Source organism: Pseudophryne corroboree, chromosome 2 (genome assembly GCF_028390025.1).
Source record: "Pseudophryne corroboree isolate aPseCor3 chromosome 2, aPseCor3.hap2, whole genome shotgun sequence".
In the NCBI taxonomy this organism is placed as follows: domain Eukaryota; kingdom Metazoa; phylum Chordata; class Amphibia; order Anura; family Myobatrachidae; genus Pseudophryne; species Pseudophryne corroboree.
In genome coordinates this window covers 375,066,338-375,138,426 of record NC_086445.1, presented here as the reverse complement: position 1 = coordinate 375,138,426, position 72,089 = coordinate 375,066,338, and the positions used below count along the sequence as shown (strand labels likewise).

The following is a 72,089-nucleotide window of genomic DNA, read 5'->3' as shown; positions in this document are numbered from 1 at the left end:
ACTGTATGTGGCGGGATGTAATGGTGTCTAAGATCGCCGGAGGTGCGGGATGCCGTCCGATCTCTGACCTTTCTAAAGGGGCAAACACTTACAAGCAGTGTTAGACTGAGACATGAAGGGGGAATGCTGTTTTAGGGGCCCATTCTTATGGGTGTGGCCAGTCACCAGAGTGGGTGTGACCAGTCCCTACAGAGGCTTGCTTAAGGTCTTGGCCCCATAAATACTGATAGTTTCTGTTATGCATGATAATGTAGCAGTTTAATTACAACAATGCATTGCAGAGTAGAAAACACACTATAGTCCTGTGCAGTATAAGGTAACATATGTATAATGTATAATTCAAGTGCACAGTCTGGAACCTGGGCTGGGCCCACTGGGGTTTCCCCTGTACCCCTGTGGGCCAGTCCAACCCTGATTACAAGGCAAAACCATGCCTTATTATGAATTGCCCCATTTAAAAAACATCCGAGATCGTCCGGCATCCCACACATCCGGCGATCTTTGACTCCATTACAACCCCTTATGGAGTTACATTGCTATCCTAGCAAGATACTTGAGCCTAACTACAAAATATAGTCAACACTGTGTTCTTTAAAGTGGAATACTGTATGTGCCTTTCATAGAATTATTAACATGTATCAATATATGCCAAAAAATTCTGCTGTGCTTCACAATTGAATGGAGAATAGATTGAGGAGTATAGAAACATGACGTGCATTGTCTATATAGAGAAATATACTGTGATCTGTGTTTTTTTAAGCAGTACAAGAATAAGCCATAAAAACTCATCAACACTATAATATTACAACCCTTATGTTAGCTATTAACTAACTTATACAGGCTTCTTGTTGCAGCAGATTTCTAGGCTTGTCCAGAGATATAGAAGGCAGCACATGAATATTTTAATAAAAGGCAAAAGTGGAATCCACCCCTTGTCAAATCCCTGCTCCTGCATTTGCCCCTGGCTCTGTCTTTCAGATTAGGGGGGATGTTTAGTTAATTGTACCACTGGTATTGAAAAAAATGACAAATTCCAGACCATTATATATAGTTGTGTATGGTAAACAGACAAAGGTCTAATGTCTATTATTGTCATCTTTATAAAGCACCATTAAGGTAATTGTGGCACAAATCAAACTTTATAAATACATTAAAACAGAGGGTAAAGAATAAGTGTACTTGCTAAACAAGCTTCCAAAGCTATACATATTTCTTACCTCATATCCATGTCTCCATCTACCCAGTATGCCAGAATGTTAGAGCCAGTTCCTCCCGGGCAACAGCCCATAATTAGGACTACGACAGCTTGAACTGGATGGACATCAAATAGCAGGGCTAAAACAAAGGCTGTGAGGGGCATTATACCAAACTGGCAAAGGACGCCTACTGCTATGCCCCAGGGATGCTTTATGTGGCCCCAGAATTTCTTTACTTCCACAGTGCAGCCCATGGAAAACATGACAAGTGCTAACATTATTGTAATAACAGTACTTAAAACTGTATTTAAAATAGCATTGAAATTATCAGGTGGCAACAGGCAGGAAGTTCCATTACAAATGGTCGCATTTTCATGACATGCTATCTCATTGTGTAGGATCTGCGATGTCAAAATGCTGTAGTGTTCCATTCTAAGTATCAGAGATGATCTTTTAGATGTATCTAGGAAATTACAATACAATATTAAGACTGGTCCATCTAGTCTTGAATATATGTGAATGTTCTGCTGTGCCTCCTATTTAAAGAAAACCAAATGCAATAAAAAGTTGTAAATACGTAGATTTTGTTGGTGCATGTCCAATGCTTCTATAGTACAACCTACTGTATGAAGCTGAGGGCAAGAGTCACACCATAAAATTCCACAATTGCATGTAACTTTTATGACATAGGATTAGGTATACTTATTTATTTATTTTGTACCAGCCCATATCAGCTGTGTGGGTCTCTGACCTACAGTATCTGGCACTCAACACAATTCAAAAGAAGAGACCAAGAAGTCAGTTTACAAGGGGTGCACGCGTGTCCCTTAATGAAAAAAATGTATACAACCAAATTTTATTAGGTATACTTTAAAATAGGTGTCAAAACCAATAATCCTCAACTGTGTATTGCTATATTGCCCACTGTACTAATGTGTAGATGCACTTATTTACTCTAAATAGGGCAATTGATTTGGTAACGAGGCCCCGTTCTCTGAACTACTAAACAACAGCTATACCTCAGCATACCTTGGGTATGAGTCCCTTCATATCTTGTGAACTACTGTATTTGCCATTTTCATTTTGTGGAAATAAAATACGTTTTATAAAAACCTTTCTCTCTATGAATGCCTCCTTGTTCTTGATGTAAAACCTCTGGAGAAAAGGGGTAATTATTAGAGATGTGCGGCGGGCACTTTTTGTGTTTTGTGTTTTGGTTTTGGTTCTAATTCCCCGCTCGTGTTTTGGTTTTGGATTGGTTTTGCCAAAACCACCCTTATGTGTTTTTGTTTTAGATCTGGATGATTTTAGAAAAAAACATAAAAATGGCTAAAATCACAGAATTTGGGGGTAATTTTGATCCTATGGTATTATTAACTTCAATAACATTAATTTCCACTCATTTCCAGTCTATTCTGAACACCTCACACCTCACAATATTGTTTTTAGGCCAAAAGGTTGCACCGAGGTGGCTGTATGACAAAGCTAAGCGACACAAGTGGGCGGCACAAACACCTGGCCATCTAGGAGTGGCACTGCAGTTGCAGACAGGATGGCAGATATAAAAAAACAGGGCCCAAACAGCACATCATGCAAAGATGTAAAAGAGGTGCAATGAGGTAGCTGTATGACTCAGCTAAGCGACACAAACAATTGGCCCATCTAGGAGTGGCACTGCAGTGTCAGACAGGATGGTACTTTAAAAAACTAGTTCCCAAACAGCACATGATGCAAAGAAAAAAAAGAAGTGCACCAAGGATGCTGTATGACTAAGCTAAGCGACACAACCACCTGGCCCATCTAGTAGTGGCATGCAGTGGCTGAATGTCGAAAGTGTCCGCAATTTTTCAGTCCACTGACAGCATCTCCTGCACACCCCTGTCATTTTTAAAAAATTCTGCAATTGGTGGACTAATACAGCTGTACCCCTGGACTTATATGGCAGTGTCATGCCAAGAAGTAAAAGAGGACAATGAGGTAGCTGTATGACTAAGCTAAGCGACACAAGTGTGCGGCACAAACACTTGGCCCATCTAGGGTTGGCACTGCAGTCCTACTGCACTAATGGCAGATACCGGACGTACGTCTAACACCAGCATAGTTGTTATGGCCTCAGTAATCCGCTTTGCAACAGGCTATATATATATATATATATATACGGCAGTATCACTGGAATTATATGGCAGTACCACTGGACATATACGGCAGGATCACTGGAATTATATGGCAGGATCACTGGACGTATATGCCAGTACCACTGGACATATACGGCAGTATCACTGGGCTGGACTTATACACCAGTACCACTGGAATTATACGGCAGGATCACTGGACTTGTACACTAGTACCACTGGAATTATACAGCAGGATCACTGGAATTATACGGCAGGATCACTGGACTTATACGCCAGTACCACTGGAATTATACGGCAGGATCACTGGATTTATACGGCAGTACCGCTGGACATATACGGCAGTATCACTGGACATATACGGCAGTATCACTGGACTGGATTTATAAGACAGTTCCACTGGAATTATATGGCAGGATCTCTGGAATTATACAGCAGGATCACTGGAATTATACGGCAGGATCACTGGATTTATACGCCAGTAGCACTGGAATTATACATCAGGATAACTGGACTTATACGCCAGTACCACTGGAATTATATGGCAGGATCACTGGAATTATAAGGCAGGATCATTGGATTTATACGGCAGTACCGCCGGACATATACGGCAGTATCACTGGACATATACGGCAGTATCACTGGACTGGATTTATAAGCCAATACCACTAGAATTATATGGCAGGATCACTGGAATTATACAGTCCAGGATTTAAGTATATCCATGGCTCAGCACAGATAGTTAAATCAAATTGACTGAGGTGCTAATTAGGTCACCTGTGGCCAAGCATGGATACTTTTAAAACCTGGACCGTTGGGGTGCCTTGAGGACCGCATTTGGTAACCTCTGTGCTAGACTATTACCCCTTTTCCACTGCCAATAAAACCTATGTTATTGCTGTGATAACCTTGGTCATGGCTCAGTGGAAAAGAGTTAGTCTGGGTCCAATGACAAAGGAATCCAACCCAGATATCTTGAAGGGTTGGTTCCGGGAAGGACCCTGATTAAGGGGCAGTGTAAATGGGTAAGCCGGGTCATCCGACCTGGCTCCTGTTTGCAGCATAGGAAGATCCACGGGTTGCTGCTTCCTGCATCCTGATCCAGGGGCGGGGATGGTGACATCAGGGGGTGAAGCTGGAGTCTCTTACTGCAGTTGAGACTCCCAGCAGATACCGCACCCATGTGCACTGTAAACAGCTCCAACCCGGGAATAAATATTAATTAGTATTATTTCAGGGCATCCACTGATGTGCACACTCACTTTTCCATACCAATACCACCTGTACACACATATTCTAACTGGTTATGAGCCCAGGCACATGATTTACATATACACAGGCCCCAAGATACTACAATGTCCAGCATCACACATGTGCCATTTTAGACACCTGCAGACACAGAGTGAAGACAACACCGAGTGTTTCCAGTGCAGTGTGTCAGCAGAGAAGCTATTTAGAACACATAAGCTACATAATTATGCCTGTGAGAAACATGCACACAGGAGCTACACCAATTCCTTGGTTTATCAAACTGAAAGTTGCAGAAAATTATACCACATATAAGTTTACTATGGAAATGCAACTAAACCATGAAAGGTTGTGGAAAGTTACAGTAGATCTTGGTGACCGTCCAAACCCAGATGATATAGCGAGATCCATAGGTACAATTGGTTTGAGTTTTGTGCAACATGTGTACTCTATCATACATGGGAAAGTGTCAGCAAAAGACATGTGGACAGCACTGCAGGCAGCATATCAAGATGGGAGTCACATAAGAATAATTAATCTGAGATGTTTATTTTATAACACAAAGCTATGTGAATACAGCAGCATAAGTGACTACAAAGAAAAAAATATGTTCAATTCTCAGCAACTATTATCTGTAAGAGTGCAAGTAAATGATGAAGAGATCGCTGCATCGATGATACAAAACGTTAGAGTTTTACTTTCTAGTTGTGGCATTGGAAGCAAACACAACCAAGTCAACTACAGACACAGGGGGTCATCCTGAGTTGATCGCTAGTGAAAAATGTTTGCAGCGCATCGATTAAGTGAAAAAGCTGCACTTCTGCGCTTGCGTATGCGGCGCAGTGCGCACGCGCGATGTACTTTCACAACGGCCGATGTATTTTTACACAAGGTCTAGCGATGCTTTTCAGTCGCAATGCCAGCCGCAAAGTGATTGACAGGAAAGGGGCGTTTCTGGGTGTCAACTGACCGTTTTCAGGGAGTGTTTGAAAAAACGCAGGCGTGCCAGGAAAAACGCAGGCATGGTTGGACGAACGCAGGGCGTGTTTGTGACGTCATATCCGGAACTGAACAGTCTGAAGGGATCGCAAGCTAGGAGTAGGTCTGGAGCTACTCTGAAACTGCACAATTATTTTTTTAGCCGCTTTGCGATCCTTTCGTTCGCACTTCTGCTAAGCTAAAATACACTCCCAGAGGGTGGAGGCTTAGCGTTTGCATGGCTGCTAACAACTGCTAGCGAGCAATCAACTCAGAATGACCCCCACATTCAGAGCAAATTTCCAAGAATGCATGCAATGTGAATCAAACTCTGAGAGTGCTACATTACACAAAAAGAGTGATAAAATTAAAAAAATGTAATTCAGGTGCTACATATGTCACAAACTAGGTCACAAGGCATTTGAGAATCGACCTGAGTGTCAGAGATGACCACATACTAGATTGTTTTTATACTGATTCAGGCACAACAAGGCATTTCAGCTGCAATGTGGAGTGGGCCACTCCACATTGCAGCTGAAGTTCCTTGTTGTGCCTGAATTAACTACATGTGATCCCATCACAGTCAAAGGGGTTGGAAGTGAAGTATTTACAGCTACTAGAGCTTTAAAAATCAAAGCACACTTGAAAATTGGGACTAAAATTAGAGTCACAGAAATCCAAGACTTGCTTTATGTACCAGAGATGGGAACAAATCTTATAGCCATCAGTGTCGTAGAATAAAAGGGTCACATAGTTCCTTTTGCTAAAGGAAAGTGCATTGGGGGGTCATTCCGAGTTGTTAGCTCGCTAGCAGATTTTAGCAGCATTGCACACGCTAGGCCGCCGCCCTCTGGGAGTGTATCTTAGCTTAGCATAATTGCAAACGAAAGATTAGCAGAATTGCGAATAGAATTTTTTTTGCAGTTTCTGAGTAGCTCGAGACTTACTCCTACACTGCGATCAGCTCAGCCCGTTTCGTTCCTGGTTTGACATCACAAACACGCCCTGTGTTCTGCCAGCCACTCTCCCGTTTCTCCAGACACTCCCGTGTTTTATCCTCGCATGGCTGCGTTTTTCCGCACACTCCCAGAAAACGGTCAGTTTCCGCCCAGAAACACCCACTTCCTGTCAATCACACTCCGATCACTTCAACGATGGAAATTCTTTGTTCGGACGTGAGTAAATCTACTAAGTTTTGTGCTAAAATACTTAGCGCATGTGCACTGCGTACCATGCGCATGCACATTTTTACCTTAATCGCTCCGTTGCGAAAATCGGCAACGGGCGAACAACTCAGAATGACCCCCATTGTATGGAGCAGAAAAGGAATCACAATAGCAACAGGCATCCGGTGTTGCCAATTATATATCCTTGACACACACAGCACTGTTATCCAATGATAACTGAGTTGCAATCACTAGAGCTCTGGCATAGAACATTTGGTCACCTTGGATACGATAGTGTTTTAAAATTGAACAGGATGGTAACAGGAATGTCAGTGATGGACACAGAGAAGCCTGTATGTGAAAAAGCTATATAACAATGAAGCAAAGCCACCAGCCATTTTCAAAGTCAGCAAGCAGAGCTGAAGCACCGCTTGAGTAAGTACATAGAGATGTGCATGGTCCAATGGAAGTCAAGTCAATAAGTGGATACAGCTACTTAGTTACAATCATTGATGACTGAATTCACAAGAATGACACACGTATACTACATCAAAAAGAAGTCTGAAGTAGTAAAGAGAATTGCAGACTATAAGAGAATTGTAGAGGATCAAACAGGTCCAATACTCAAAACACTGAGATCTAATCAGGTGGAATTCTTCTTAAAGAAATATGAATTGAGCATCAATTGACCGTTGCCTATACTGCTGAGCAGAACAGTGTGAGGGAGCACACCACACACTAATAGAGAAATGAAGATATATGCTAGAAGATGCAGGCATAGACAAGCAGTTTGAGTGGAAACTGTCCACAGCAGTATCCTTAAAGAACCATTCTGCTACAGTTGCCCTAAAAGACAAAATACCTACTGAAGCATGGTCAAAAAGAAAACCAAGTGTAAAACATCTCAGAACTATTGGAAATATGGCCTATGTGCATATACCAAATGAAAGAAGTAGCAGTTTAGACGTAAAATCTATCAAGTGCATTATGCTTGGCTATTGTCATGAAAGTAAACACTACAATATTATGCAATTCAAGTACTAGAAAGCTTGTCAAGGAAAGTGATGTTACGTTCAGAGAAACAGCACAAATTAAAGAAAAGCTGGAATCTGAAATGCTGAGCAAATATGTATTTCTGGATATGCCAGCAGCTGGAGACATACCTGGACTAGAAGCTATCAGCGTGGACATTCAACCACAGAAATTTTTTTCTGCAAGATCATATCTTGGGGAACCATCTAAATGATATGATGAAAAATTCAAGAGCCAATTGGTGTGCGTGGAAGTCCAAAATAGGGAAGGAGACTTTGCAAGATAAAAACTTCACAAGTGTGAAAGACATCATCAACCATGGAGTGATAGCATGCTGCTTTCACTCAACTAATACTTTGTAAAACTTCACTGCTATCTTTCATTTGTGTGATGCCTTGGGGTGGTTTTGGCTGGGCTGGTTAGGGGTTGCCCTACACCCCAAATGTGAACCCTAAGAATGTTAGGGACTTGCCCTAATAGGGGACCTGGACGTTAGTGGGTAAGCCCCTAACGTTATGCTAACAACCTCTTATTTGATGTTTAATTGTAACATGTATTTCAATTTTGAACAGTAATGTTTACATAATGTACCTGCATCTTTTATTTCTATGTGTAGTACTAAAAGTCTCAACAAGTGAGCATCTCTCATGAAAATTAGCTAGGGTGTGCAGTTTAGGGAGCCCTCCCCCTATATATATATATATAATATATTATATGTATGTATGTTCACTTGAAGGTTGAGACTCCTTCAGTCTGGATTGGCACCCCTCCCAACCTGCCTCTCATTGTTTTTAAGTAGGGAACTAGTATTTGACTGGACATTTAATATCACACAATTACAGATAAGACCTTTATACATTTATTAGTGTCAGTTGTGGGGTGAGCATTGGGGTGTAAAGCCTCCTGAACCGCTCTGGCTGAGGAATTCAGGGCATCACAATTTAACACTTATGTTAAGACTTTATATCACTTTCTTTGCTTTTTATCTATGTAAACTTTTTTATTTTTTACACATTTTCCAGTCTTGTAACACTCCTAACACTGAACAGCTTACTTTGTAACACTTCACTGCTATCTTTCATATGTGTGATGCCTTAGTTACATAGAAGTTGAGGTTGAAAAAAAGACAGATCTCCATCGGGTTCAACCTGTATAATAAATGTTTTTTTTTTTAAATCTTATTTAAATGCTGTATCCTTGGATATTTTTTTCCGCTAGGAATTTATCTAATCCATTTTTAAACTTATTGATTGAGTCCACCATTACTACCTTCTCTGGCAAATAATTCCAAATCTTTACTGCTCTTACTGTGAAGAACGATTTTCTCCGTTGTGTATGGATTTTTTTCTTCTAACCTCAGGGGGTGTCCTCGTGTCCTATGCAGTGTTTTTTTGATAAACTAATTGTTTTATAAATCCTTGTATTGTCCCTTAATGTATTTAAAAATACTAATAATGTCCCCTCTCAGTCGCCTCTTTTCCAGTGTAAACAAATCTATCCTTTTAAGTCTTTCCTCATAATCCAGTGCCTCTAACCCCTTAACCAGTTTAGTGGCTCACCTCTGAACCTTTTCGAGTTCCAAGATATCTTTTTTATAGTGAGGTGCCCAGAACTGTACACAATATACCAGGTGTGGCCGCACCAATGATTTATACAGTGACAGGATTACACTCTCATCCCTTGTCTCCATTCCCCGTTTAATGCATGCTAACACTTTATTTGCTTTTGTTGCTGCATTTTGACATTGCGTACTGCTACCAAGTTTATTGTCGATGAGCACTCCCAAATCTTTTTCAACTACTGTTATCCCTACATTTTTCCCATTTAGTTTATAGGCTGCCCGATTGTTCTTAGTCCCAAAGTGCATAACTTTACATTTGTCTGTATTGAACCTCATTCCCCATTTATCTGCCAAGACCTCAAGTCTAGATAAGTCATTCTGAAGAGACTCAACATTCTTGTCTGAATTAATTACTCTACATAGCTTAGTATCATCTGCGAAAATTGATACTGTGCTTTCCATTCCCTCTCCTAGGTCATTAATGAATATATTAAACAACAATGATCCGAGTACTGAACCCTGTGGTATTTCACTGAGTACTGAAGCCCATTCAGAGTACATCCCATTAATCCCCACTCGCTGTTCCCTATTGAACAGCCAATTATTCACCCAAGTACAAATAGTGTCCCCTACCCCAAGCTCCCTTAATTTGAGAATTAGTCTCTTATGTGGAAGTTTGTCAAAGGCCTTAGCGAAGTCCGAAAAGATCACATCCACTGCAACCCATTGACCACTACTCGTTGTACTTTGTTATCCAGCCAATTACCTATCCAGGTACAAATAGTATTTCCTAGGCCAAGTTCTTTAATTTGTTGATCAGTCTCCTGTGAGGCACTGTATCGAAGGCATTTGCAAAATCTAAATAGACCACATCAACTGGTTTTCCCTGGTCAATATTATCGCTCACTTTCTCGTAGAAGCTTATTAAGTTAGTTTAACAGGATCTGTCCTTCACAAAACCATGCTGAATCCTAGTAATAACCTTGGAGGCATCCAAGTACTCAAGTATGCTGTCCCTTAATATACCTTCTAGTAATTTCCCTACAATAGATGTCAAACTTACCGGTCTATAGTTACCTGGGTGAGTTTTAATACCCTTTTTAAATATTGGGACTACCTCTGCTATACGCCAGTTTTTTTGGTATCGTTCCTGATCTAATTGACTCTCTGAAAATCAAATATAGGGGTCTCGATATCTCTACATTAAGTTCCATAAGAACCCTGGGGTGCAGTCCATCCGGCCCAGGAGATTTATTTATCTTAATTTTACTTAGTCTCTTCCGGACTACATCCTAATTTAACCAAGTACCTAGCATCGGGTCATTTTCGTAGCTTATGTTATGCTTTACTCTCGTCAACCTGTCCTCATTTGTGAATACTGATGAAAAGAATTTATTAAATAAATCTTCTTTATCCCTATCATCATTAATCAAGACATCCAACTCACACTTTAAAGGCCCAATATTCTCCCTTTTTAGCCTTTTTCCGTTTATGTACTTAAAGAATTTTTGGGGGTTTGTTATACTCTCCTTTGCGATTTGTTTTTCGTTTTCTATTTTTGCTGCTCTGATTTCTTTTTTGCATTTTTTGTTATATTCTTTTTAGAACTGGAATGATTCCAAAGTTCCGCCAGACTTAAATGCTTTGAAAGCACGCCTTTTTTATTCATTTGTTCCTTGACCCTCTTATTAAGCCACATCGGTTTGAATTTCCTACTCCTGTTTTAGTTGACTCCGGGAATATACAAATGAGTGTACTTATTGAGAGTAGTTGTAAAAACATCCCACATTTCAGCAGTATTCTGACCTTGCAATACAATTTCCCAATTGATCTCTGTCATTGCTTGTTTCAGCAATATGAAATTGGCTTTCTTAAAGTTAAAAGTTTTAGTTAGACCCTTATATTGTTGTTTTAGAAAGATGATATCGAATGTGATCATACTGTGATTGTTATTAGCTAGGGTCTCCCCTACTTTAGTATTTTATATTATTTCCTCATTATTAGTTAGTACTAGGTCCAGTATAGCCCTATGCCTAGTTGGTTCCCCGATTACCTGGACAAGTAATGATCTTTAAGCATGTTTAAGGACCTATTACCCCTAGTTGTATTCACTGTTTCGGTTTTCCAGTTTATGTCTGGGTAATTAAAGTCCCCGACGATAATGATGTCCCCCATACCTGCAGCTTTTTCGATTTGCTGCCAGAGTAGTAATTCGTCAGACACACTAATATCTGGTGGTTTATAGAATGTCCTTATTAGAAGTTTTTTGTATCCTTACCCCCACTCGAAATCTCAACCCACAATGACTCCACGTTATCTCCAGTCCCCTTGTAAATGACTTCCTTTAAATACGGTTTTAATAAAGGTTTAACATATAGACAAACACCCCCTCCATTTTTATTAGTTCTATCTTTCCTGAAGAGGGCGAACTCCTCCATGTTTTCCGCCCAGTATTGGGAATCGTCCCACCATATCTTTGTAATGCCTATTATATCATATTGGTCATTAAGTGCAATTGTTTCTAATTCCCCCATTTTACTTGTTAGGCTTCTTGCATTTGTAATCATACACTTTAGTTTGGTAATTCCCTGATCCGTGAGTTTTGTTGAGGATAACGTTTTCTTAGGAATCTGAGTTTCCCTTAAATTACCATCCTGACTATTTTTCTCCTTCCCCACTCTCCACCCTCATTATACTTTATACATCCCATTTTTCTTCGCTCTCTAGTTGTCCCACTAATTCTTTCTAATCCCTCCCCCCAGGCACCTAGTTTAAAATCTCCTCCAACTTTCTAACCATCCTTTCCCCCAGCACTGCTGTCCCCTCCTCATTTAGGTGCAATCCATCGCGACAAAAAAGATGGTGCCTGACTGAGAAGTCTGCCCAGTATTCTAAGAACACAAACCCCTCTTTCCTGCACCAGTCCCTGAGACACACATTTACCTTCCTAATCTTCCTCTGCCTCCCTGGACTAGTGCGTGGCACAGGTAATATTTCAGATAATATTACCTTAGATATCCTTGCCTTCAATTTTTGTCCTAGGTCCCTATAATCCCACCTACCACTAACTTTGTCGTTGGTGCCAACGTGCACCAAGACATCCAGGTCTTTCCGGCCCCTCCGAACAATCTTTCTATCTGGTCCGCAATGTGCGATACCCGAGCACCCGGGAGACAACAGACTGTACGGCGATCATGGTCCCGGTAGCAGATTGCCCTGTCTGTTCTCCTGATAATAGAATCCCCTACCACCACAATCTGGCTAGGTACCTTGCTTTCTTTTGTTCCCTTTGTCCTGGAGGGACCGCTCCTACGGTTGCTAGAGGGAACAGTTTCCTCCAGTGCCGTCATTTCCTTACTGTCCTCCCCTTGGGGTGGTTTTGGCTGGGCTGGTTTGGGGGTGCCATGCACCCCAGACGTGGACCCTTAGAATGTTAGGGACTTGACCGATTAGGTGACCTGGAAGTTGGCTTTATTTGATGTTTAATTGTAAAATGTATTTACATTTTAAATAGAAATGTTTGCATAGTGCATCTTTTCTTTCTATGTGCGGTAAGGGGAAGTGAAATAAAAATTAAGTTCTTTCTTCTCACGCTTCTAACTACCTCCTCTTTGCACTGATGTTATGGCAGAGAGACACTGTTGTTACTATGCAGGTCTACCTGTATAGTAAGACAACAACAGTACATATGCTTTATGTCCTAGCTTTTTATTTGTGACGACAATATAATTTAAACTCTAAAATAAGTTTTCTGGACTATAAATAACACAGCTAAATGAAACATTTAAAACAAAATATGTGTACTACCATCTAGTGGAGGACTAATGCAAGACATGGTACATTAGTACACACTTCATTAGCAAATACTGTGTTTGCTACTATGTGTTACATTGAATTAAATAGTGATATTGTAATTGTCACTTTTATTTTAATTAAAGCCATGTATATACCTACAATTGCTGAAATTACAAAAGCCATTTCTTTTAACTGATGTTTCTTCCCCTTATATTCCCATAGCTCTTCCCATTCAATTATAGTTATATGAAGCCAAAGTCCCACATTAGACAATATTCTGATCTTGCAGTACTAATTTTTTACATCCTAGCCACTCAAGAGCTTGTACAAATTAGTTTTACAGATGTACCATCTCACACTGCACATGCTCGGAACCAACCTTATGCAAGTACAGGCAATGCAGAGTCATACACAATGGGACATTTGCATGTTGCATATTGTGAGCGCATGTCAATGGGATCGTAGAGTAAATTTACTGAGAATTTTGCCGTCTATTGCATTCCCGTGGACACCACCGTCTGATTTCTGTCTAGAAATCCAGTATATACTAAGCATCGGATTTCAGCATCAATAAAAGTCTGATGGTAATGTCCATTGTACATTTTCCATTTAAAACTCTGTAGAATTATCCCTTTCCAGAAGAAACAGCCAGCAATCTGCAATAGATTTAAAGCACTAGACAGACCACTTTGCCCTGTGCAGGCTTTGATTCTTACAAAGTTTTAAAAGGTGTACATTTTTTTTTAAAAACAGCGTAGGGTCCCTCCCAAAATCAATAACCAGTCCCAGGCCCCTGGGCCTAGGCTGGTATTGGAAAACAGGGAGAATAATGTGGAGGTCTCCACATCCATATGGATTCCAGCTCTGAGCTGACCACTATGCGACTGGCTGCTGCATATCTCCCAACTTTGTAGATGCGGGACACTTTGGGCGACAAAGGCGCCTTTGCTTCCGAAAGGGGTGAAGAATCTGGACAAGGGCGGAGCCTTGCAAAAGGGGGCAGAGCCTCACATAACTCCCTGATCGCGTCACTGTGGGGGTGTGCCCAGCACTCTCCGAGATGCTGGGCTGTCCCCAGGCTCCATCAGGCACTGTGAATAGAGGCACACGGCATCTATTCTCATCATCTCCTGCTAGGAAAACAGGACTGTCCCGCTAGTTGGGAGGTATGCTGCTGTTATGGCAGAGGGATCCTACTCTGTGTCCCCTCCTGCTAGCGTCAACTGCCCCAGCTGGTTCAGCCTAATGCTGGTTATTGGAAAATAGGGATGACCACATGCCTTTTTTTCCTCATGTTTTCCAATACCAGCATAGGCTCTGAAGTCCGGGACTGGTTATTGGTTTGAAGGGGAGGGGCCATGCTATTTAAAAAAAAACCCCAAAAAACATTTTTACAACTTTTACAGCTTAATAATTAAACAAAACCTACAATAATCATAGTGATCTGTGCAGTGCTTCACACTAACTTGCCTGCCGGAGACAGAGCTAGAGTATTTTTGGGGTGGGTTTGCTGTCGACTTTGCAGCAGGTTCTAATTCCAGGGGGTCTATTCTTCTAACAGAAAAACACTGATAGTTAGTCCGATGTTCTATTGTCATCTAATGCCATATAGAGTCATTTATTTCTGTGAATTTTCATTAAATTTGTCTTTAGTAAATCTCTGATGTTCAAATCTGACGGAAAACCACAGAAAAACATAAACATATTTGCACTACAATTGGACTTGCATTTTACTTTGTATTGGCACCTACGTATTTTATGTGTTTTAGAGTTAGGTATTTAATGGAGTATTTGTATCTGCTCTACATAATCTTTCTGTCCTCTCCAAACTAGAGATGAGCGGTCCAGATAACCTGGAATCTGGACTGCTCCGAACACAGGCATCTGAGCCGCATCGAGCTGTGGCTTGGAGCTGCCCGCCTGACTCGGCTCTGACGTCGAGGCCGAACGTCATCTTCCTGGCTTTGGATTCTCGCGAGACTTGGCTTCCATATAAGGAGTCACACCTGGGACTTGGCACCATTTCACTGCATGCTGGCTGTTAGCTGAGCTGCTCTATAGTGGCTGTGCGCTTCTCCTAAGTTCTAACAATACAATATCTCTATCTAATTGGCTGTGTCCACTAAGGGGCAGTGTCCACTAAGGTGTTGTGTCCATGAAGGGGCGGGCTGTGTCTTTCAAAGGGCTGTGGGTCTAATACATACTGGATCGCTGTGCACCACGGAGCCCAGTGAGTTGCTAACAGCATCTCAGGACTTCGACCGCCTCTGCCTGTTTGATAGGCAGAGGCGGTTGCGGGGCAGGAGGGGGTGTGCCAATGGCGTTAGAACGCCATTGGTGGGGCGTGGTCTGGACAACGCAGGCGTGTCCGGACCATTGCAGGGGCGGGCCGCGGCGGCTGCGTGACGTCACACGCAGCTGCTGCGAACCGGGATGCGGCAGGAAGCCTAATATTAACACTTTAAACTGTAATTCATCTGAATTCAGGGAATGTTAGTTCCAAAATATTGCAATAGTTTGTTAAGCTGACCAGCCCCTTCACGGCCAGTCCCTTTTGGTCAGTCCCAAACCTGACTTTCAAAAATATGAGCATTGCTCTCAGTCATCTTATGGATTTTAAATACACAGTATGCGTCTATCATTTCTCTTGATATGTCTCTTTAAAAGAATGAGACAGGGCCTTAACTCATGATAGAAGCATACTGTATTTTTAAAATCCAAAAGATTCCTGAGAGCAATGCTCATATTTTTGAAAGTCAGGTTAGGGACTGACCAAAAGGGAATGGCCGTGAAGTGGCTGGTCAGCTTAACAAACTATTGCAATATTTTGGAACTAACATTCCCTGAATTCAGAGGAATTACAGTTTGAAGTGTTAATAATATATATATATATATATATATATATATATAAACACAGGTATATATATATATATATATATATATATATATATAAATTCTCAATATCCCACATGGTACCAGATAGAGAGTTAGTCTGCCTTCCTCAATGCGTTTTCATTCATTGTGCTGTCTGCTGGACTTCATCAGGAGGTGTAGTGGAACGCACATGACGCACATCCGGATTTTCGTCTTCTGCTTCCTATGCTTGTGTGGAAGCCTCTTCCCTGTCGGTATGTGTTCCACCTATTAAGAGGTGGAACGCATACAGGAAATAGATCCTCACACACTTGTTTACCATATAATGGATATTTAAGTTTTGCTCTATAATATAATTGATATCAATCTGGACCAGACCTCTATTCAAATAAATAAACATTAATTCTGCCCTTTAGAAAGGTAAATCATTTTTCCTTAAGAGTCTTTTCTGTTAGGAAACACTCGAATCAGACCCCTAATTACAGGAAGTGAGGTCAGTGCTGAGGTGAATAAATATCAGCCCCAGGTTCCTGATTGATTATTCTGAACCTGGATGCTGCATGTACTTTTTTCTAATAGTTGCAGTAAGTACATTTTCTGTTTAGGATGCACGGTTTAAAACCATATGTATTTAATATAGTTCACTGTATGTATTCTACATGTTTATTTATTTATTATACATTCTTATACACTTTTAACAAATTGTATTGTACACAGATTGTGATACAATTTATTTATTTTATCACTAATAAGTATTTTATATGTATTCTATTTATATTTTTTGTATTGTGAAATATTAATTATTATGTTGGAAATATGCACTTTAATGTTCAGTTACTTCGGATGTTATATAAACGTAGTATGTGAGTGTAAAAATAGGATTTTAGTTACCTACCAGTAAATCCTTAATGTTCAGTTACTTCGGATGTTATATAAACGTAGTATGTGAGTGTAAAAATAGGATTTTAGTTACCTACCAGTAAATCCTTTTCTCGTAGTCCGTAGCGGATGCTGGGGTCCACATTATTACCATGGGGTTTAGACGGGTCCACCATGAGCCATTGGCACTTTAAGAGTTTGAGAGTGTGGGCTGGCTCCTCCCTCTATGCCCCTCCTACCAGACTCAGTCTACAAACTGTGCCAGAGGAGACGGATATCTTCGAAAGAAGGATTTAACACAGATAGTGGCGAGATTCATACCAACTCACAAATACAAGGCACATCAAGCTAACTTAGCTTGAAAACTCAGCAACCGCTGAAACAGTACTTACCAAGTAACAATGCAGTACTCAACTAAAATGAAGTTGTACTGAACCAAATAACGATAGCAGGAAAACGAAGTGCTGGGCGGGTGCCCAGCATCCTCTACGGACTACTACGAGAAAAGGATTTACTGGTAGGTAACCAAAATCCTATTTTCTCTTACGTCCTAGAGGATGCTGGGGTCCACAATAGTACCATGGGGATGTACCAAAGCTCCAAGAACGGGAGGGATAGCGCGGAGGCTCCTGCAGAACTGATTGACCAAACTTAAGGTCCTCAGAGGCCAAAGTATTGAACTTGTAGAACTTAGCAAACGTGTTTGACCCAGACCAAGTTGCAGCTCGGCAAAAGCTGTAAAGCCGAGACACCTCGGGCAGCCACCCAGGAAGACCCCACCTTACGAGTAGAGTGGGCCTTGACAGACACAGGACACGGCAATCCTGCCATAGAATACGCATGCTGGATAGTGAACCTGATCCAGCAAGAGATCGTCTACTTAGAAGCAGGACACCCAATTTTCTTGGGATCATACAGGACAAACAGAGAGTCCGATTTTCTATGACGAGCAGTCCTCTTCACATAGATTTTCAGAGCCCTTACAACATCCAAGGACTTTGATGAAATTGAGGAGTCAGTAGCCACTGGCATCACAATAGGTTGGTTGATATGAAATGCCGACACAACCTTCAGAATAAACTGCTGACGTGTCCGGAGCTCAGCTCTATCTTTGTGGAAGATCAAGTATGGGCTTTTACAGGACAAGGCCCCCCACTCCGACACACGTCTAGCAGAAGCTAAGGCCAACAACGTGACAGCCTTCCATGTAGGAAATTTGACCTCAACCTCCTGTAGAGACTTGAACAGTCCGATCAGAGGAACTGCAACACCATATTAAGGTCCCAAGGCGACGTGGGCAGTACAAAGGGAGGTTGGATGTGCAGAACTCCCTTCAAAAAGGTCTGAACCTCAGGGAGGGCAGCCAATTGTTTCTGGAAGAAAATGGATAGGGCCAAAATCTGGACCTTCACAAATCCCAACCTCAGGCCATATCCACACCGGCTTGTAGGAAGCGGAGAAACCGTCCCAGTTGAAACTCCACCGCAGAAAATTTCTTGGACTCACACCAAGACACATATTTTTCCCAAATTCGATGGTAATGTTTAGACGTTACTCCTTTCCTAGCCTGTATCAGGGTAGGAATAACCTTGTTCGGAATGCCCTTTCGAGCTAGTATCAGGCGTTCAACCTCCATGCCATCAAACGTAGCCACGGTAAGTCTTGATAGGCGAACGGCCCTTGCAGCAGCAGGTCCTCCCAAAGAGGAAGAGGCCTCGGCTCTTCTTGCAGTAGATCCAGAAGATCCACGTACCAAGCCCTTCTTGGTCAGTCTGGAGCAATGAGGATCGCTTGAACCCTTGTTCTCCTTATGAGCTTTAGGACTCTTGGGATGAGTGGAAGTGGAGGAAACACGTACACCAACTGGAACACCCATGGAGTCACTAGGGCATCCACCGCCACTGCTTTCGGGTCCCTCGACCTGGAACAATACCGCCGAAGCTTCTTGTTGAGACGAGAGGCAATCATGTCGATCTGGGGTACGCCCCTGTCAGGAACTGGTGCAGAATCCGGAATTCGGGATCAGGTACCAAGTGGTTGACGTTACCCAGAACAGAGGCGCGGAGTCTAACACGCCGGAAGGTTTTCACCAGGGAACCCCGCCAGGGGATATGGGCTTCGCGACTTCCGACGTGCAGGTCGCGGCCCCCTGTCTGGGTCACTTGATACCTGAACTGGACTAGAGTTATGGTAGAGGTGTTGTATATGATCAGCCGCAGGGATACACAGGAACAAACAGGAACTGGAGAAGGTGGCAGGGTGCACACGGCCAGATGGTACGCTGGGGCTTTGGAGATGGAACAGCAGCAGGCACTCCAGGGGTGACACAGGAGGTAGCGGCACACGGACGGACTGGGGTGCAGACACTTGGAGATAGGGTAACGGCAGTCGGCAGACTTAAGTCGTCAGCAAGATGTTGAAGCTGGAATTCAATACTGGAACAAGGCAATACCCACTGGACAGAGGAACTGAGACCAGAGAGGAACCAGAGAGCAGAACACCACATGGAGTAGCTATAACTGGCAAAGCTTCTTGGGATTGAGAGGCTTAAAAGAACAGGCTGGACCAATCAGCTGTGAGCACCAGACAGGCCCCCAGTAATTGATATAACATGCAGCTGCAGTGCAGACTGAGCAGGCTGACAAGCTGAATAGTAGACGGCTCTTAGTTCCAGAATGTTTATCGGCAGGCCTGCTTCTAGACTTGACTACCTTCCTTGGAAGGTCTCCCCTTGAGTGACTGCACCCCAGCCCCGGAGACTTGCATCCGTGGTTAGAAGGATCCAGTCCTGAATCCCGAACCTGCGGCCCTCCAGAAGGTGAGGCAGTTGCAGCCACCAGAGGAGTGAAATCCTGGCCTTTGGTGACAGACGTATTCTCTGGTGCATGTGTAGATGGGATCCTGACCACTTGTCCTGGAGATCCAGTTGGAAGGGCCGAGCGTGAAACCTACCGTACTGCAGGGCCTCGTAAGAGGCCACCATCTTTCCCAGAAGGCGAATGCACTGATGAACTGACACCCGGGTTAGCTTCAGGACATCCAGGACTATTGTTTGTATCACCAACGCTTTTTCCTCTGGAAGAAACACCCTCTGCACTTCCATGTCGAGGATCATTCCCAGAAAGGACAACCTCTTGGTTGGTTCCAAATATGATTTTGGAAGATTCAAGTTCCAGCCATGTTCCCTGAGAAGCTGGGTCGTGAGAGCTATGGACCGTAACAGCTTCTCCTTGGACGATGCTTCTATCAGCAGATCATCCAGATATGGAATTATGTTCACCCCCTGTCTGCGGAGGAGAATCATCATTTCCGCCATCACTTTGGTGAACAACAATATAACAACTAAAATTGATATTACTATTAATGCAAAATCAATACATGCGCTATAGTAAAATGAGAACAATGTATAAGTTCACACTAATAAATTAATCTGTAAACTGCAGCTCCCATATAAGGTGTCTGCAACACCTGAAAACACAGTATATTTTGTAAATATAATTATAGTTATATAACTATATAAGAGAGCGCAAGGTGCTGAATAGATAAATACAATTTATTAAAATATTTTAAAAAATATATAATCAATTAAACAAGATGATTGCTGAACATGGAGCATAAGATCAACTGACCATCGCTGATAACTAATAACAATGTCCCATATATTGTGAAAAATGGAGTATCCAATTAATATTTATGGAACCAATGCAGAGTATTGATGAAGAGATGTCTCGCTTCAAACTCTGTTTAATGAACAAGGTCCACCGTGAATTGCAAATACCTCCGTAAATATTGTGCTGGAAAAGGTATGTTTTGAAATAGAAATGGAATTTGGACGCCGCCTATAACGAGAAAGATGTTGATATCTCCTAGCCTGCGTCCTGCTTCACTTTTCAACCCCCACACATACACGACTAGAGGCTCACCGCAGATGTGATGACAGACAGAAGCCGTATCCTGTAGCACTCAGGAGGCCAGGCAGTGCGGTAGCAGCGGTGTGGAGACGATGGCAGGTCTCAGGTGTCTGCAACACCGCAGATGTGATGATAGACAGAAGCCGTATCCTGTAGCACTCAGGAGGCCAGGCAGTGCGGTAACAGCGGTGTGGAGACGATGGCAGATCTCAGGTGTCTGCAACACCGCAGATGTGATGATAGACAGAAGCCGTATCCTGTAGCACTCAGGAGGCCAGGCAGTGAGGGAGCAGCGGTGTGGAGACGATGGCAGGTCTCAGGTGTGGCAATAAGCGGACGTTGGCAGGTCCCGGGGGGAAAGTGGACGCGGCTCCAAGGTGGCGGAGATGATCGGCAGTCAGCCCAGTAGCAAATGTGGAGGCGGTCAGGACCATAAAGTTGTTTCTCCGGCCCTAATTAACGCGTTTCTCTGACTTAAGGGCTGTCGGTTTCATCAGAATAAGTTCCTGTGCTTTAGGAGTAGCTGATATTTAAAGAGGTCATTATCCAATGAAAACACCTCCTTAGCACTTACTTTCTATTAAAAGCACCTGTATTAATTAATACCAGTGTGAACCTAGTGTGAACCTTAATACATATAATCCAATATACAGACCATAACAATTGTATTTTCAAATATATGGCAAAACCGTGAACAATTATTAAATAATATCTTATACTTTCTAACTAAACAAATATAACTATCTAATAATTAATTAAATAATTAAATCTAACAGACAGCACGGAGAGATAAATAGCATACATAATTCAAATAAATTTGTGAAGTATGTCTATTCGAAGCACTGGTTGGTAAAGGGCCATGTGGCTCACCACACCAATCCCCCGAGCCCCCAACTACACAGATAATTTTAATTAATTATTATTATTTATTTTTAATTTTTAATTCTTATGTAAATTGTCATTAATAAAAATAAAATAAAAATATAGAACATAAGTTCTATTAGAATTCATTAGATTAACCACCCAAGAGAGTTATAATCTATTGTCAATTACAATCCAAAAAGGACGCATGAAAAAGATATTTTATGAAAATGATGATGCATAATACCTTTATATAAATAAATATATGTACATACATACTATTTACTTAATATGATATCCACCACATCAATACAACTCGCAATGCAAATATATTTGAAACCTTGAACCTATAAATTAATTTATATTCATCCCATGGCTCCCACACATAAACTTAGAGAGATCATTAGTATAAATACGACCAATGACAACCACTTAATCATGTTTATATATTGAATCCCCTGGATCAGATGTTATTCATTTCGATGCAGCCATTTAGACCATCTGGAAAGAGGGTACCAAGCGTATGTATCCAAAAAGCCTCTCGCTTGCATAGGCGATTATATCTATCACCTCCCCTAGCGGTGGGTTCAATGTGTTCTATACCCTGTATACTTATACTTTTGACATCTCCATTATGGGTATCTAAAATATGTCTAACTAAACTGTGTTGACTAGTGCCTCTTTTAATATTGTTCTTATGTTCCAAAAACCTAATGTGTAACAAACGTGTTGTCCGACCCACGTATTGTACCCCACAGATACAGCTTATAGCATAAACAACATAGTCCGTTCTACAGTCAGTACTGCCCCGTATCTCAAATTGTGTGCCATACATGTGTGAATTAACTTTAGTAGTCTTATCCATAATGAATAAGCAAGTATTACACCTCAGTTTCTTACATTTATAACACCCTTGTGGCCTTTTTGATCTCTGTAGCCACATATTCTTACTAGCTAATGAGTTAGTATCCGAGGTTTTAAAATGACTAGGGGCAAGATACGTTTGTAGATTTGCAGCTCTTTTAAATGTTATACACGGTTTCTCATCTAATATAGTGGATAGAATTCTATCTGTTTTCAACACAGAATAATTTTTATTTATTATGGTTTGAAGTTCTTTTGACCCTGTATTGAATCTAGTAATGAATCTGGGCTGTTGTGAATCAACTTTAGGGAGGTGATCATCCTCCAACTTTGGTACCAATGAGGAATCTCTATCCCTCGAACGTGTCTCTAATAAGGCATCCTCCATTAATTTATCCGGATATCCCCGATCTTTAAATGCAGAAGTAAGTGCTGAAGCTTGACTCTCAAACTGTACCGACTGGGAACAATTATGACGAATTCTGAGATATTGGCTTTTGGGGATGTTATTAAGCCAAGGACGAAAATGGCAACTTCCATAGTTTAAAAAATTATTAGTATCTATCTCCTTACGGAAAGTAGAAGTGACAATTGTGTCATCTTTAATAGATAGATCAATATCCAAGAACGTAATATGTGAATCGTGAACAGTGCTCGTGAACTGTAAACCATAATCACTAGAATTTAAAAACGTGAGAAAAGATATTGTGGATTGTAAATCCCCATCCCAAATAAAGAACAGGTCATCGATGTAGCGACCATATAGTACCAGGTTCGCCCCGAATGGGCCCCCCCAAATGAGGGACTCCTCCAACCGACCCATGTAAAGATTAGCAAAACTCGGGGCGAACCTGGCACCCATCGCCACACCGAGGACCTGTAAATAAAACAAACCATCAAAAGTGAAATAATTATGAGATAATATAAATTTAATGGCGTCAATTATAAATTGACGCAATGAGTCATCCATAGAATTATCTGTTTTTAAATAATATTCAGCAGCCAATACACCTAAACCGTGCGGTATGTTACTATACAGGGACTCGACATCGCAAGTAAGAAACATATAGTTGCTTTTCCATCTTACGTTCTTGATCATATTTAAAAATTGTGCGGAGTCCCTAATATATGATTTAAGAGTAGTGACGTGAGGTTGAAGAAATGAATCAATAAAAGCTGACAAATTAGATGTGAGGGACCCAACACCAGAAATAATAGGACGTCCAGGAGGTGATAGGAGTGATTTGTGAATTTTAGGAAGGTGGTAATATGTGGGGATAATGGGAAATTTGTTGAATAAAAAAGCATATTCGGTCTTGGATATTGTCCCATCCACCAACGCAGAATCCAAAAGTGCCTTGATTTCCCACTGATATTTCATAGTAGGATTCTCACTCAATGTTGTATAGAATCGATTGTTTTTTAATTGTCTATGTGCTTCAGTGACATAATCACTGCGATCTTGTATTACTGTACCCTTGTCTGCTGCCTTTATGATAATACTATCATCTTTCATAAGATTTCTTAAGGCAGTTCTTTCCCGTGGATGTAAATTATCTCGCTTATTTGAAACCAATTTTGGAGCATTACAGAGTGTTTGGATGTCTTTTAACATAAGATCATAAAAAGCTTGAATATTACCACTCATGTGTTGGAGAGGGTAACATTCCGATTTATTCCGGAACTTTATCTCTTTCTCATTCACTCTATCAACATTATAGATTTTAATTAAGGGACCAACGTTAGAAACGTCTTTCTCGTTATAGGCGATGTCCAAATTCCATTTCTGTTTCAAAACATACCTTTTCCAGCACAATATTTACGGAGGTATTTGCAATTCACGGTGGACCTTGTTCATTAAACAGAGTTTGAAGCGAGACATCTCTTCATCAATACTCTGCATTGGTTCCATAAATATCAATTGGATACTCCATTTTTCACAATATATGGGACATTGTTATTAGTTATCAGCGATGGTCAGTTGATCTTATGCTCATGTTCAGCAATCATCTTGTTTAATTGATTATATATTTTTTAAAATATTTTAATAAATTGTATTTATCTATTCAGCACCTTGCGCTCTCTTATATAGTTATATAAGTATAATTATATTTACAAAATATACTGTGTTTTCAGGTGTTGCAGACACCTTATATGGGAGCTGCAGTTTACATATTAATTTATTAGTGTGAACTTATACATTGTTCTCATTTTACTATAGCGCCTGTATTGATTTTGCATTAATAGTAATATCAATTTTAGTTGTTATATTGTTGTTTTCTGTATATACTCAGGCAGCTTTAGCATGGCATCACGGAGAGATATTAGCGATAGAAATATAAGACGTAATGTAATCTTCAGCAAAACTATGAATGTGGGAGCTGATGCTAATCCTTTGGATATGCACCAGCTGTTTGGTAAATTAGAGATTCTGCTAAAAACTGAGACTAGACACTGGTTGGATAAAATGTTATTAATTAAATATAAAAATGAGAGGATGATACTGAGAGTTTTAAGAATTTTTAAATCATGTTCTTTTAAGGATGATGATGTTCTTACGAAAAAATGGAATGATACCTTAGATGAGTGTTCATTTGCTTTGATTGATTTGTTGATCTCACACCGAGAGGAAAAAGTCAAATCCACAGCTGTGGAAGTGGGTAACATTCAAAAGTTGCTCGAACCATTCGAGGTGAGATCGGATTTTAGGAATCAGGATTATGTTATTAATAGTAATATTGAAGAATTTGAACAGACCTTGATTGCGACTAAAAATAAGAAATGTCAGAGGGACCAGTTCGATTACAAACAAGGTCAAGTAAGGACCTACAATAGATCTTTTAGGATGGAGAGATTCAGAGGCGTCACTCACCTCTGTGACACCCAGTGCGGCAGCGAGGATAAAGGGGGCGGGGTTTCACTGGAATGGGTGTGGCTTAAATAGAGGGACGGGGCTTCGTGGGCGGAACCCGTTTTTAGCCCATTGCAGGCACGTAAAGGGGGCGGGGCTTTGTGGAGGGGTGGGGCTTCGCGTCCCGACACCCGTTTTTTTTTTCTCACTGGGGTGTGTGGGAGGTGAGGGATGACTCTCGGGAGGTGCTGTCCCTGCAGTGCTGGCTGCTACACAGTTACAGGAGCCGAGTGCTGCACATAATATAACAGTGCAGCACTCGGCTTCTGTCACTCTGCAGGAGCCGGCATTTTGGTGTCACCCCTCGGCGGGTGACACCCGGGAGCGGGCCGCACCCCCCGCACTCCCCTTGTGACGCCACTGGAGAGATTGAGATCCAGAGATCACTCATATGGATCTCGGTCTATCCATAGACCTAGATCCAATAATAGGCCTCAGGACCAAAAAAGACAACAACGGTATGGGGAGCATTCTGACTTTGTGAGTAAATCGAATATGGATTCACAATGGCAACAATCCTCTAAAAATAAGAATCAAAACATCCCCAAAAGGAGTTCCCCGGTGAGGAGAACTCCTGTAGAACAGAGGATAAGCCCTACTAAACAGTTTCAAAGCAATACACAGGGAGCAAGATCTAAGGTACAAATGAATACTAAAAGAGGTAGTTCCAATCATTTTTCAGATCAAGATGTTTATCCCATATGGAAACAAAAAAACAGATTCAGTGCACTACAACAGGACTCCCCAAAGAGAAAAGAGTTAGAATTAGAGGAAGAAGAGGCGGCAGAAGGAAACGTGTCCAAGAACGCAAGAAATTCTTGAGACAAAAAGGCCTTTTTAATCTATCTTCGCGGGTACTCACAGAGAGTGAAAAAGCTATTATAGCAAAAGGCCTTAAATTTGCCCCAGCACAGAAACCAGATATGTTCGGATTATTTATTGAATTAAATCGTTATACCAGGGATCTGTGTAGGAAAAGATATTTCATTCAAAAGGATCTAAAAAAATGTAAAGAAATAGGGACACCCATTGTATTGGATTCAAGTGATTAGGTGGGGCTGAACATGTTAACTGAATTGGATAAAGAAAGCTCTAACGTTGGTCCCTTAATTAAAATCTATAATGTTGATAGAGTGAATGAGAGAGAGATAAAGTTCCGGAATAAATCGGAATGTTACCCTCTCCAACACATGAGTGGTAATATTCAAGCTTTTTATGATCTTATGTTAAAAGACATCCAAACACTCTGTAATGCTCCAAAATTGGTTTCAAATAAGCGAGATAATTTACATCCACGGGAAAGAACTGCCTTAAAGAATCTTATGAAAGATGATAGTATTATCATAAAGGCAGCAGACAAGGGAGGGGTACAGTAATACAAGATCGCAGCGATTATGTCATTGAAGCACATAGACAATTAAAAAACAATCGATTCTATATAACATTGAGTGAGAATCCTACTATGAAATATCAGTGGGAAATCAAGGCACTTTTGGATTCTGCGTTGGTGGATGGGACAATATCCAAGACCGAATATGCTTTTTTATTCAACAAATTTCCCATTATCCCCACATATTACCACCTTCCTAAAATTCACAAATCACTCCTATCACCTCCTGGACGTCCTATTATTTCTGGTGTTGGGTCCCTCACATCCAATTTGTCAGCTTTTATTGATTCATTTCTTCAACCTCACGTCACTACTCTTAAATCATATATTAGGGACTCCACGCAATTTTTAAATATGATCAAGAACGTAAGATGGAAAAGTAACTATATGTTTCTTACTTGCGATGTCTAGTCCCTGTATAGTAACATACCGCACGGTTTAGGTGTATTGGCTGCTGAATATTATTTAAAAACAGATAATTCTATGGATGACTCATTGCGTCAATTTATAATTGACGCCATTAAATTTATATTATCTCATAATTATTTCACTTTTGATGGTTTGTTTTATTTACAGGTCCTCGGTGTGGCGATGGGTGCCAGGTTCGCCCCGAGTTTTGCTAATCTTTACATGGGTCGGTTGGAGGAGTCCTTCATTTGGGGGGGCCCATTCGGGGCGAACCTGGTACTATATGGTCGCTACATCGATGACCTGTTCTTTATTTGGGATGGGGATTTACAATCCACAATATCTTTTCTCACGTTTTTAAATTCTAATGATTATGGTTTACAGTTCACGAGCACTGTTCACGATTCACATATTACGTTCTTGGATATTGATCTATCTATTAAAGATGACACAATTGTCACTTCTACTTTCCGTAAGGAGATAGATACTAATAATTTTTTAAACTATGGAAGTTGCCATTTTCGTCCTTGGCTTAATAACATCCCCAAAAGCCAATATCTCAGATTTCGTCGTAATTGTTCTCAGTCGGTACAGTTTGAGAGTCAAGCTTCAGCACTTACTTCTGCATTTAAAGATCGGGGATATCCGGATAAATTAATGGAGGATGCCTTATTAGAGACACGTTCGAGGGATAGAGATTCCTTATTGGTACCAAAGTTGGAGGATGATCACCTCCCTAAAGTTGATTCACAACAGCCCAGATTCATTACTAGATTCAATACAGGGTCAAAAGAACTTCAAACCATAATAAATAAAAATTATTCTGTGTTGAAAACAGATAGAATTCTATCCACTATATTAGATGAGAAACCGTGTATAACATTTAAAAGAGCTGCAAATCTACAAACGTATCTTGCCCCTAGTCATTTTAAAACCTCGGATACTAACTCATTAGCTAGTAAGAATATGTGGCTACAGAGATCAAAAAGGCCACAAGGGTGTTATAAATGTAAGAAACTGAGGTGTAATACTTGCTTATTCATTATGGATAAGACTACTAAAGTTAATTCACACATGTATGGCACACAATTTGAGATACGGGGCAGTACTGACTGTAGAACGGACTATGTTGTTTATGCTATAAGCTGTATCTGTGGGGTACAATACGTGGGTCGGACAACACGTTTGTTACACATTAGGTTTTTGGAACATAAGAACAATATTAAAAGAGGCACTAGTCAACACAGTTTAGTTAGACATATTTTAGATACCCATGATGGAGATGTCAAAAGTATAAGTATACAGGGTATAGAACACATTGAACCCACCGCTAGGGGAGGTGATAGATTTAATCGCCTATGCAAGCGAGAGGCTTTTTGGATACATACGCTTGGTACCCTCTTTCCAGATGGTCTAAATGACTGCATCGAAATGAATAACATCTGATCCAGGGGATTCAATATATAAACATGATTAAGTGGTTGTCATTGGTCGTATTTATACTAATGATCTCTCTAAGTTTATGTGTGGGAGCCATGGGATGAATATAAATTAATTTATAGGTTCAAGGTTTCAAATATATTTGCATTGCGAGTTGTATTAATGTGGAGGATATCATATTAAGTAAATAGTATGTATGTACATATATTTATTTATTTATATAAAGGTATTATGCATCATCATTTTCATAAAATATCTTTTTCATGCGTCCTTTTTGGATTGTAATTGACAATAGATTATGGGGTATATGCAATTGCGGGCGAATCGCGGCAAATTATCGCCGTTTTTTTAATTTGACACAATTCGACAGGTGAATTCCGGCAGGTGGCTGCCGGAATTCACCATATTCAATGAAAAACGTATTCGACATTCCCGCGGGCGAAAAATGGCCGATTTGCCGGATTTTCCCGCGAATTAAAAAAAACGGGGAAAAACGGGAAAAACCCGGAAAAAAATGGCTTGGGGTCCCCCCTCCAAAGCATAACCAGCCTCGGGCTCTTTGAGCTGGTCCTGGTTCTAAAAATGCGGGGAAAAAATTGACAGGGGATCCCCCGTATTTTTAAAACCAGCACCGGGCTCTGCGCCTGGTGCTGGTGCAAAAAATACGGGGGACAAAAAGAGTAGGGGTCCCCCATATTTTTTACACCAGCATCGGGCTCCACTAGCTGGACATATAATGCCACAGCCGGGGGTCACTTTTATACAGTGCCCTGCGGCCGTGGCATTAAATATCCAACTAGTCACCCCTGGCCGGGGTACCCTGGGGGAGTGGGGACCCCTTCAATCAAGGGGTCCCCCCCCCAGCCACCCAAGGGCCAGGGGTGAAGCCCGAGGCTGTTCCCCCCATCCAAGGGCTGCGGATGGGAGGCTGATAGCCTTGAGAAAAATGTCAGAATATTGTTTTTTCCAGTAGTACTACAAGTCCCAGCAAGCCTCCCCCGCAAGCTGGTACTTGGAGAACCACTAGTACCAGCATGCGGGAGAAAAACGGGCCCGCTGGTACCTGTAGTACTACTGGGAAAAAAATACCCAAATAAAAACAGGACACACACACCGTGACAAGTACAACTTTATTACACACTGCCGACACACACATACTTACCTATGTTGACACGCCGACTGCCACAGTCTCCGACGATCCGAGGGTACCTGTGAAAAAATTATACTCACCTTCCAGCGTCCAGAGATAAATCCACGTCCAGAGTATAATCCAGGTACTTGGCAAAATAAAAAAATGCAAAAACCCGTGCCAGCGGACTGAAAGGGGTCCCATATTGACACATGAGACCCCTTTCCCCGAATGTGCCGGGACCCCACGTGACTCCTGTCACTGAGGTCCCTCCAGCCAATCAGGAAGCGCTTCTACGTGGCGCTCACCTGATTGGCTGTGCGCTGTCTGTGCTGTGACAGCGCATCGCACAGCTCTCTCCATTATATTCAATGGTGGGAACTTTGCTGTCAGCGGGGGGGTTACCCGCGGTCAGCCGCTGACCGGCGGGTGACCCCACCGCTAACCGCAAAGTTCCCACCATTGAATATAATGGAGAGGCTTTACGATGCGCTGTCTGAGCTCAGACGCGCAGAGCCAATCAGCAGAGTGCAAGGACGTTGCACTCGCTGATTGGCTGAAGAGACCTTTCAGTGACAGCTGTCACGGAGAGGTCTCTGCATTCGGGGAAAGGGGTCTCATGTGTCAATATGGGACCCCTTTCAGTCCGCTGGCACGGGTTTTTGCGTTTTTTTATTTTGCCAAGTACCTGGATTATACTCTGGACGTGGATTTATCTCTGGACGCTGGAAGGTGAGTATAATTTTTTCACAGGTACCCTCGGATCGTTGGAGACTGTGGCAGTCGGCGTGTCAACATAGGTAAGTATGTGTGTGTCGGCAGTGTGTAATAAAGTTGTACTTGTCACGGTGTGTGTGTCCTGTTTTTATTTGGGTATTTTTTCCCCAGTAGTACTACAGGTACCAGCGAGCCCGTTTTTCTCCCGCATGCTGGTACTTGTGGTTCTCCAAGTACCAGCTTGCGGGGGAGGCTTGCTGGGACTTGTAGTACTACTGGAAAAAACAATATTCTGACATTTTTCTCAAGGCTATCAGCCTCCCATCCGCAGCCCTTGGATGGGGGGGACAGCCTCTGGCTTCACCCCTGGCCCTTGGGTGGCTGGGGGGGGGACCCCTTGATTGAAGGGGTCCCCACTCCCCCAGGGTACCCCGGCCAGGGGTGACTAGTTGGATATTTAATGCCACGGCCGCAGGGCACTGTATAAAAGTGACCCCCGGCTGTGGCATTATCTGTCCAGCTAGTGGAGCCCGATGCTGGTGTAAAAAATATGGGGGACCCCTACTCTTTTTGTCCCCCGTATTTTTTGCACCAGCACCAGGCGCAGAGCCCGGTGCTGGTTTTAAAAATACGGGGGATCCCCTGTCAAATTTTTCCTCGCATTTTTAGAACCAGGACCAGCTCGAAGAGCTCGAGGCTGGTTATGCTTTGGAGGGGGATCCCACGCCATTTTTTTACTTGATTTTACCGTTCCAGCTATAAAAAATAAATAAAAATAAATAAATTATTTTTAAAAATATATAAATAATACTTGTGCCTCCAAAAAAGACAAACCAAGTACCTAATCCCTTCTAATATAAATAGATATGCTATTACCAAAACCCCCCCCCCCCAAAAAAAAACATGTTTTAATTTTTTTTTATTGGTTTCACCCTCCAAAGTGTGGCGGATTGAAAATGACGAATTTACTGTCTAAAAGCACTGTTGTCGAATTTCCAAACTTGAATTGAATACACTTTGGTCGAATTGCAGCACTTGTATCATTGCAGAAAAGTCGAATTTGACAAAAGTCGAATTTCAAAAAGTCGATTTTTGAAAGTCCGTTTATTTGACGTAAAGCACTGAATTGCATTGACGATTTTTTTTTTTTTGGCGAAAAATTCCTGAAATTCGTCAATTTCGGGAATTCGACCGCAATTGCATATACCCCTATAACTCTCTTGGGTGGTTAATCTAATGAATTCTAATAGAACTTATGTTCTATATTTTTATTTTATTTTTATTAATGACAATTTACATAAGAATAAAAAATAAAAAATAAATAATAATAATTAATTAAAATTGTCTTTGTGGTGGGATTTGAACCCGGGTCTGTGTGGTTGGGGGCTCGAGGGATTGGTGTGGTGAGCCACACGGCCCTATACCAACCAGTGCTTCGAATAGACATACTTCACTAATATATAAGAATTATGTATGCTATTTATCTCTCCGTGCTGTCTGTTAGATTTAATTATTTAATTAATTATTAGATAGTTATATTTGTTTAGTTAGAAAGTATAAGATATTATTTAATAATTGTTCATGGTTTTGCCATATATTTGAAAATACAATTGTTATGGTCTGTATATTGGATTATATGTATTAAGGTTCACACTAGGTTCACACTGGTATTAATTGATACAGGTGCTTTTAATAGAAAGTAAGTGCTAAGGAGGTGTTTTCATTGGATAATGACCTCTTTTAATATCAGCTACTCCTAAAGCACAGGAACTTATTCTGATGAAACCGACTGCCCTTAAGTCGGAGAAACGCGTTAATTAGGGCCGGAGCTACAACTTTATGGTCCTGACCGCCTCCACATTTGCTACTGGGCTGACTGCCGATCATCTCCACCACCTTGGAGCCACGTCCGCTTCCCCCCCGGGACCTGCCAACGTCCGCTTATTGCCACACCTGAGACCTGCCATCGTCTCCACACCGCTGCTCCCTCACTGCCTGGCCTCCTGAGTGCTACAGGATACGGCTTCTGTCTATCATCACATCTGCGGTGTTGCAGACACCTGAGATCTGCCATCGTCTCCACACCGCTGTTACCGCACTGCCTGGCCTCCTGAGTGCTACAGGATACGGCTTCTGTCTATCATCACATCTGCGGTGAGCCTCTAGTCGTGTATGTGTGGGGGTTGAAAAGTGAAGCAGGACGCAAGCTAGGAGATATCAACATCTTTCTCGTTATAGGCGGCGTCCAAATTCCATTTCTATTTCAAAACATACCTTTTCCAGCACAATATTTACGGAGGTATTTGCAATTCACGGTGGACCTTGTTCATTAAACAGAGTTTGAAGCGTGACATCCCTTCATCAATACTCTGCATTGGTTCCATAAATATCAATTGGATACTCCATTTTTCACAATATATGGGACATTGTTATTAGTTATCAGCGATATGTCAGTTGATCTTATGCTCCATGTTCAGCAATCATCTTGTTTCATTGATTAGATATTTTTTAAAATATTTTAATAAATTGTATTTATCTATTCAGCACCTTGCGCTCTCTTATATAGTTATATAAGTATAATTATATTTACAAAATATACTTTGGTGAATACCCTCGGTGCTGTGGAGAGGCCGAATGGCAGGGCCTGGAACTGACAAATGACAGTCCAAGAGTGTGAATCAAAGATAAGATTTATGCGGCATCCAAATTGGAATGTGAAGGTACGCATCCTTGATAGCCTGGGATACCAGGAATTCCCCCAAGTTCAGAATGGGCCTAACCGAACCATCCGGTTTCGGTACCAGGTAAAGGTTCGAATAGTAACCTTTATTTTGCCTATGAGGTGGTGCTGGCATAATGACCTGTGCCTCCACCAACTTCTGGACGGCTTCTTGCAGGACAGTCCTGTCCGCCAGCAAAGCTGGCAAGCCTGATTTGAAAAATCGGTGAGGAGGGAGATCTTGAAATTTCAGCCTGTACCCCTGAGACACAATATCTTGCACCCAGGGGTCCAGGCCAGATGACACCCAAACGTGACTGAAATGCCTGAGTCTCGCTCCCACCAGCACCACCTCCGGGGCGTGCAGTCCACCGTCATGCGGAGGACTTTGGTGTACCTGAAGCAGGTTTCTGTTCCTGGGAACCTGCAGCCGCAGGTTTCTTGGACTTGGGCCGACCTCCCCGAAAGAAGGTGTTGGACGGCTTGGCCTTTCTGGGCTTGGGAAACCGAAAGGGCTGTGATGTAGCTAAAGAAAAGGGTTTCTTTGGAGCAGGTGTAGCTGAGGGAAGAAAGGGTGACTTAACAGCCGTAGCCGTGGCTATCCACGCATCTAACGCTTCCCCTGACCTGTGTAGGGTAGGGTCTCTACACTTCTCCTGGATTCCGCGTCGGCAGACCACTGGTGCAACCACAGTCCTTGACGAGCTGATACTGACATGGAAGAAATTCCAGCAGCCATGGAACCCAGGTCTTTCATGGATTCTACCAGAAATCCTGCTAAATCCTGAATGTTACGTAAAAACAATTTAACATCACATTTCTCCATAGTATCCAACTCTTCAAGTAACATGCCTGACCACTTTACTATAGCTTTGGCAATCCAAGAACTGGCAATAGTGGGATGTAGTATTGCCTCAGAAGCCGTACTTATGGATTTGAGCGTATTATCAATTTTACGATAAGCCGGCTCTTTCAAGGCGGAAGAACCTGGAACGGGTAAATCCACCTTTTTTGAGAGTCTGTATACTGACGCGTCAACAGTAGGTGGGTTTTCCCATTTTTTCCTATCCTCTACCGGGAAAGGAAACGCTACCAGAACCCTTTTAGGTATCTGGAATTTTTTATCCGGGTTTTCCAAAGCCTTTTCAAAAATAGCATTTAATTCCTTTGACGCAGGGAAGGTTAGCGAGTGTCACAACTGAGGGCCTGAGCTGACGGGAGGCAGCCTCAGTTGTAGGGGCTGAGATGTACCGGAACCTGGGAGGTTGTATCAGACCCCTGGACATGTAAGTAACATGAATAATAACTGCCCGAAGGCGTGACCACGACAACTTGGATAAAAGTCAATGATGTTTATTATGACAACTCCGCAACACAGCAGCAGTAAAAGAAAACGTAAAAGTCAGCAAAGAATAAATACAGTTCCTGGGTACTACAAGATGGCAGGAGCCACAGGGCACTGGTAGTGTGAGATAGTTCTTATGATCTTCTAGATGGAAAGTCCTTACCAGGCCCGACTGTAGCAATGGAGATAACCCAGGATTGTGCCAGCTGGTGTTCCAGGAAAAGCTGGGTTGCTGAAGATAAAACAGCTGCTGTGGATACTGGCTGGAACCAGACTGTTGTTAGCACGGAGTGGATACTGGCTGGAACCAGTTAAATAATAAATGAACTTGGGAGCGATGAAATATGAACTGAAATGTAGAACTTGAGAGCGGAGAAATAATAATACCGGTGGAGAGTGGTAAAGTGTAGAAAGGACACCGGCCCTTTAAGGGAAGCTGTACTCTGCTGGAAGCTGAGCTGGAAGCAGGTAATGTTGTAGCTGGAAACAGATGAATCCACAATGGATTGGAGAGTCAGGCTACACCGCAGGTGGAATGCTGGTGCGGGTCTCTATGGTGGAAGTCTTGAGACAGGAGCTGGAACCTGGAAGACAATCACAGGAGAGAGACAAACAGGAACTAGGTTTGACAACCAAAGCACTGACGCCTTCCTTGCTCAGGCACAGTGTATTTATACCTGCAGCAAGGAAGGGATTGGCTAGGCAATTATGCAGATTATCAATACTGAGAACAGATTGGTGGAAATGATCAGCTGACAGAATCCAAGATGGCTGCGCCCATGCAGACACTTGGAGGGAAGTTTGGTTTGTAATCCATGTGGTAATGAAAACAGTAATGGCGGCGCCGGCCACCGGAGACAGGAGGCGCCAGGCTGACAGATGCACATCCAACCACGCGGACACAGCGGAGGCCGCGGCTGACGTAATCGCCACTCAGACACTCTGCATGCAGAAGAGCAGGGACGGCGGCGGAGGCCGCGGGAGACGCCATGCCAGGTGTAATATGGCGTTTACTGTGACAGTGTCCCAGAGTGACAGGAGAGGATACAGGAATGTACACATCAGGATAACAGATGGGATCCGGTCCTGGAGCGCTGAGCCAGCCTTAGGAGGCATCTGATGGGTAAGAAATGGCGTCCAGATACCCGGATCGTGACAGCGAGATTTTCTTATTTTCAGTGAAGTAAGCCTCCTCAACCTGCTCGGGTGTTGTATCAGCAATATTCAACACATCTCTAATAGCCTCTATCATCAACTGCACCCCCTTAGCAAGAGATGCCTCCCCCTACCCCCCTCCTCCAGTGACAGTAATCGCTGAAAAGGGGTGGAGCTACATGGGGGGTCACACAGACAAAGGGGCGGAGCCACACTGGACCACCAGGCTGCGTGTGTTGGTGAAGTTCAGCCCAGGATCACCACTGCAGCTGCTTTGATGGGAAGGTGGGGTTGCAGTTTGATGGTGGGGGGAGACGGGGGTTGCTGGTGGGTAGTGGGTAAAGAGGTAGAGGTTACCTGCTGCCGTGTCCTGTAGGCTTAAGCAGAGTCTTCACTTCAGTTGTCCGGCAAGTGACTCCGCACCTGCTCTCTCCCATTGGCTGTTCTGGATAACACATGCACAGAAGTGCATGTGACTGACTCCTGCTTGCCCTGCACAATGCATGCCTGTTTGTCTCTGATAGGGACTGTCACTGCACCAGTACAGGAGGTGGGACTAGCAGCATCTGAGGATCCTAGTAAGTGTCAGATCTCCACATCTGCCCCCAGCCACACATGTCCCACTTGCAGTGCACCTCCCCCTGCCTGCACCTGACTCTTTCTACCCATACATTCTTCTCTGTAACTGCTTCTCACTGCCCCCCCATGTATCTGTAGCAGTCACCTAATGTCTGTCTCTGCATTTATTTTCCCCCTTTATCACCAGGTGTGTGTGTGTATGTGTGTGCGCGCGCGCGCCTCTATCTAATTCTGAGTTGACCGCAGCAGGAATTTTGTTAGCAGTTGGGCAAAACCATGTGCACTGCAGGGGAGGCAGATATAACATGTGCAGAAAGAGTTAGATTTGAGTGGGTTATTTTTAGTGATGAGCGTGTTCGGTTCCTCGGAATCCGAACTCCCCTGAACTTCACCCATTTTACACGGTTCCGAGGCAGACTCGGATCCTCCCGCCTTGCTCGGTTAACCCGAACGCGCCCGAACGCCATCATCCCGCTGTCGGATTCTCGCGAGATTCATATTCTATATAAGGAGCCGCGCGTCGCCGCCATTTTCACTCGTGCATTGGAGATGATAGGGAGAGGATGTGCAGCGTTCTCTCAGTTTCTGTGTTCAGTGTGCTGCAAATATCTGTGCTCAGTGTGCTGCAAATATCTGTGCTCAGTGTGCTTGCAAATATCTGTGCTTAGTGTGCTGAAAATATCTACGTTCTCTGTCTGAAAAATGCTCCATATCTGTGCTGCATTGTAGTATATAGTAGGAGGACAGTGCAGAATTTTGCTAACCAGTGACCACCAGTATTATATAGCAGTACGGTACAGTAGTCCACTGCTCTACCTACCTCTGTGTCGTCAGGTATACTATCCATCCATACCTGTGGTGCATTTTAGTTGTGCGCAGTATATATAGTAGGAGGACAGTGCAGAATTTTGCTGACCACCAGTATATAATATATAGCAGTACGGTACAGTAGGCCACTGCTCTACCTACCTCTGTGTCGTCAAGTATACTATTCATCCATACCTGTGGTGCATTTTAGTTGTGCGCAGTATATATAGTAGGAGGACAGTGCAGAATTTTGCTGACCACCAGTATATAATATATAGCAGTATGGTACAGTAGTCCACTGCTCTACCTACCTCTGTGTTGTCAAGTATACTATCCATCCATACCTGTGGTGCATTTTAGTTGTGCGCAGTATATATAGTAGGAGGACAGTGCAGAATTTTGCTGACCACCAGTATATAATATATAGCAGTACGGTATAGTACGCCACTGCTCTACCTACCTCTGTGTCGTCAAGTATACTATCCATCCATACCTGTGCTGCATTTTAGTTGTGGAGGCAGTATATAGTAGGAGGGGACAGTGCAGAATGTTGCTGTGACCACCAGTATATATATAGCAGTACGGCACAGTAGTCCACTGCTCTACCTCTGTGTCGTCAAGTATACTATGCATCCATACCTGTGCTGCATTTTAGTTGTGCGCAGTATATAGTAGGAGGGGACATTGCAGAATGTTGCTGTGACCCCCAGTATATATATAGTAGTACGGTACAGTAGTCCACTGCTCTACCTACCTCTGTGTCGTCAAGTATACTATCCATCCATACCTGTGGTGCATTTTAGTTGTGCGCAGTATATAGTAGGAGGGGACAGTGCAGAATGTTGCTGTGACCACCAGTATATATTTAGCAGTACGGTACAGTAGTCCACTGCTCTACCTCTGTGTCATCAAGTATACTACAAAAGTTCAGTAAAATGACCCAAAAATCCAAATTAACAGCGTCTGATGAGAAGCGTAAACTTGCCAATATGCCATTTATGACACGGAGTGGCAAGGAACGGCTGAGGCCCTGGCCTATGTTCATGGCTAGTGGTTCAGATTCACATGAGGATGGAAGCACTCATCCTCTCGCTAGAAAACTGCAGTGCCACTCCTAGATGGGCCACTTGGGTCGCTTAGCTTAGCCATCCAGCGATCTTGGTGCACCTCTTTTTTTCTTTGCATCATGTGCTGTTTGGGGACTATTTTTTAAATCCGCCATCCTGTCTGACACTGCAGTGCCACTCCTAGATGGGCCAGGTGTTTGTGTCGGCAACTTGGGTCGCTTAGCTTAGCCATCCAGCGACCTCGGTGCAAATTTTAGGACTAAAAATAATATTGTGAGGTGTGAGGTGTTCAGAATAGACTGGAAATGAGTGATAATTATGGTTATTGAGGTTAATAATACTATGGGATCAAAATGACCCCCAAATTCTATGATTTAAGCTGTTTTTGAGGGGTTTTTGTATAAAAACACCCGAATCCAAAACACACCCGAATCCGACAAAAAATTTTCAGGGAGGTTTTGCCAAAACGCGTCCGCATCCAAAACACGGACGCGAAACCGAATCCAAAACCAAAACACAAAACCCGAAAAATTTCCGGTGTACATCACTTGTTATTTTGTTTCTGTGCAGGGTAAATACTGGCTGCTTTATTTTTACACTGCAAATTAGATTGCAGATTGAACACACCACACCTAAATCTAAATCTCTCTGCACATGTTATATCTGCCTCCCCTGCAGTGCACATTGGAGGTCATTCCGAGTCGTTCGCTCGGAAAATTTCTTCGCATCGCAGCGTTTTTCCGCTTAGTGCGCATGCGCAATGTCCGCACTGCGACTGCGCCAAGTAAATTTGCTATGAAGTTTGGATTTTTACTCACCGCTTTTTCTTCGCTCAGGCGATCGTAGTGTGATTGACAGGAAATGGGTGTTACTGGGCGGAAACAGGCCGTTTTATGGGCGTGTGGGAAACAACGCTACCGTTTCCGGAAAAAACGCGGGAGTGGCTGGAGAAACGGAGGAGTGTCTGGGCGAACGCTGGGTATGTTTGTGACGTCAAACCAGGAACGATAAGCACTGAACTGATCGCAGATGCCGAGTAAGTCTGAAGCTACTCTGAAACTGCTACGAGATGTGTAATCGCAATATTGCGAATCTTTCGTTCGCAATTTTAAGAAGCTAAGATTCACTCCCAGTAGGCGGCGGCTTAGCGTGTGCAATACTGCTAAAATCGCCTTGCGAGCGAACAACTCGGAATGAGGGCCATGGTTTTGCCCAATTGCTAACAGAATTCCTGCTGCGATCAACTTGGAATTACCCCCATGGTTTTGCCCAACTGCTAACAAAATTCCTGCTGCAATCAACTTGGAATTACCCCCAATGTGTACTACTGTCCCTACCCAAGTGTGACTGTGTGTCCCCCTCCTCCTGTGTGACTGTGTCCCCCCCTCCTGTGTGACTGTATCCTCCCCCCTCCTGTGTGACTGTGTCCCCCCCCCTCCTGTGTGACTGTGTCCCTCACTCCTGTATGACTGTGTGTCCCCCACACCTGTGTGACTATAGCCCCCCTCCTGCGTGACAGTCACACAGAAGGGGGGGACACAGTCATGCAGGAATGGGTGACAGTATCCTCCCCCTCATGTGTGACTGTGTGTCCCTGACTCCAGTGTGACTGTGTCCCCCCCATTCCTGTATGACACTGTGTCCCCCTCCTGTGTGACTATGGCCCCCATCCTGTGTGACTGTGTCCCCCACTCCTGTATGACACTGTGTCCCCCATTCCTGTGTGACACTGTGTCCCCCATTCCTGTTTGACACTGTGTCCCCCATTCCTGTGTGACTATGGCCCCCTCCTGTGTGACTGTCACCCATTCCTGCGTGACTGTGTCCCCCCCACTCCTGCGTGACTGTGTCCCCCCCTCCTGTGTGAATGTGTGCCCCATGCAATTTGTCCATGTACCCAACACTTGTGTGCATGACCATCCCCCCTCCTGTGTGTGTGTGTCAGTTGTGTGTGTCTCCTATAGTGTGTGTGTTAATTGTGCCTTCTGCACCTTCTGATTTGCATTATATAAGAAAGAACGGGGGACACAAATTAAATATTTAAAGGAGGGGGAAGGGTCAATGTGAATAAGAATGTGCTACTGTGTGGTGAAATGGGGGTACTATTACGTGTCCACGCCCCTTCTGTGTGAGACCACACCCTTTTCTTCGACACACACCAAAGGTGCGCGCTGTCCCTTTGTAAAATATGGGAGGGCGCAAATTTAGAGTTCGCCGAACACCCTAGCACCGGCCCTGCCTGAGTTGCAGATTCATTTTGTGCAACCCTATTTGAAATCTGAGAAATCATAGATTTGATAGAGGATAACCACTCAGGCTCCCTTGCTGGTATCTGTGCTCTTCCTGGACAGCGCTGTGCAGGCAGGAAAAATAGGATTTTAATACCTACCGGTAAATCCTTTTCTCTTAGTCCGTAGAGGATGCTGGGGACTCCAAAAGAACCATGGGGTATAGACGGGATCCGCAAGAGACATGGGCACACTATAAGACTTTGAATAGGTGTGAACTGGCTCCTCCCTCTATGTCCCTCCTCCAGACCTCAGTTATAGGAACTGTGCCCAGAGGAGACGAACATTTTGAGGAAAAGGATTTTGTTAAACTAAGAGTGAGATACATACCAGCTCACACCACACCACACCGTACAACATGACATTTAATTAAACCCAGTTAACAGTGTGAACTAAAACAGATCAGCAACAGCCTGACCCTTACCAAACACAACCTTTGTGTAACTTAAGCAATAACTATATACAAGTACTGCAGATAGAGTCCGCACTGGGACGGGCGCCCAGCATCCTCTACGGACTAAGAGAAAAGGATTTACCGGTAGGTATTAAAATACTATTTTCTCCTTCATCCTAGAGGATGCTGGGGACTCTAAAAGTACCATAGGGTTTATACCAAAGCTCCAAACTGGGCGGGAGAGTGCGGATGACTCTGCAGCACCGATTGAGCAAACATGAGGTCCTCATCATTAGCCAGGGTATCAAACTTGTAGAACTTTGCAAAAGTGTTTGACCCCAACCAAGTAGCTGCTCGGCAAAGCTGTAATGCCGAGACGCCTCGGGCAGCCGCCCAAGATGAGCCCACCTTCCTAGTGGAATGGGCTTTCACCGATTTCGGTAACGGCAATCCAGCCGTAGAATGAGCCTGCTGAATCGTATTACAGATCCAGCGCGCAATAGTCTGCTTAGAAGCAGGAGCGCCAACCTTGTTGGCCGCATATAGGACAAACAGCACCTCTGTTTTTCTCACCCGAGCCGTTCTGGCTACATAAATTTTCAAAGCTCTGACCACATCAAGAGACTTTGAATCAGCCAAGGTTTCAGTAGCCACAGGCACCACAATAGGTTGGTTCATATGAAACTAAGAAACCACCATCGGTAGAAAATGTTGACGAGTTCTCAACTCCGCTCTATCCTCATGGAAGATTAGATAGGGGCTTTTGTAAGACAAAGCCGCCAATTCGGACACCCGCCTTGCGGACGCCAAGGCCAATAGCATGACCACTTTCCAAGTGACAAATTTCAACTCAACCGTTTGTAAATGTTCAAACCAATGTGACGTAAGGAACTGTAACACCACGTTAAGGTCCCATGGAGCCACTGGGGGCACAAATGGAGGTTGTATGTGTAGTACGCCTTTCACGAACGTCTGAACTTCAGGAAGCGAGGCCAATTCCCTTTGAAAGAAAATTGATAAGGCTGAAACCTGCACTTTAATGGAGCCTAACTTCAGGCCCGCATCCACACCTGCTTGCAAAAAATGGAGAAACCGCACTAGGTGAAACTCTTCCGTAGGAGCCTTCTTGGATTCACACCAAGACACATTTTCTCCAAATACGGTGATAATGCTTCGCCGTTACCTCCTTTCTAGCCTTAAGTAGAGTGGGGATGACTTCCCCGGGAATACCCTTTCTGGCTAGGATTTGGCGTTCAACCGCCATGCCGTCAAACGCAACCACGGTAAGTCCTGGAACACGCACGGTCCCTGCTGTAACAGATCCTCTCTTAGAGGAAGCGGCCAGGGATCTCCTGTGAGTAATTCCAGAAGATCCAGATACCAGGCCCTCCGTGGCCAATCTGGAACAACGAGTATCGCCTGGACCCTTGTTCTTCTTATGATCCTTATCACTTTTGGGATGAGTGGAAGTGGAGGGAACACATAGACCGACTGAAACACCCACGGTGTCACCAGAGCGTCTACCGCTACTGCTTGAGGGTCCCTCGATCTGGAACAATATGTCGGCAGCTTCTTGTTGAGGCGCGATGCCATCATGTCTATTTGAGGAAGTCCCCAACGACTTGTCACTTCTACAAAGACCTCTTGATGAAGACCCCACTCTCCTGGGTGGAGATCGTGTCTGCTGAGGAAGTTCTCTTCCCAGTTGTCCACGCCTGGAATGAAGACCGCTGACAGAGCGCTTGCATGCTTTTCCGCCCAGCGAAGGATCCTGGTGGCCTCCGCCATCGCCGCTCTGCTCTTCGTCCCGCCCTGGCTGTTTATGTGTGCCACGGCTGTTATGTTGTCCGACTGAATCAGGACGGACAGGTCGCGAAGAAGATGTTCCACTTGTAGCAGGCCGTTGTAGATGGCCCTTAATTCCAGAATGTTTATGTGCAGACAAGCTTCCTGGCTTGACCATTTTCCCTGGAAATGTTTTCCCTGTGTGACTGCTCCCTAACCTTGGAGACTCGCGTGCGTGGTCACCAGAATCCAATCTTGGATGCCGAACCTGCGACCTTCTAGAAGGTGAGAACTGTGGAGCCACCACAGGAGAGAAACCCTGGTCCTGGGGGACAGAGTTATTTTCCGGTGCCCTGACCACTTGTCCAGTAGATCCCACTGAAACGTTCTGGCATGGAACCTGCCAAACGGAATGGCCTCGTAGGCCGCCACCATTTTTGCCAGCACTCGAGTGCATTGATGAATCGACACTCTTGGTGGTTTCAGAAGTTCCTTGACCATGTTCTGGATTTCCTGAGCTTTTTCCAACGGGAGAAAAATCCTCTACCGTTCCGTGTCCAGGATCATGCCCAAAAACGACAGCCGAGTTGTTGGAATCAACTGCGACTTTGGCAAATTTAGGAGCCAGCCATGCTGTTGCAGCACCTGCAGGGAGAGCGCAAGGCTTTTTAGCAACTGCTCCTGCGATCTCGCTTTTATCAGGAGATCGTCCAAGTACGGGATGATTGTGACCCCTTGCTTGCGCAGGAGTACCATCATTTCCGCCATTACCTTGGTGAAAATCCTCGGGGCCGTGGAAAGACCAAACGGCAACGTCTGAAATTGGTAGTGACAATCCTGAACAGCGAACCTCAGGTACGCCTGATGAGGAGGATAAATGGGGACATGCAGATAAGCATCCTTCATGTCGACCGACACCATAAAATCCCCCCCCCCCTCCATACTGGAGATCACCACTCGGAGAGACTCCATCTTGAATTTGAAACTTTTCAAATACACATTGAGGGATTTTAACTTCAGAATTGGTCTGACCGAGCCGTCCGGCTTCGTTACCACAAACAGGCTTGAATAAAACCCTTCTCCCCGCTGTGACAGGGGAACCTCGACAATGACCCGCTGCTGACACAGCTTTTGTATTGCCGCACACACTACCTCTCTTTCCGGAAGAGAAGCTGGCAAGGCCGATTTGAAAAATTGGCATGGGGGTACATCTTGAAACTCCAGCTTGTAACCTTGGGTCACAATTTCCAGTACCCAAGGATTCAGGCCCGAGAGAACCCAGACCTGACTTAAGAGTTGAAGAGGCGCTCCCACCGGTGCGGCCTCCCCGCATGGGAGCCCCAGCGTCATGCGGTGGATTTGGCAGAAGCCGGGGAGGACTTCTGCTCCTGGGAGCTTGCCACAGTTGGCAATCTTTTTCCCCTTCCCTTACCTCTTGCCGCAAGGAAGGATGACCCACATCCTTTCCGGAATTTCAGTGATCGAAAAGACTGCATTTGATATGGAGGCGTTTTCTTTTGCTGTGGAGGAACAAAAGGCAGAAAAGAGGACTTACCCGCGGTAGCTGTAGAAACCAGGTCCGCGAGGCCTTCACCAAACAAAACCCCACCCTTGTAGGGCAGAGCCTCCATAGCCTTCTTAGAATCAGCATCACCATTCCATTGATGAGTCCACAACGCCCTTTTAGCCGAGACTGCCATGGCATTGGCCCTTGATCCCAAGAGGCCAATATCCCTCGCCGTTTCTTTTAAATAGACTGCAGCATCCCTGATATGACCCAGAGTCAACAGCATGCTATCCCGATCCAGGGTGTCTATGTCCGATGACAAGTTATCCGCCCATTTTTCAATCGCGTTACTCACCCTCGCCGAAGCGACAGCCGGTCTGAGGAGTGTACCTGTCGTGACATAAATAGATTTCAAGGTAGCTTCCTGCCTCCGATCAGCAGGATCTTTAAGGGACGCCATTTCAGGAGATGGTACCGCCACTTTCTTGGATAAGCACGCTAGAGCTTTGTCTACCGTGGGTGTTGCCTCCCACCCAGCCCTATCCTGAGAAGGAAGCGGATATGCCATAGCAATTCTCCTGGGAATGTGCCACCTCTTGTCTGGCGTTTCCCAGGCTTTTTCAAAAAGGGCATTCAGTTCATGAGAGGGAGGGAATGTAACCTCCGGTTTCTTCTCCTTATACATACAGACCCTTGTCTCAGGGACAGCGGGGTCTTCCGTAATATGTAACACGTCTTTTATAGCCACAATCATGTACTGAATACTCTTAGCCACGTTAGGATGTAACTTTGCATCATTATAGTCGACACTGGAATCAGAATTCGTGTCGGTATCAGTGTCTGCTATCTGGGTAAATGAACGTTTTTGGGACCCCGAGGTGGCCTGAGTGTGTGGTACCACGTCTCCCATGGATTGCCTCCATGCTTGGTTCTGAGACTCAGATTTGTCCAACCTCTTGTGCAACAAAGCCACACTGGTATTCAACACATTCCACATATCAACCCAATCAGCAGTCGGCGGTGCCGACAGAGTCACTCCTTCATTTTGTTCAGCTCTCACACTAACCTCCTCCTGGGAAGAGCATCCAGTTTCTGCCATGTCGACACAACGTACCGACACCCCCACACACACTGGGCTAAAGGGGACAGACCCACAATAAGGCCTTTCAGAGAGACAGAGAAGGAGTTTGCCAGCTCACACCCAGCGCCACACCAGTCTGAAAACACAATGCCCCAGACCTATAAGCGCTTGTAATATAAAACAACCAATCACCAAATTATGTGCCCCCCCTTCGTTTTTAGCACCCTGTTACTTGTGACAGCAGTGGAAGGGCCAGGAGCAGCGTCTCTGCAGCAAGCTGTGGAGAGAAGATGGCGCTGGTCAGAGCTGAGGAGGAAGCCCCCGCCCCCTACAATGCGCGCTTCGGTCCCGCTATAATTATACTGGCGGGGGTTTCAAAACAGGGGGTTTCAAAACAGTGCCTATGCACTTTATTTTAGCCAGATATTGCCCCAAAGAGGTTTATATTGCAGCTCAGGGCGCCCCCCCTGTGCTTCTGCCGCCTTCCGATGTCTTCTTTGCTTTGGTTACTCACCTGTCTTCAATCTTCTGGCTCTGTGAGGGGGACGGCGGCGCGGCTCCGGGAACGAGCAGCTAGGCGACCCAAGTGATCGGATCCCCTGGAGCTAATGGTGTCCAGTAGCCTAAGAGCCTATCAGTCTCACAGAAGTAGGTCTGCTTCTCTCCCCTCAGTCCCACGATGCAGGGAGCCTGTTGCCAGCAGTGCTCCCTGAAAAAAAATAAACCTAACAAAAGTCTTTTAGAGAAACTCAGTAGAGCTCCCCTAGAGTGTGACCAGTCTCCTCTGGGCACAGAATCTAACTGAGGTCTGGAGGAGGGGCATAGAGGGAGGAGCCAGTTCACACCCATTCAAAGTCTTATAGTGTGCCCATGTCTCCTGCGGATCCCATCTATACCCCATGGTCCTTTTGGTGTCCCCAGCATCCTCTAGGACGAAGGAGAAATGGCGCTGAATGCTACTGGGTCCGCTCTGAGAAGAAACTCCTAGGATTATACTGGCATGAGGATTTATGCTGGCTGAGATACCGGGACCCCGACAGGCTGTGTGACCAGTGTAGGGGCTGGCTCAGGGCGCCCCTCACAGTGCCGCACTATGTACCGCTGAGCCTCCGGAGTCAGTTAATACTGCGCTCCTACCCTGATGCCACCAACTTCACACCGGCCCCCCGCTTGCTAGGGGGGTCGGTGACTCACTCGCCACTGATCTTCAGCTCTGTAAGGGGGTGGCAGGGAACGATCTATTCCCTCAGGAGCTCAGTGTCCTGTCAGCGGAGATAGTGGCTCAGACCCCACAGGGCGGACACTACTCCCCCCCTTTAGTCCCACGAAGCAGGTAGGCTGTTGCCAGCAGCCTCCCTGTAAAATAATTAACTCTAAAATAAACTTTACTAGAGAAACTCTGGAGAGCTCCCCTAGTGTTCTTGTCCCAGCGCGGCGGGATTAGTTTATCACGAAAACACTGTTTAAGGGGATAAGTTTCCCCACTACTGAGGTGTTTATAATTCACACCAGGACAGCTTTTTCACACTTTGTTTGTAATGCACAGAGGAGATTAATGTTATTATACTTATAATGATAGAGATTAGGTCTGTTTCCACTGAACCAGTTTTATTGGTGAATAGCCCTGTCAATCATGTCAGTCAGGTCTGTAACGACCAGATGCATTATGGGACGTATGGGATAGAGATTAGGTCTGTTTTCACTGAACCAGTTTTATTGGTGAGTAGCCCTGTCAATCATGTCAGTTTGGTCTGTAACGACCAGATGCATTATGGGATGTATTTACAATTAAGTTTTTTTTTATCCCGTATAGTGTATTATAAAAGTTCACTTTAAGGCCATCAATTTTCTCACTTTAATGTTTAATCACTGTAACGATTTCAGCTAGTAACATAGGTCTTATTCCAATATTATTTAAGGTTTTTAATACCCCAATCACTGCATTACGGGAAGTGAGGTCACTTCTGTTTCCTATTTAAGGGTAAGTCTCAGCACACAGCCTCATTACACTGATTGTGACTTGAAGCTATTGTAGCTACTGGTAAGGTAAGATTTATTATTTGTGAGCACCGCTTTTAAATATGGCTCCATTTAGCACTTTATGTGAATGGAATCCCTTGTTTTCACTATGTCCTGCTTATTTTGTAAATAGGGGGTGTTATTATGACTATTAGTAACAATATGAAAGTTTATTAATATTATCTTATGAGATGATGAGAATTAACTCAACGTTCTGAATTTCAAGGATAACATATGGTTATCCGTATTTTTAATACGTTTTATACCCCCTTGGGGAACTAATTTCACGTAGGATTTAATCGAATTAATGAATTTTCGAAACTAGTGTATCCTTCTCTCCCCCTTTCTAAAGGGAGTTTCTTAAATTAAAACTTCTCACACCTGTTATGAGCAAGTTCTCTGTCTCAAGAATCATATTCCTCTAATTTACCAGGTTACACACGCATATGAAATTGTGGTAGACCTGTGTATTTGAACTTGTTATCCAAATCCCTGAATCATAAGGTATGTGTTTCAATCTACTAGCACATTAACCAATTTATATAAAGGCTGTTACGTTATATATCTCTAATTAGTGAATATTAATAATTTTTGTTAGGTCGCATACCTATATGAACTTGCATTCAGGCCTATGCGTTTGAACTTGTTATTCAAGCACTTAACCATAAGGTATGTGTTCAATGTACAGATATATTCATTTATTTGTTATTATTGAGCCCAGTATTATGCAGAATATGTTATTAATTGTTGTTAGTACTAAAAACGTATATTTCCCCAATTAGGCTTAATCTAACTTTCACTTGTGTACCCCACCGGTGTGTGGTTTTTTAAAGTATCCAGAATACGTAATTGCCATTTCATTGATGCACTAACAGTATTTATCAAGCACTAGAGGTATGCCATATGTAATTATTATGTTCTTGTGATGATGAACTCCTCTTTATGTGTCTTTTTCTTTCTCTTTGGTATAATTGCGAATTCTTTGTTCTGAGATTGTATCACATAATTGTTTTCCATGGGTGTATTTTAAGATCATCCTCCTTGTATGTTATACCATATGTGTATGTATATTTTATCCATATATATATATATATATATATATATATATATATATATATATATATATATATATATATATATATATTGTTTGTTTTGCCCATGTTTTAAGTTCTGTCTTGCATTTTTCCTCGTTTATTGACATGTTCCCTCATATTATTGTTTTAATCAGGATAATATTCTGATATAATATTTTATATATATATTTTTAGACATACCCCTGATGAAGTCTTAGAGTAAGATGAAACGCGTCGGGTTATTTGTTCATAAACATCAAATATCCGAATTGTCATAGGAGAAGGAGGAATCTATCAAAGTTATTTCAACTGGTCCTCTGTACTATATGGTGTTATCTTCAAGAAGAGATACTATACCGTTTTGTATCATTGCTTTTATGTTGTAATAAATTTTTACATGGAACATGTTAAATGTGGTTTTATGCTCATGAATTAGGAGTAAATATCTTAGGGAGACTGCTGTTTTTCCCCATTGAATATTGGGTGGAAAAACAACCCGTGTGTGTGTGTGTGTGTGTGTGTGTGTGTGTGTATATATAGATAGATATGCACCGGAAATTTTTTGTGTTTTGGATTCGGACGCGTTTTGGCAAAACCTCCCGGAAATTTTTTTTGTTGGATTTGGGTGTTTTTTTTTTTTTTTTTACAAAAACAGCTTAAATCATAGAATTTGGGGGTCATTTTGATCCCATAGTATTATTAACCTCAATAACCATAATTTCCAGTCTATTCTGAACACCTCACTATTATTTTTAGTCCTAAAATTTGCACCAAGGTCGCTGAATGGCTAAGCTAAGCAACCCAAGTAGCCGACCCAAACACCTGGCCCATCTAGGAGTGGCACTGCAGTGTCGGACAGGATGGCAGATTTAAAAAATGGTCCCCAAACAGCACATGATGCAAAGAAAAAAAGAGGTGCACCAAGGTCGCTGGATGGCTAAGCTAAGCGACCCAAGTGGCCGACCCAAACACCTGGCCCATCTAGGAGTGGCACTGCAGTGTCAGACAGGATGGCAGATTTAAAAAATAGTCCCCAAACAGCACATGCAGCACACATATGGCTAGTATACTTGACGACACAGAGGTAGAGCAATGGACTACTGTACCATACTGCTATATATACTGGTGGTCACAGCATAATTCTGCACTGTCCTCCTACTATATACTGCGCACAACTACAATGCAGCACAGATATGGATAGTATACTTGATGACACAGAGGTAGAGCAGTGGACTACTGTACCGTACTGCTATAAATATACTGGTGGTCACAGCAAAATTCTGCACTGTCCTCTTAATATATACTGCACACAACTAAAATGCAGCACAGATATGGATAGTATACTTGATGACACAGAGGTAGAGCAGTGGACTACTGTACCATACTGCTATATATATATATATATATATATATATATATATATATATATATATATACACACACACACACACACACACACACACACACACACACACACACACACACACACACACACACACACACACACACACACACACACACACACACACACACACACACACACACATATATATATATATATATATATATATATATATATATATATATATATATATATATATATACACACACACGGTCAGCAAAATTCTGCACATTCCTCCTACTATATACTGCGCACAACTAAAATGCAGCACAGGTATGGATGCATAGTATACTTGACGACAGAGGTAGAGCAATGGACTACTGTACTGATTATATATATATATATATATATATACACGCACACGCACACGCACACACACACACCAAAATTCTGCACTGTCCTCCTACTATATACTACAATGCAGCACAGATATGGAGCGTTTTCAGGCAGAGAATGTAGATATTTTCAAGCACACTGAGCACAGATATTTTCAAGCACACTGAGCACAGATATTTTCAAGCACACTGAGCACAGATATTTTCAAGCACACTGAGCACAGATATTTTCAAGCACACTGAGCACAGAAACTGAGAGAACGCAGCCACGTCCTCTTGCTATCATCTCCAAAGCACGAGTGAAAATGGTGGCGACGCACGGCTCCTTATATAGAATACGAATCTTGCGAGAATCCGACAGCGGGATGATGACCTTCGGGTGCGCTCGTGTTAACCGAGCAAGGCGGGAAGATTCGAGGCTGCCTCGGAGCCGTGTAAAATTGGTGAAGTTCGGATCCCGAGGAAACTAATCCGCTCATCTCTAATAAATAAATAAATAAATATATATATATATATATATATATATATTATAATATTTTTTTTTTTTTTTTTTTGCAGTCAGTGGGACTCAAGCAATAAAGCAGACTTGGACTCCTGCTGGGTGCATCAATGTTTCGAAGCTTTATTGCCTCGTCACCAGGATAAGTGAAACGACAAGGCAATGAAGCTTTGAAACATTCGTGCACCCAGCAAGAATCTAAGTCTGCTTAATTGCATCCGAGTGCCGCCGACTGCATTATATACATAGGATTCCAGGCCAAGGGTATCCTGGAGGGTACCGGTATTTGTGACACAGAAGCATGAGTGCTGCCCGGTTGGAAGAGAGAGCCTGGCCTTAAGAGGGGACAGTTGACGCTGAGATTGTCTCTATTGATTCCTTCAGCAAGTCGCCTCCCAAGCGTGGGCTGGTAGTTGGAATAACGTTTATTAAGGATTCCGGTGATAAAGCAAGTCCTTTCCTAAATATATACTGCGACTATGAGCCTGGATCTGAGTATAATCTGGATTCCATTGCCCAGAGCTGCTTAAACCTGGAGCTGAAATTCACCCCCTTTCAGTTGAGTCACGCAGAGGTACAGGACGGAGACCAGCAGGAGACAGTGTTTTTACTCGGAGGCAACGATCAGTACATTCACCTGTACAAGGAGAATGAAGGTCTGCACCAGTTTGAAGAACAGCCAGTGGAGAATCTGTTCCCAGAGCTGAGAGATCTCCCCAGCAATGTTACCTGGCTGAGTGTTCACAATATTCCGGATACCCAGAGGCGCATTACAGCATATGGATGTCAGAGCGGATATTTCTGTGTCTCACATGTGGATCAAGGAAAGAGAGATGAAGGAAGATTAACAGGAGATCATTGAGATCACTGATGACGCCGCTCAAATTGTGACTTTATGCTATTCTAAAGGTGGTTGGAATTCCACCATACACGGTACAGTTCCACTTTACAGGGTGATATCAAGGGTGATGGTCACATTATATATATAATATTACACTAGGAGGCGCCTATTCTCACCTTTTGTTTTCTATATATATATATATATATATATATTTTATTTTTCCCCCCCAAAATGTCAGGACATGGAGCCTAGCCCCATCCCCCGACACCCACAAAGCCACGCACCCGAGCTCTGATTGGCTCGCAGATCGTGGACACTAAAGCAGGTGGAACCATCAGGGGGGAGGGGGGAAAAATATTGATGGCTCCCTACCAAATGGTTTTATACCATCGAGGTTATCCATCCATGGTACCATCGATGGTAACCATCAATGGATGGCCATCCCTAGAACAAACAAAGCCCATGCTGACAGGTCCGGGTCAAGCCCACTAGGAGCTCATTGGATGCCGGGTGTCATGTGTGTGGACAGGGCTTATGGAGTAAACAAACTGCCCCTGTAATGTAAATGGCAGCTTCACTGTGGCTGTGTTGCCTAGCAACACAGCGCTGGTGAAGTATCAGACATTCCAGTCATTGCACTAGTAGCACGGAGTCCCAGTGGGCCAAAGCAGCAATTCACACTGTGTGGAATGTGAATTGGAAGGACCACAAGGACTGTGTTCTATTTCATGACAGTTGGTGCGTTGCCGAGCAACACAGCGGCGGTGCAGAAGCATAAATTCCTGTCACTAGACAGGCGATAGTCTGTGCTACAGTAGCCACATGTGTGAGCTGATGTTAATAAAGATACTAAACACCCAAGATCAAAAAATGTGCAAAAGGACAAAAGCAAAATATGGTATGGGGCACAGTGAAATGCAAACACAAACATCAGCCACTACGTGCCCCGTGGCGGGGATGTCAGGGCATGATGAGTGTGTGTCTGTAATGAGTATAAATCAAATCCAAGGCAACACTAAGCTGTTTTTCCAATGTTTAATGTACAGTATTGTTACATTTTATCAAGGAATTAACGTACAACATTTTATTACATACATATATAGTGTCACACCAGAAGTGTGTTTTGTAAGAAGCATAATAAACACATGAACTTGTTACATATATAGAAACAGATAGAATTTTGCAGAGGAATCCTCGGTTGTTATATACAGTAATAGCAGTAGCGATAGAGTTATTGTTATGCATTATCAGAGACAAATTGTACTATCCAATCATGTTAATACTACAATATTAACATACCGTAAATAGATTAAGCCCAGTACTACCTCAAAAGAAAGTGCCAAAAATCAGACATCAAAATAAAAATTAAGGGAGAAATGCCATTTTTTGGCATTTAATATGATGTGCTGGTACGAGGCTGAAGTTAGCTTCTTATTCACTACTTATTCGGCTCCAGCTTCTTATTCAGAAATTATTATATTAAAATAAATTAAATAAGGATAGATCACTAAGTTAACATTGCATAAACTTCAAATAGTGTCCCCTACCCCAATTTACATGACATTTTGCATTAAACAAAACTGATTTGGGCATGAAAATGGTGGTAAAGCAGGCACAGACACCAGATTTCATCATTTTGAATAAGAAGCTGTAGCTGTGCAAGGGTTAAACAGCGTTGGTCAAAAGATTTAATACTTGAAACTCACACAGGGTGGTCACTTACATATCACCCACATGCAATTTGCCTTGACCAACAAGCATTTGGGCATGGAAATGGTGGTAAAGTGGGTACAGACACCAGATTTCATCATTTTGAATAAGAAGCTGTAGTGCACAAGGGTTAAACAGCGTTGGTCAAAGGATTTGACACTTGAAACTCACACAGGGTGGTTACTTGCATATCACCCACCTGCAATTTTCCTTGACCAACAAGCATTTGGGCATGAAAATGGTGGTAAAGCGGGCACAGACACCAGATTTCATCATTTTAAATAAGAAGCTGTAGTTGTGCATAGTGATGTGCACCGGATATTTGTCGGGTTTTGGCTTTGGATTTGGTTCCGCGGCCGTGTTTTGGATTCGGACGCGTTTTGGCAAAACCTCCCTGAAAATTTTTTGTCGGCTTCGGGTGTGTTTTGGATTCGTTTTTTTTTTTTTACAAAAAAACCTCTCAAAAACAGCTTAAATAAAAAAATGTGGGGGTAATTTTGATCCCATAGTATTATTAACCTCAATAACTATAATTTACACTCATTTCCAGTCTATTCTGAACACCTCACACCTCACAATATTATTTTTAGTCCTAAAATTTGCACAGAGGTCGCTGGATGACTAAGCTAAGCGACCCAAGTGGCCGACACAAACACCTGGCCCATCTAGGAGTGGCACTGAAGTGTCAGACAGGATGGCACTTCAAAAAAATAGTCCCCAAACAGCACATGATGCAAAGAAAAAAAGAGGCGCAATGAGGTAGCTGTGTAACTAAGCTAAGCGAAACAACCGGCCGACACAAACACCTGCCCCATCTAGGAGTGGCACTGATGTGTCAGACAGGATGACACTTCAAAAAAAATAGTCCCCAAACGGCACATGATGCAAAGAAAAAAAGAGGCGCACCAAGGTCGCTGTGTGAATAAGCTAAGTGACACAAGTGACCGACACAAACACCTGGCCCATCTAGGAGTGGCACTGCAGTTTTCTAGCGAGAGGATGAGTGCTTCCATCCTCATGTGAATCTGAACCACTAGCCATGAACATAGGCCAGGGCCTCAGCCGTTCCTTGCCACTCCGTGCCGTAAATGGCATATTGGCAAGTTTACGCTTCTCATCAGACGCTTTTAATTTTGATTTTTGGGTCATTTTACTGAACTTTTGTTTTTTGGATTTTACATGCGCTCTACTATGACATTGTGCATCGGCCTTGGCAGACGACGTTGACGGCATTTCATCGTCTCGGCCATGACGAGGTGGAAGTGGATCTTGATCTTTCCCTATTTTAACCTCCACATTTTTGTTCTCCATTTTTTAATGTGTGGAATTATATGCCAGTAATATATCAATAGCAATGGCCTACTACTATATATACTGCGCACAAAAACTTAAATGCACCACAGGTATGGATGGATAGTATACTTGACGACACAGAGGTAGGTAGAGCAGTGGCCTACTGTACCATACTGCTATATATTATATACTGTGGTCGGCAAAATTATGCACTGTCCTACTACTATATATATATATATATATACTGCGCACAAAAAATTAAATGCACCACAGGTATGGATGGATAGTATACTTGACGACACAGAGGTAGGTAGAGCAGTGGCCTACTGTACCGTACTGCTATTATATACTGGTGGTCAGCAAAATTATGCACTGTACTCCTATATACTACAATGCAGCACAGATATGGAGCGTTTTTCAGGTAGAGAACGTATAATACTGGTGGTCACTGGTCACTGGTCAGCAAAACTCTGCACTGTCCTCCTCCTATATAATACTGGTGGTCCCCAGTCCCCACAATAAAGCACACTGAGCACAGATATTTGCAGCACACTGAGCATAGATATGGAGCGTTTTTCAGGCAGAGAACGTATAATACTGGTGGTCACTGGTCAGCAAAACTCTGCACTGTCCTCCTCCTATATAATACTGGTGGTCCCCAGTCCCCACAATAAAGCACCCTGAGCACAGATAAGGAGCGTTTTTCAGGCAGAGAACGTAGATATTTGCAGCACACTGAGCACAGATATTTGCAGCACACTGAGCACAGATATTTGCAGCTCACTGAGCACAGATATTTGCAGCACACTGAACAAACTGAGAGAACGCCAGCCACGTCCTCTCCCTTTCATCTCCAATGCACGAGTGAAAATGGCGGCGACGCGCGGCTCCTTATATAGAATACGAATCTCGCGGGAATCCGACAGCGGGATGATGACGTTCGGGTGCGCTCGGGTTAACCGAGCAAGGCGGGAGGATCCGAGTTTGCCTCGGAACCGTATAAAATGGGTGAAGTCCGGGGGGCTTCGGATTCCGAGGAACCGAACCCGCTCATCACTATGCAGAACTACAGCTTCTTATTCAAAATAATGAAATCTGGTGTCTGTGCCTGCTTTACCACCATTTTCATGCCCAAAAAACAAATGGAAAAGCGCTAGAATCTGTAGTAGATATAATTTTTTTTTTTCTTTTAAATAAAAAACAAAATATATCACATATAACAAACCATTTGATACTGGCCAGCACCATTCACACATATAAAATATGCTCCATAGTCTAAAAATTATTAGATATATAAATGACAAAATGTACCACCACAGAGCAAAATACTGCAAGACTATTCTGCAACAAAGTCTCTTTATCTTATACTGCTGTAACAAAGTCTCCTTTGCTTAAGTCTCAATAACACTAGGTAGCACCTAAAGTGTTTAATATCCAGCACCTGAGAGTTGTTAGCTGTTAGAGTTGTTAATTAGCCTTTAGGCGTCCTTCAGCTTTATAATTATACTTCGCTGAAAACTCTCGCTGAGTTAATAGACATAGTTCATGCGTATTCATGCAGTATTAGTAGACATCATGCAAATGCTCATATCAGGTTAGTTTACCATATATGCCAATATGGAAATTGGATTAACCTCAGTTAATCAGCGGAGTTGATGGTATTCCTCCTGGCTGGAGCTCCTCCCGGCAGCCTTATCTGGAGTACATATACATTGCCTTTATAGCACTCCGTCCCCCTTCTAATGGCTTTGTGGGGTCTGCAACACGCTGGCCAGCGGATGTGGTATTTGAAAGCTGTATCCCGTGTGTTTTGGAGACGTACAGATGCGTTTCCCCGCCTTCAGTAGCTCGGCGGCTTCATCAAATGCTTGTTGGTCAAGGCAAATTGCAAGTGGGTGATATGTAAGTGTGAGTTTCAAGTATCAAATCTTTTGACCAACGCTGTTTAACCCTTGCACAGCTACAGCTTCTTATTCAAAATGATGAAATCTGGTGTCTGTGCCCGCTTTACCACCATTTTCATGCCCAAATGCTTGTTGGTCAAGGCAAATTGCACGTGGGTGATATGTAAGTGACCACCCTGTGTGAGGTTCAAGTATTAAATCTTTTGACCAACGCTGTTTAACCCTTGCACAGCTACAGCTTCTTATTCAAAATGATGAAATCAGTTGTCTGTGCGTGCTTTACAACCATTTTCATGCCCAAATCATTTTTGTTTAATGCAAAATGTCATGTAAATTGGTGTAAGGGACACTATTTGAAGTTTATTCAATGTTAACTTAGTGATCTATCCTTATTTAATTTATTTTAATATAATAATTTCTGAATAAGAAGCTGGAGCCGAATAAGAAGTGAATAAGAAGCTGGAGCCGAATAAGAAGTGAATAAGAAGCTGGCCGAATAAGAAGCTAACTTCAGCCTCGTTGTGCTGGTGGTCAATGTAATTGAGGGAGCCTTGGATGTTTTCCTTTTGTGCAAAAGTTTTAGGCAGGAGTGGATAAAATGCTGCAAGGTAAGAATGCTTTAAAAAATCGAAGTGTTAATAGTTTATTTTTTATCAATTAACAAAGGGGGTAATTCCAAGTTGATCGCAGCAGGATATTTTTTAGCAGTTGGGCAAAACCATGTGCACTGCAGGGGGGGGGGGGCAGATATAACATTTGCAGAGAGAGTTAGATTTGGGTGGGTTATTTTGTTTCTGTGCAGGGTAAATACTGGCTGCTTTATTTTTACACTGCAATTTAGATTGCAGATTGAACTCACCACACCCAAATCTCTCTCTCTGCACATGTTATATCTGCCTCCCCTGCAGTGCACATGGTTTTGCCCAACTGCTAAAAAATTTCCTGCTGCGATCAACTTGGAATTACCCCCAAAATGCAAAGTGAATGAAAAGAAGAGAAATCTAAATCAAAACAATGGGGGTAATTCTGAGTTGATCGCAGCAGCAAGATTTTTAGCAGTTGGGCAAAACCATGTGCACTGCAGGCGAAGCAGATATAACATGTGCAGAGAGAGTTAGATTTGGGTGTGGTGTGTTCAATCTGCAATCTAAATTGCAGTGTAAAAATAAAGCAGCCAGTATTTACCCTGCACAGAAACAAAATAACCCACCCAAATCTAACTCTCTCTGCACATGTTATATCTGCCTCCCCTACAGTGCACATGGTTTTGCCCAACTGCTAAAAAATGTCCTGCTGCGATCAACTTGGAATTACCCCCAATATTTGGTGTAACAGCCTCAAACAGCATCCATTCTTCTAGGTACACTCTTGCACACAGTTTTTGAAGGATTTTGTTCCAAACATCTTGGAGAACTAAGCACAGATCTTCTACACTACTACAGGGGGGTTCAGTACGATCTGCCGGCGACCAGCATACCGGCGCCGGGAGGCCGGCCGCCGGCTTACCGACAGTGTGGCGAGCGCAAATGAGCCCCTTGCGGGCTCGCTGCGCTCGCCACGCTACGGGCATGGTGGCACGCTATGCGCGCCACACTTTTTTATTCTCCCTCCAGGGGGTCGTGGACCCCAACGAGGGAGAATAAGTGTCGGTATGCCAAATGTCGGCCTCCCGGCGCCGGTATGCTGGTCGCCGGGAGCCCGACCGCCGGCATACTGAAGACCACCCCTACAGGGGGCTTAATGTGTGTAAGTGTCACTACTACAGGGGGCATAACGCCCGCTGTAGTAGTGACTCCTACACACATAACGCCCACTGTAGTAGTGACGCCTTCACACGTAATGCCCACCGTAGCAGTGTGTAAGCATCACTGCTACAGGGGGCATTACATGGGTAAGCGTCACTGGTACAGGCGGCGTTACATGTGTAAGCGTCACATGTGTAAGCGTCACCGCTACAGGGGGCGTTACATGTGTGTCACTACTACAGGGGGCATTACATGTGTAAGAATCACTACTACAGGGGGCGTTGCGTGTGTAAGCGTCACTGCTATGGGGTCGCTACGTGTGTAAGTGCCACTGCTACAGGGGGCGTAGCGTGTGTAAGCGTCACTTGTACAATGGGCGTAGCGTGTGTAAGCGTCACTTGTACAGGGGGCGTAGCGTGTGTAAGCGTCACTTGTACAGGGGGCGTAGCGTGTGTAAGCGTCACTTGTACAGGGGGCGTAGCGTGTGTAAGTGTCACTTGTACAGGGGGCGTTTTGTGTGTAAGCGTCGCTACTACAGGGAGCATTATGCGTGTAAGTGTCACTAGTAGAGGAAGCATTACGTTTGTAAGCATCCCTGGTACAGGGGGCGTTACGTGTGTAAGCATCACTACACGGGGCGTTTCGTGTGTAAGCGTCACTACTACAGGGAGCATTATGTGTGTAGGCATTACTGCTACAGGGGGAATTATGTGCGCTGTCCCTTTGTAAAGTATGGAAGGGCGCAAAAGTATAGTTTGCAAGGGGGCGCCAAATGCCCTAGCACCGGCCCTGGCCATATCATCACTCCCTTTTCTTTTTTACATTGAAGACAATTCTTAAGGACATTGGCTGTATGTTTGGGGACATTTTACTGCTGTAGAATAAATTTGTAGCCAATCAGACGCCTCCCTGACGGTACTGAGTGATGGATATTTACTGGGGGGGAGGGGAGGGGGGGTTGCAACACAGTGCTCACTGACAGTTTACCCAGCTCACACACACTGCTCACTGACAGTACACCCAGCTCGCACACATACTTTTCTCGCTGTCACTGCACCCTGCTCACACACACATTTTGCTCACTCACACTACACCCAGCTCACACACATGCTCACTCACACTACACCCAACTCACACAGGCACTCTGCTCTCTCTCAATACACATGGGCCCTCATTCCGAGTTGTTCGCTCGCTAGCTGCTTTTAGCAGCAGTGCAAACGCTAAGCCGCCGCCCTCTGGGAGTGTATCTTAGCTTAGCAGAAGTGCAACCGAAAGGTTCGCATCATTGCTACAAAAAAAGATTGTGCAGTTTCTGAGTAGCTCGAGACCTACTCCTAGCTAGCGATCACTTCAGACTGTTTAGTTCCTGTTTTGACGTCACAAACCCGCCCTGCGTTCGGCCAGCCACGCCTCCGTTTTCCCAGCCACTCCTGCGTTTTTATCCGGCACGCCTGCATTTTTACACACACTCCCCGAAAACGGTCAGTTACCACCCAGAAACACCCACTTCCTGTCAATCACTCTGTGGCCAGCAGTGCGACTGAAAAGCGTCGCTCAACCTTGGCTTTTGTGAAAGTACGACGCGCGTGCGCACTGTGTACCATACGCATGCGCAGAAGTGCTGCTCTTTCACCTAATCGCTGCACTGCGAACAAAAGCAGCTAGCGATCAACTCTGAATGACCCCCATTGCTCACACACATGCTGACACTACACCCAGCTCTCACACACATTCTGCTCACTCACACTACACACTACACCCAGCTCACACACATGCTCACTGACACTACACCCTGCTCACACAGGCACTCTTCTCCAGAGCCGATATAAAGGGGGGGGCCCGGGGGATACGTACCCCGGGCCCCCCTTTCCAAAAGGGCCCCCTGCTACACCGCAGATCGGATCTCTCTTCCGATCCGATCTGCGGTGCTGTGCTCCGCTCCCCGGCTCCAGAACAGATTGACATGCGGACGAGCGTCCGCATGTCAATCTGCGGTCTCCTCTCCCTCCCTGCTGTGTTGGAGGGACACGGAGCGCATCGCGCGTCTCTCCTGTGTCCCTCCCTGGCTCTCCCCCGGCCGGTCTAAGGAAGTGCCGTTCGTGAGCTCTGATTGGCTCACGAACCGGCACTTCCTGTATTAGACCAGCCAGGGGAGAGCCAGGAGGGACATAGGAGAGACGCGCGATGCGCTCCGTGTCCCTCCAACACATGGGGGGGGGGAAGCAGGCACTTGGGGCATATACCTGGCACTGTGGGGGGGGGAGATCTGGCACTGGGGGCATATACCTGGCACTGTGGGGGGCATATACCTGGCACTGTGGGGGGCAGATCTGGCACTGGGGGCATATACCTGGCACTGTGGGGGGGCAGATCTGGCACTGGGGGGCATATACCTGGCACGTGGGGGGCAGATCTGGCACTGGGGGCATATACCTGGCACTGTGGGGGGCAGATCTGGCACTGGAGGCATATACCTGGCACTGTGGGGGAATATCTGGCACTGGGGGCATATACCTGGCACTGTGCGGGAATATTTGGCACTGAGGGGGCATATGTGGCACTGGGGGGGGGGGTATATGTGGCACTGGGGGCATGTACCTGGCACTGTGGGGGAATATCTGGCACTAGGGGCATATACCTGGCACTGTAGGGGAATATCTGGCACTGGGGGCATATGTGGCACTGGGAGCATGGCCCTAGCAACAAGCACTACCCCCTAGCAACGAGCATGACACCCAGTGCATGAAACCCCTTGCAACGAGCATGACACCCTGATCATGAAAACCCCTGGCACCGTGCATGGAACCAAGAGCATGAAACCCCTGGCAACGAGCAGGTAATTTAAAAGTAATTAGAAGCCTTACTGTAGAACTTAATGTGTAATGGGCATTACGGTGTGTGGCATAATGTATCACGGACATTGCGGTGTGTGTCATAATGTATCGGGCATTACGGTGTGTTGTATACTACATCACGGGCATTGTGGTATGTGGTATAATGTCTCAGGATCATTGTGGTGTGTCATACTGTGTCACAGACATTGTATGTGCTATAATGTATCGGGGGCATTGCAGTGTGTAGCATAATGTATAACGGGCATTGCGATTCCTGTCATAATGTGTCACAGGCATTACGGTGTGTGGCATAATGTGTCTGGGGCATTACAGTGTGTGCATATTGTGTCATGTGCATTATTGTGTGTGGAATAATGTCTAAGGGCCATTGCAGTATGTGGAATAATGTATACTGGGCATTACTATAAGGAGGAAAAATGACAAATAATGTAAGGGGCATGAATCAGGATTATTTTTCTTTCCTGTGGTGGCCAACGTCTGGGCGTGCAGGTTGCAAAACTGGGGTATAATGTAGTCTTTTCCTGCGGTATAATGTAGTCTTTTCCTGCAATGCCACACCCTCCACGCAAAGCCACGCCCATTTCAACAAAGCCACACACCCCTTTTGCCGGCGCGCGCCTGCGGCGTGCACATTTTTCTACCTTTGCTAGTGCCAATTACGGAGGGTATGGGGAGGGGGGGGTCGCCGAAGGATTTTTTTGGCTTTGGGGAGAAAAAATTCTAGTTACGCCACTGGGCTCAGCTGTCCAATAATGTATCAATGAAACAGCCTGCGTGCCCAGCCAATGACTGAGCGGCAGGCTGCTTCATTCATACTTTATTGGACAGCTGAGCCGTCGCTCAGCTCAGCTGTCCTGTCTGTGCGCCCGCTGCTGCAGTGAGGACGGGATCCGGGGAGCACAGCACCGCAGATTGGATCGGAAGAGAGATCCGACCTGCGGTGTGGCAGGGGGTGTGCTGCTTGGGGAGGCAAATGTATGTATGTATGTATGTATGTATGTGTATGTATGTGTATGTATGTATGTATGTATGTGTGTGTGTATATATATATATATATATATATATATATATTTATTTATTTATTTTCTGCCTTCTCTATTAGGGGCCCCACTCTCTTAAGTGCCCCGGGCCCCCCATGGTCTTAATCCGGCTCTGCTCACTGACCCTACACCCTGCTCACACACATGCTGACACTATACCCAGCCTAAACACACACTGTGCTCACTCACACTACATCCAGCTCACACATATGCTCACTGACACTACACCCTGATCACACAGGCACTCTGCTTACTCTCACTACACCTTGCTCACACACACGCTGACACTACACTCAGCTCTCACACACACACACACACACACACTCACACTCACACTCACACTCACACTCACTCACACTCACACTCACACTCACACTCACACACACACACTCTTCTCACTGACACTACACCATGCTCGCACACGCTAACTGACATTACACCCATCTCACACACACACACACTCTTCTCACTGACACTAGAGAGAGTGGGGATTATGAGGAATGAGGAGGATGAATGAGATGTAGAGGCTCTACTTGGCATAATGTATATAAGGGGGTCTACCTGGCATAATGTGTACAAGGGCCCTACCTGGCATAATGTGTACAAGGGCCCTACCTGGCATAATGTGTATAAGGGGCTTTACCTAGCATACTGTGTACAAGAGGCTCTACTGTGCTGTAATGTGTATAAGGGGCTCTACTGTGATGTAATATATATAAGGTTCTCTACTGTAGTAAAATGAGTGTAAGCGGCTCTACCATGATGTAATGTGTATAAGGGGCTCTACTATGATGTAACGTGTATAAGGGGCTCTATTGTGGAGTAACATGTATAAGGGGTACTACAGTGTGGCGTAATGTGGGGATACTACTGTAAAGCATCACTATAACTGTATGTGGATAATGCCAGATGAGGTGCTGGTGTGAATATTAGCAGCTTTCTATTCTTACAGGTGGGTACACACTAGACAATTTTGAAACAATAAAGATTTCCCTTGAAATTTCCCCAGCAGCAGAATGAACGATATAGAGCATACACACTAAACAATATAGTGATATAAATCATTCAGTGACGTCAAACTGGCTCTACAGAGGCAAGATGTCCACCTCATCATCATCCTCCGATTCCTCATCCCTTTCACTGTGTACATCCCCCTCCTCACAGAGTATTAATTCGTCCCCACTGGAATGCACCATCTCAGGTCCCTGTGTACTTTCTGGAGGCAATTGATGGTGAATGTCTCCACGGAGGAATTGATTATAATTCATTTTGATGAACATCATCTTCTCCACATTTCCTGGAAGCAACCTCGTACGCCGATCGCTGACAAGGTGACCGGCTACACTAAACACTCTTTCGGAGTACACACTGGAGGGGGGGCAACTTAGGTAAAATAAAGCCAGTTTGTGCAAGGGCCTCCAAATTGCCTCTTTTTCCTGCTAGTATATGTACGGACTGTCTGACGTGCCTACTTGGATGCGGCCACTCATATAATCCTCCACCATTCTTTCAATGGTGACAGAATCATATGCAGTGACAGTAGACGACATGTCAGTAATCGTTGGCAGGTCCTTCAGTCCGGACCAGATGTCAGCACTCGCTCCAGACTGCCCTGCATCCCCGCCAGCGGGTGGGCTCGGAATTCTTCACTTTTTTCTCGCAGCCCCAGTTGCGGGACAATGTGAAGGAGGAGCTGTTGACGGGTCACGTTCCGCTTGAGTTGACAAGTGTATCACCAGCAGGTCTTTGAACATCTGCAGACTTGTGTCTGCCAGAAAGAGAGATACAACGTAGGCTTTAAACCTAGGATCGAGCATGGTGGCCAAAATGTAGTGCTCTGATTTCAACAGATTGACCACCCGTGAATCCTGGTTAAGCGAATGAAGGGCTCCATCCACAAGTCCCACATGCCTAGCGGAATCTCTCTGTTTTAGCTCCTCCTTCAATCTCTCCAGCTGCTTCTGCAAAAGCCTGATGAGGGGAATGACCTGACTCAGGCTGGCAGTGTCTGAACTGACTTCACGTGTGGCAAGTTCAAAGGGTTGCAGAACCTTGCACAACATTGAAATCATTCTCCACTGCGCTTGAGTCGGGGGCATTCCCCCTCCTTTGCCTATATCATAGGCAGATGTATAGGCTTGAATGGCCTTTTGCTGCTCCTCCATCCTCTGAAGCATATAGAGGGTTGAATTCCACCTTGTTACCACCTCTTGCTTCAGATGATGGCGGGGCAGGTTCAGGAGTGTTTGCTGGTGCTCCTGTCTTCGGCACGCGGTGGCTGAATGTCGAAAGTAGCCCGCAATTCTTCGGGACACCGACAGCATCTCTAGCATGCCCCTGTCGTTTTTTTTTAAATTCTGCACCATCAAATTCAATGTATGTGCAAAACATGGGACGTGCTGGAATTTTCCCACATGTAATGCACGCACAATATTGGTGGCGTTGTCCGATGTCACAAATCCCCAGGAGAGTCCAATTGGGGTAAGCCATTCTGCGATGATGTTCCTCAGTTTCCGTAAGAGGTTGTCAGCTGTGTGCCTCTTATGGAAAGCGGTGATACAAAGCGTAGCCTGCCTAGGAACGAGTTGGCGTTTGCGAGATGCTGCTACTGGTGCCGCCGCTGCTGTTCTTGCTGTGGGAGGCAATACATCTACCCAGTGGGCTGTCACAGTCATATAGTCCTGAGTCTGCCCTGCTCCACTTGTCCACATGTCCGTGGTTAAGTGGACATTGGGTACAACTGCATTTTTTAGGACACTGGTGACTCTTTTTCTGACGTCTGTGTACATTCTCGGTATCGCCTGCCTAGAGAAGTGGAACCTAGATGGTATTTGGTACCGGGGACACACTACCTCAAGAAATTCTCTAATTCCCTGTGAACTAATGCCGGATACCGGATGCACGTCTGACACCAACACAGCTGCCAAGGCCTGAGTTATCCGCTTTGCAACAGGATGACTGCTGTGATATTTCATCTTCCTCACAAAGGACTGTTGGACAGTCAATTGCTTACTGGGAGTAGTACAAGTGGTCTTCCGACTTCCCCTCTGGGATGACGATCGACTCCCAGCAGCAACAACAGCAGTGCCAGCAGCAGTAGGCGTTACACTCAAGGATGCATCGGAGGAATTCCAGTCAGGAGAGGACTCGTCAGACTTGCCAGTGACATGGCCTGCAGGACTATTGGCTTTCCTGTCTAAGGAGGAAATTGACACTGAGGGAGGTGTGGTTGCAGGAGCTTGGGTACAAGAGGAAGGGATTTAGTTGTCAGTGGACTGTTTCCGCTGTCACCCAAAGTTTTTGAACTTGTCAATGACTTCTGATGAATGCGCTCCAGGTGACGTATAAGGGAGGATGTTCCTAGGTGGTTAACGTCCTTACCCCTACTTATTACAGCTTGACAAAAGCAAAACACACGGCTTGACACCTGTTGTCCGCATTTCTGTTAAAATAATTCCACACCGAAGAGGTGATTTTTTTTTGTAATTTGACCAGGCATGTAAATGGCCATATTCATCCCACGGAGAACAGGTGTCTCCCCGGGTGCCTGACTTAAAGAAACCACCTCACCATCAGAATCCTCCTTGTCCATTTCCTCTTCAGCGCCAGCAACACCCATATCCTCATCCTGGTGTACTTCAACAGTGACATCTTCAATTTGACTATCAGGACCTGGACTGTGGGTGCTCCTTCCAGCACTTGCGGGGGCGTGGAAATGGTGGAAGGCGCCACCTCTTCCCGTCCAGTGTTGGAAAGGTCAGGCATGCAACCGACAATTGGACTCTCCTTGGGGATTTGTGATTTAGAAGAACGCACAGTTCTTTGCTGTGCTTTTGCCAGCTTAAGTCTTTTTTCTTTTTTCTAGCGGGAGGATGAGTGCTTCCATCCTCATGTGAAGCTGAACCACTAGCCATGAACATAGGCCAGGCCCTCAGCCGTTCCTTGCCACTCCATGTCGTAACTGGCATATTGGCAAGTTTATGCTTCTCCTCAGACGCTTTTGATTTTTGGGTCATTTTACTGAACTTTAGTTTTTTGGATTTCACATGCTCTCTACTATGACATTGGGCATCGGCCTTGGCAGACGACGTTGATGGCATTTCATCGTCTCGGCCATGACTAGTGGCAGCAGCTTCAGCACGAGGTGGAAGTGGATCTTGATCTTTCCCTATTTTACCCTCCACATTTTTGTTCTCCATTTTTTAATGTGTGGAATTATATGCCAGTAATATATCAATAGCAATGGCCTACTGTACTGTCTGTATTACTACTGCTGGTCACCAAAATGCTGCACTGTCCTACTATATACTGCTCACAATAATGCAGCACAGATATGGATAGTATACTTGACGCAGAGCTGCAAGATACAGCAATGGCCTACTGTACTGGTCTATATGTATACTGCTGGTCACCAAAATGCTGCACTGTCCTACTATATAATGCTCACAATAATGCAGCACAGATATGGATAGTATACTTGACACAGAGCTGCAAGATACAGCAATGGCCTACTGTACTGTACTACTATTATTATATTATATACTGGTGGTCCCCACAATGCAGCACACTGAGCACAGATATTTGCAGCACACTGAGCACAGATATGGAGTGTTTTCAGGCAGAGAACGTAGATATTTGCAGCACACTGAGCACAGATATTTGCAGCACACTGAGCACAGATACGGAGCTTTTCAGGGAGAGAACGCAGCCACGTCCTCTCCGTTCAATCTCCAATGCACGAGTGAAAATGGCAGCAACGCATGGCTCTTTATATAGAATACGAATCTCGCGAGAATCTGACAGCGGGATGATGACATTCGGAAGCATTCGGGTTAACCAAGCAAGGCGGGAAGATCCGAGGCTGCCTCGGACTCATTTAAAATAGGTGAAGTTCAGGGGGGGGTTTTAGATCTCGACGAAACAAACCCGCTCATCTCTAGTAGCAGGGTTACTTCTCTCCTGCTATACCACTCTCTGCCCCAGCTGCTGCAGCACCTCTTTCTGCCTTCGCTGCTGCAGAAACTCTCTGCCCCAGCTGCTGCAGCACCTCTCTCTGCATTAGAATCTGCAGAGTAACATGTATAAGCGGCTCTACTGTGGCATAACATCTGTAAGTGGCTCTACTGTGGTGTAATGTGTATATAAGTGGCTCTACTCTGGTGTAACGTGTATAAGGGACTACTGTGTGGTGTAAAGTGTATAAGGGGTATTACTGTGTAGAGTAAATGTGAATAACGGGCAATACTGTGTGGTGTGATCTGAATAGGTATTATGTGGCCACACCCCGTCCCCAGGAAGCCACGCCCTCATATTTTGGTGCGCACCTTCGATGCGCACTGTCCCTACTTTAAACATGGGGGCGACCAAAGGAAACTTCCACCCTTACCTCCACAAGGTCTAGAACTAGCCCTGTCATCAGTTTAGGATTTTTAAATATTTCTTCTTTTCAAATTTAACATGCCACCACACGTTGGCCAGGCCCCCAATTCAGTAGGGTGGGTTGGGGGGAGCCAAAACATACCCTTGCTCCGGGCACCATGGCACCTAGCTACACCTCTGAGCACACTGACAAGAGACTGGGAGTTGATCTTTGAAGATCTCAATATATTTTCAAAACAGCCTCCAACTGTGTAAGATTGTAGTAGTATATATATAATGCAGGAAGTGTATGCAATGAGATTTCATGTTCTACTGTACTATACTGTACATTCCAGATAATATCATCATGCTAGTTTTAGATAACTTTATACATGTCCACTACAAATAAAGTTGTGTTCCCAAATTATGAAATGCTTTCTGTGTGAAAGGGCAACATCTACACTACTAACAGCCATAAACCAATATGTTACTCACTGTAGCTAACCCTTCAGATAAGATTCGTGCTATAAAACTGTGAGAAATATCCCTGCTATTTGTCACACCACCTGTTGATATTACTTGGCAGCTGAATGCACAGGGATAAAGACAAATAAAAGCAATACATGGAATTAAAATAGTTGTTCATCTACATTTGTATAATACTGCATCAAATATGTATTCATAGAAAACAGATGCTACATATACTCTTTGTTTATTAATGGAACCGTATAACCCACTGAAACTGTGCAAATGTGTTCCAGGGAAATCCGGAGAAACAGTTATTAGGATTTGTTTATGTAGACACAAAAAGATGTACCGTGAAAATATGATTATGTGGGACTAATAAATCACTGGCCTGCCCTCCACCATAACCTTTATGTTGGTCCAGAAAAGAAGGCAGTGCAGATGTGTGCTGGAACCAAAATGTTTTAATGGCATTAATGCAACGGGAAGTCTGCATTCCATGTTACCCACGCCTACTGCCATGAAAGACATGATTAGGCTGCTAATCAAAGGTTCATTTCCTTGTTGTTTTCAGCTACATTTCAGGTTAATATCTGTTGCTCTTAGGTTCTCAAGTGTTGTCCCATGTTTTAAAACCTATCACTCTGTATTCATATGTGATATGTATTGGCCAAAAAGAACTTTGAAGGTAGTGATAAGAAAACTTCCAGTTTTTGCTTCAATCCAAAAAAGAATGACCCCATAGGCAGGACTTTTATACCAGTTCTGTTTTTCTTTTATAGTGGAGTTCCTGAGAGTGTCTAAAGGACATTACACATACTTCTTCAAAGTTGTCCAAAAGAAGGGCTGATGGAACAATGAATATCAGGGTGGCAAACCCATCAAAATAATATTCTAAAATCCAACTAATTGAGAAGTTTGCCAAAAAAAGTCCACTTTTTCTATATGCAGTATATTAAGTAATATTAACGGCGGTATACTGATCATAAGAAATAAATATCTGCAACCAAAGCCTTTGCACAAATAGGGATAGATATAATAGGTTCTAAAACTCCTGAGCAAATCTATTTTAATTATATATTAGCAGAATCTATATATATAAAAGCTGCTCTACACCTCCGTGGTGCCACTGGAGAGTGCCCAACGGAGCACCGTTCGGGACACGTACACACATACATCCCCCATATATACTGCACCCCCACCATATAATGCCCCTATATACACACTATTCCCCTTTCCTCTTCCATATTCTGCACCCCATCATATAATGCCCCTATATACACACTGCACACCCCTCCATATAGTGTCATCTATATACAGGGAACTCCTCTCCTCCATATACTGTTCCCGCCATATACAGCATAATCTGCACCCCCTCCTCCATATACTATGCGTCAAACCCAGGTTAATTGCCATCCTGAGACTTGGCAACAAGTAGCAGCAGTAACCAGGAAACAGATGTAGGAACCACCAGACGGTCCCACAGCACTCAGAGCGGAGGCACTATGGATGCATGTGGCCAGTTACTAGCGGGGGGAGAAGGTGAATAAGTCCGGCAGGAAGATGTAAGATCCTGTGTGGGGTGAGCAGTGTGGTGACTGGGATGAGGAGGGGTCAGTGCTGGGGCTGCTCAGCTGCTTTATATATACTGTGCGCCAGCAGAGGTACAGGGTCCTGTGCTCGCCCAACACCCTGCACAGGCTATGCTCAGACCCCTCCGGCCAGCTGCCATTGCCTGTGTGTATGTATGTGTATATATATATATATATATATATGGCTAATGCATACCCTCCAACATTTTACACATAAAAAATGATACAAATTAGGAAAGGCGGCATGGTCATGACCCCTTTCCTATACTTTCAGTGTTAATTTGGAGAGTCAAAATTCGGTATAAAGCCCTATATGGCAGGTACAGACCATAAAAAAAGGTACTGTACCTGCCAAAAAGGTACAGTTGGAGGGTATGCTAATGCCAGCGCTGCAAGTGTGCGTGTACGGGTGGGTACGGCATACCCATAAGAATTTAGCTGAGGGTACGCCATACCCATGCCACCGGGCCACCGCTCTCTCTCTCCCCTGCTGCTGCTCACTGCACCGCTGCTACCTTCAATTCGGCGCCATGTGTGCATACAATGTGTAAGGGGCACTGTTACCATGTGGACAAAATTTGTGAGGGGTGCTGCTACTGTGTCTGCGTAATGTGTGAGGGGCGCTGTTACCATGTGGGCAAAATGTGTGAGTGTGCTGTTACCATGTGGGTGTAATGTGTAGGGGGCACTGCTACCGTGTTGGTGTAATGTGTAAGGGGTGCTGCTACTGTGTGAGCGTAATGTGTAAGGGGCAATGCTTCTGTGTGGTCATAATGTGTGAGGGACAATGTTATTATGTGAGCATAATGTGTGAGCAGCACTGCCACCATGTGGGTGTAATGTGTAGGGGACACTTCTACCATGTGAGTGTAATGTGTGAGAAGCACTGCTACTGTGTGGGTGTAAAATGTGAGGGACACTGCTACCGCATAGGCGTAATGTGTGAGGGGCGCTGCTACCTTGTTGGCCGTAATGTGTGAGGGATGCTTCTACCATGTGGGCATAATGTGTAAGGGTTGCTGCTACGGTGTGGGCATAATGTGTAAAGGGCGCTGCTACCATGTGGGCGTAATGTGTGAGGGGCGCTGCTACTGTGTGGGTGTAATGTGTGAGGGGAGCTGCTGCCATGTGGGTATAATGTGTATGGGATGCTGCTACTGTGTGGGCATAATGTGTAAGGGGTGCTGCTACAGTGTCAGCGTAATGTGTAAGAGACGATGCTACTGTGTGGGTATAATGAGTAAAGGGCACTGCTACTGTGTGGTGTAATATGTAAGGGGTGCTGAGTGCTGCTACTGTGTGGGCATACATTGTGTAAGGAGCGCTGCTACCATGTGGGTGTAATGTATGAGGGGCACTGCTACTGTGTGGGTGTAATTTGTGAGGGGCGCTGCTAACATGAGGGCGTAATATGCAGGGGATGCTGCTACTGTGTGGGCATAATGTGTAAGGAGCGCTGCTACCATGTGGGTGTAATGTTTGGGGGGCGCCGCTACTGTGTGGGTGTAATTTGTGAGGGGCACTGCTACCATGTGAGCGTAATGTGTAAGGGACGCTGCTACTGTGTGGGCATAATGTGTAAGAAGCGCTGCTACTGTGTGGGCGTAATGTGTAAGATTGGATGCTACTGTGTGGGCATAATGAGTAAAGGGCACTGCTACTGTGTGAGCATAATGTGTAAGGGGTGCTTCTAACGTGTAGATGTAATGTGTATAAGTAGTACTACTGGGGGTGATTCAGAGCTGATCGTAGATGTGCTAAAAATAGCACATCTACAATCACAAACTCTGACATGTGGGGGGACCCCCAGCACAGGGCTTGTCCGCCCCGCATGTCAAGACCTACCCCTCACAGAGGTGTGAAAGCATTGCATGGTGGCGATGCCTTCGCACCTGGCGAGTAGCTCCCTGCCTACGCAGCCTAGCTGCAGATGCAGGCAGCTACCTGTCATGTTTTGGGTCTCAGCGGCTACGTGAATTAGGCCCACTGTGTGGTCTAATGTGAATAAGGTTGCACTTCTGCAAGCCTGGTCAACCTGTGGCTCTCCAGCTGTTGTGAAAAGTCCCAGCATACCCTGCTACACTTTTGCTATTAAGACACTCTAAAACTGAGACAGGGCATGCTGGGATGTGTAATTTCACAACCAATGGAGAGCCACAAGTTGGCCAGGCATGCACTACTGTGTGTACTATTGTATGGCCATGCCCCTTCTCAATGAGGCAAACACATGCTCCTAATTTCTCGCGTTGGGCATGCCGTGATGCATACACATTGCGGCAAAGCTGTACAAGGACTCATCTGTATCTATTCTGGGGGTGGGGGTCCCAATGCATACCGTTGTGCTTGGGTCCACCACTTGCTATTTCCCCCAGTAATAAAAGATTTATATGAGTGTCGTGGGTGTGAGTCAAAAGTGATGAGTACGGGCAAAGGAAGCCTGTTTCTGATGAATCTCTTGCGCCTAGCATGGGGGGTGCTAGTGATGATGGTTGCGGCGGATGACGTAAAATCAGTGGGCAGCATGGGTTACCACTTGCAGGTGCACATATTCCCCCGTTAGTCTAATGGACTATCACATTAGTATAAAATAGTAAATCAGACAACCACACCTGCCTACAGCTACAGTCACTTGTGCACGACTCAATGTACAAATGTTTGTGTAGAGAATTTAGACTGGAAGCTCCTCTGACTAAAGGGACTGTAAAAAGTGCTGCTAAATAAGTTGGTGCTCTATAGATA

At 44.2% G+C, this 72,089-nt stretch overlaps 2 protein-coding genes and 1 long non-coding RNA gene across 3 annotated transcripts in view; 2 read left to right on the top strand and 1 right to left on the bottom strand.

Moving 5' to 3' along the window:
* LOC134992100 (ileal sodium/bile acid cotransporter-like) overlaps positions 1–1,627 on the bottom strand; it is a 22,406-nt gene extending 20,779 nt beyond the window's left edge. Inside the window, exon 1 of the mRNA XM_063950762.1 lies at positions 1,218–1,627. Coding sequence (XP_063806832.1) covers positions 1,218–1,627 — 410 coding nt within the window. The remainder of the gene's footprint in view (positions 1–1,217) is intronic.
* Positions 1,628–47,234: 45,607 nt separating this feature from the next.
* LOC135050817 (uncharacterized) lies at positions 47,235–48,723 on the top strand. The gene is made up of 5 exons (XR_010241846.1): positions 47,235–47,265; positions 47,672–47,742; positions 47,837–47,907; positions 48,021–48,132; positions 48,507–48,723. It is a non-coding gene; the product is annotated as an uncharacterized LOC135050817 (long non-coding RNA).
* A 2,167-nt stretch (positions 48,724–50,890) lies between these two features.
* LOC134992084 (KICSTOR complex protein kaptin-like) lies at positions 50,891–51,409 on the top strand (the record flags this gene model as incomplete). The annotated part of the gene is made up of 1 exon (XM_063950761.1): positions 50,891–51,409. A coding segment is annotated over one exon (519 nt), but the record flags the coding sequence as incomplete, so codon positions are not given.
* Between the last annotated feature and the right edge of the window lie 20,680 nt (positions 51,410–72,089).